General features: G+C 40.5%; 3 protein-coding genes across 5 annotated transcripts in view; 2 read left to right on the top strand and 1 right to left on the bottom strand.

Annotated features, from left to right (window-relative positions):
* The first annotated feature begins 8,405 nt into the window (after positions 1 to 8,405).
* LOC114625529 (interleukin-37-like) lies at positions 8,406 to 12,258 on the top strand. The gene is made up of 4 exons (XM_028772827.1): positions 8,406 to 8,490; positions 10,906 to 11,025; positions 11,391 to 11,533; positions 12,040 to 12,258. The coding sequence occupies exons 1-4, from the start codon at positions 8,406 to 8,408 to the stop codon at positions 12,256 to 12,258; spliced, it is 567 nt and encodes a 188-aa protein (XP_028628660.1).
* An 18,237-nt stretch (positions 12,259 to 30,495) lies between these two features.
* Positions 30,496 to 35,811, bottom strand: LOC114625528 (interleukin-36 beta-like). The gene is made up of 4 exons (XM_028772826.1): positions 35,736 to 35,811; positions 35,092 to 35,199; positions 31,557 to 31,696; positions 30,496 to 30,705 (listed from the first exon to the last, which is right to left on the bottom strand). The coding sequence occupies exons 1-4, from the start codon at positions 35,809 to 35,811 to the stop codon at positions 30,496 to 30,498; spliced, it is 534 nt and encodes a 177-aa protein (XP_028628659.1).
* A 31,492-nt stretch (positions 35,812 to 67,303) lies between these two features.
* The window catches only part of Tbpl2 (TATA-box binding protein like 2), a 19,092-nt gene continuing 17,319 nt past the window's right edge, over positions 67,304 to 69,076 (top strand). For all 3 annotated transcript variants that reach the window (XR_003712097.1, XM_028772938.1, XM_028772937.1), the window contains exons 1-2: positions 67,304 to 67,425; positions 68,836 to 69,076. The exon at positions 68,836 to 69,076 is cut by the window's right edge and continues 223 nt beyond it. Coding sequence is in view for 2 of the 3 variants with exons in the window: in XM_028772938.1 (XP_028628771.1) it covers positions 67,357 to 67,425; positions 68,836 to 69,076 (310 nt within the window). In the remaining variant the exon portion in view is untranslated. The remainder of the gene's footprint in view (positions 67,426 to 68,835) is intronic.

The raw sequence follows: 69,076 nt of genomic DNA, 5'->3' as shown, positions 1-69,076 counted from the left end.
CCTCTCTGCCTCTCTGCCTCTCTGCCTCTCTGCCTCTCTGCCTCTCTCTCTCTGCCTCTCTCTGCCTCTCTCTGCCTCTCTCTGCCTCTCTGCCTTTCTGATAGGAGGGGCTTTTTTATGGGATTACAGCTGAATGCCAAGAGCAAGCATCCCAGACTATGGACATGTGGAAGAAGAGCAGAAGTTATCTATCTCTAGAGACTGAGGCCTGCTTTTGTCATAATCTCTTAATTGGTCAAAGGGCCTGCACTGATACAATGGGAGGGCGCAGACACCATCTCTCAAAAGTGTCAAGGAATTTGCATTATTCCTACTCCATTGTAGTCTTTTGGTACAAATTATATTCCTTGCCTATAAAAATTCCCTCATTCCCTCACATTGCTTCACCAAATCACATTCAATAATGAAAATTATTGCAAAATGCATATATAATAGTGTATCAATGCCTTTCTTGTATCATTGTCGCTTTCAGCCTAAGGAAGTATAACTATTAGAAACAGTTTACATTATTACTGTATGACCAATTTGATTGCAGAAAAATAGTACATATTTATAGGTTTTTTTCAAGATAGCTTTTGAATCACCTGTGATTCCACGGTGCACAGACACTCACATTTCTTGGAGAACATGTTCTTACATCTTTCTGGGGACTTACAGTATTGTTAAATTTCCTACCACCATATAAATACATCATATTTTCTTAAACTTTCTGAAGAATTTTCCTCACTCGGCAGTCATTCTTTCCAGGATTCCCATGGTCTTCTACCTTCTACCTGTCAGGTAAAACCAAAGCCAATGTTTCTTCATCAGCTACTATAGCATTCTACACTGGCACCAAGTTATTTTCTGGTTATGTGGGATGAACTATCCTAAAAATTTGTAGCTCATAATTCTGCAATTTAGGCAGAACTTAAGGTTCAGCCAAGGGGTGTTATTATGTTCCATGTAGCTCATGCATGGCTGGAGATGTAATGCTAGGTGACTAACTTATTGGGCTGACCATTTGGTGCTGGTCACTTGATAAGAATCCACCAGGGACTGTTAATGACACGGATCTTGTCATGCTTCAGACTTCTTATATTTACACAACTGTATTCTACGAAGTATTTCAAGGGACTAGGAGCAAAAGGCAATGTTTTACAGCCAGCAAAAGGCTGTAACAAGTGGTCCATCAGTCCCACTGTTTACTACTGATGGTCATCAGTCAGAGCCAGAGGAGGGGACCTCACCTGACAAGCAGAAAAACATCAAGAACCCTGCACTCACTGTCAGTGTGACAAGCCAACAAAACAATTGGATGATAACGTCATATCTATCCACTCCCATGTTATTACTCCTAGTGAAGCAATAGTCTCTGGGATCATTGTGTCCAAAGATTCTACAGACGTTCCAGCATTTGCTCAGAGCTACCGAAACGCACATCCCTGACCCAGGTATGTAGTCTGGCATAGCCCCTGGGCTGTAGCACCTGTTACTTTAGTCCTTATCACTGACCCAAACCTAAATCTCATCATTTCTTAGCTGTAGGCTTGTATTACTGTGGAAATGAAACAGCAGTTATTGAATTTGTCTGGACTTTTCTCTTGTGGTTCTTCTTTCCTTTCAAATTTATCTCTAAGATGTATGATGAATGATTTACACACGGTACAAAACCGGGTGTTCTACTCAACAGGGTTTGTACCAGGAATTAGTAGTCTCTTAGAAGTCTGAGCAGATGTAGAGAGTGAAGTTTGAGTATATAATTTCTTGGTGCATTGTAGCAGAGTATTGTTGACATTTGGTCCTCACTTCTGGTGCTGTGACTGGCTTATAAAGGTAAATAGCAAATTTATGTTAGGAAAAGGCTTTCAGATATCACCTCTTTGGGCTTTCATTTCTACGTAGACATTGACTCCTGATAACCAAATATAGCATTTCTTTAAATGAACAGATATGTTGTTGACATCTGAGTAGATACCAACTAAAGAACTGATATGAATTTTATTAGCCTTGTGGTCAATTCTGTCTGTATATTTATCAGTTTGCTCTAATGTAATGAGTCACCTAAGACTCTGTATGTCATAAGGAAATAAGGTTTATTATCTTAAAAGCCCAAACAGTATGATGCCACTTGATGCAAGAACTCTTCCAATTGTCTCTCTTAGCTCTTAGCGCTGTGGGAGGGAATCAGTCATAGCAGGACAGGAAGGTAATGACCTCCCTGTATGCCAGTAATGACCTGCAGTTGGGCTGCTCCTGATGCAGGTCCTACCTATTAACACTGGGAAAGAACACTTGACCTCTAAAGAGTTAAACCGCATCCAATCTGCAGTAGTCTGTAACATAACATGTTAGTCCCCTGATGTCCTTGAGACCTCAGAGATATTGGTATCATCCTATTTGTAGAGTTGAAGTAAAAATTTGACTCGAACTCCTATCCTTGTTTTCCTTTTCTAATTTCTTAATACTTCACAGATGGCTCTTGGGGGGGGGGAGTCACTGATTCTTATACTTGCTGATTTTGTTCCCAAGGCTCACATATTTCAATTATTTTCCCTTTGTTGCTAAATTGATTTTAAAAGTTGGTTCTCTCCACCTCAAATAAAATAAAATAAAATAAAATAATAAAATAAAATAAACACATTCACAAAGCATATTATTGGCCCAATACCTTTCCAACCACTGTTTAGTCTGCTTTCTAGATTTATCCAGTAAGAGTCTCTGCAGGGTGGCACCTAATCTTCAGTACCCTCCTAAATACTTTGGGTAGTTCCATGTCAGCCATCCTGGATAGTATGATACATAACACAACACAACTCGGGATGCAGGTGTGAGTGGGAATCAGCCAGACATCTTGTTAAAAATTCAAGTCCTGATTTTGATTGTGCCCCAGGTTCTACATTTTTGATGAGCTGCAGACCATATAGTTTTGCAGATCCAGAGAGCACATTTGGACTAATGAGAAGCAAAGGGCACAGGATGCCATCGGCTCACACTGAACATCAGACACACTCTTGTCGAGCAAGAGTCAGTGTTCCCTGCCCCTCGGAGCCTCCAGGCACAGCTAGTCTTCCTTCCTCACTCTTCAGCCTTCCATTCCCTCAGTTTCTCTGTGCTTGTGTCACTTGCTCTTTCTTCGTTTGGTCACATCAGTCCTGTCCTGTCCCCAAGCACACCCTAGTCACACTGTAACTACGTTCTCTGAACCCCTAAATGTGCTATCAAAAGATTATATCAATCCCAGAGCAGTACTTCTAAACTATAGTATCCTAAACCATAGTTTCCTAAACCTTCCTATTTCTAATTGATATTTGGGGATTTTTCACAGTATCTTTAAACCACGACAGATATTTGATGGTTCCCCTTATTAATAGTTGAACTGAAACAACTTAGTGGTAATGTTTTGCCTGGGTTTGTATTTTTGTAGAGTCTTCATGTGAATGTGCTGAGTTGCCCTACAGTTCTATAGTTAAGGAACTATGTTTCTAAGCTAGTTACTGATATAAATGACATGTCCAACTTCTATATAAAGGTAAGAAAATACTATCAGATATATCCAACCTCTTGACAATACACCACAGCATTGTCATCTACTAAGTTCATGCTTGAGAATTATGACATTGATTATAAAGTTTTAATATCAAAATTTTGTGAGTTTACAATTTCATGTTGGACTGCATGGTTATCCTTAGTCACGTGTACACACTTGGTTGCAGGATGGACTTGCCTGTGACTAAGCTGGTGTTTGTATCTGATCCAAAATAATACTGAATATTATGGGAGAGGAGATATCAGAGTATTGTGTCCCACTACGAATAGCAGACACAGTCTGGTGCAAATGGGCCAATACTCTGCTTTAGTCAAAACTCTAGATTTCTAGATTCACCTTCCAATAGGATTTCCATAGAGATCAGCAGTCAAAATGGTATAAGCAATTGAATGAGAGATTTCTGTGACTCATCTCTTATCAGAAAATCTAGGTGGAGGGCTGAATAATTGTCTGAAAGCCATATCATCCAAAAGCCCAACTGGTTTCCAGGTAGGAGCCCAATCTTTCATCACACTCTGCCTCCTGGAGAGCTTTTCAGACTTATTGATGACAGAACAATTGTGTCCAGATTCTGAGACAAAACCAGAAAATCTAATGATTCCAAGATTCAGCCAGAGTTGATTGTAGGGCCCACAGTCTCCTTGCCTGCATTGAGCAGGAGCTTATTAGTACTGCAGCATTGGCCCCCCACTTCAGACATACTAAACCAGACCCTGTGTTTTAACAAAGGCCCCAGTTAATGCACATACACTTTAAAGTTTGAAGGATCCTCTAACTTAGATAGAACCACAGAATGTCATGTTCATGCTTCCCTATGTTTCACCTGTGGGGTTGGGGGAGTGTCTCTGTGACCACCGTGGCCAGCATAATGACACTGTGTGAGGCAAGAAAAAAAATCTGGTTCAACGCAACTCAGTAGCCAGTGTTGGTTTAAACTTCTAGAGTCTGAATGGGCAGTTTATTTTAGGGATATTTAAGTATAGTACAATTTGGAAAAAATTTTTCCTGTTGTAACACAATCCTATGTATACATAATTACGTTGAAATTCTTTTCAAAGTACATGTGCTGTCTTCCACAAAGATGGGTTCTGTGGATAGGCTACATATGTTGTCTTAAGGGCCTGGGGGAGGATCTGGTATGGTATTGGTCATATAGATAGCACAAAGGTCATTAGTCTATTAATCAATTCCAGTCCTATTTATAAAGTCTTGGGGAGGGATCAAGGGTGACCTGGCTCTATAGAAAGCACAGAGGACACTGAAACTGTTAATCACCTCCATTCCCAGCCTTCTGGGAAGAAAACAGGCAGGTTATATATCTCTTCCTTTGAAGAGACAATCCTGGATGTGTTAAATTCCTGGTTTTCATAGTGCTTACTTGTGGACACACGAAGTATGATAGATCCAACAATCACCAACCCCTTGTGTGTCCTTAGGGGCCCACAGAACTTTGATAGTTTAATTGAATGAATATTTATATCAGCAGGAATTGGTGTATTATAGGATAAGTATTAAGGGTCTGGATTTGAATTTCAGGTCTTAGCCATGGGGAGAATTCTCAATTTCAGTTTCTTTACCTATAAAAGCACAATAAAAACTCTGCCTCCATGTTTTTTTTGCAGTCTCATGATGAAAATTTGTTGACTCACATATGCTAAAGGTTTTTATTTATTTATTTTTATAATAAAATATAATACAAATAAAACACAAAACAAAACCAAAATACGTTGGAATTGGACAAGACAAACTAGCAGAAGGAAAAGAGCCCTAGGATGAGAAACTTACTTATTCAAGCACTCAGAGAACCACAGCCAGATGTCACGCAGAGAGCGAGAAACCTGGAACATTAGACACCCCAACTGGGATGTCCGTATCAAATCCTTTCTCTCTGGCTTCAAGGAATGGCAAAGAGGAGGTAAAAGACTGCAAAAGCCAGAGGGGATGAAGGACACCAAGAACACAGGACCTTCTAAATCAACATGATCAAGCTCATATGAACTCACACAGACTGAGTCAGCCTATACTGACCCCTATGGATGGGTCTGCACCAGGTCCTCTGCATATATTTTATGGCTTCCAGTTTAGTGTTTTTATGGGATTCTTGAGGCAATGATCTATGAATAGTATTCATTTTTTTAACTATAGAAATGGTGGTACAAAGTTTACCATCACTGGCCTAGTGTATCTTGTAAGCAGGACACTATTTTATATCAGAAGATTTGTAGCTGGCTTGGTATCTTTATTTCTTTCTTGATAGCATGCAGAGTACCTTCCTGCCCCAGCCCTCGGGGTGGTGAATGGGGACTGGGGGACCACCTGAAAGAGAGAATGGGGGGACAAGGGACGTGAAGAATGGACAACAAGTCAAGAGATCTGATCAAGCTGTCAAATTTTAATTGTTCCCACACAGGTTATACACACATAGAAGCAGGATATGGGGTGGGGGGGTGATATAGGGTCACTTTGTCTCTAATGAGCGCAGGTGTTCTCAAGAACAGGATGTTGGCTGGGTGGAAAGTTCAGCAGAAAGTACAGAACAGAATGGGTTGCTAGGTTCCTATCCACAAGATCTATAGCTACTTGTTCTCAACTGGGCTACCTGTCCATAAGATCTATAGGGATTTGTTCTCAACTGGGCTAGTACTTTCCCACAGAGGCCAAGACTTTGTGACAGTAAGCACGTATGGCTGACTAGGCAGTTAATGTTTAAACAAGGTTGTTCCCAACACCTTCCTGTATCAAAACCCCCAGAACATAAGGGCTCTATGTAGGCACCAGTTGAACTTTTCTGTGTCCAATGAGTTGTGTAGGTGTTATCTTTAGCAGTGGGGCCTTGCTGTCATTTTGTGAAGAACAACCTATAGTACTGCCAACAACCTGGATTGAGGTTTCCCATGTGACTCCTTTGGCCAACAACTCAATATGGTTATATGTAACCCAATACCAGTACTGGTAACTTAATTTGGTGACAAGACATGGGCACCTGGGACTCTGTTTCTCCTATTATTTGGCAATTTCTTTAGATCATTTTCACATGTGTATATGCTTCAGAAAGCTTCTACTGTATTGGATTCCATAGATTTACCCTCAAATGGCCCTAATTTTAGCTGTCATTCATGTACTCCCTCTCCTATTTCCACATATAACCAAATATGTATCATATTTTTCATATTTGATTTTTTTAGGTCTGAGTTACCTCACTGTAGTTATCCATTTATCTGTAATTTTCATTATTTCATTTTTTAAATGTCTGAGTAGTGCTCCATTGTGTGAATGTACCTCATTTTCTTTCTCCATTCATCTGTTGAGGAACATCTAGGTTGTTTCTAGTTTCTGGCTATTAGGAATAGAGCAGCAACAAACATGGTTGGGCAAATGTTTCTGGGATAGGATGAAGCATCTTTTGGGTATATGGCCCAAAATGGGATATAGCTGGATCTTGGGTAGATTACTTCCCATCTTCCTTAGGAATCATCATACTGATGTCCATACTGGCTGTTCAAGTTTGCAGTTCTACCAGTAGTGGATGGCACCTCCTTATTCTATATTCTCTACAGCATGAGCTGTCACTTGTGTTACTGATTTTAGATATTCTAACAGGTGTAAGATGAAATTTCAAAATAGTTTAAATTTCTATTTCCCTGATGGCTAAGGATGCTGAACATTTCTTTAAGTGTTTTTCAGTCATTTGAGTTTCCTTTTTGAAAATTCTGTTTAGATCTGTACTCCATTTGTTAATTGGGTTATTTGTTTCCTTGATATCTAGTTTTTTTTTGAGCTCTGAATATATTTTGGATATTAGTCCTCTTTTGGACACATAGGTTGCTGCTTTGTCTGAACGACAATGTCCTTCTGCCATACAGAAGCTTTCCAGTTTCATGAGGTCCCACTTAGTCTATTCAGAAAGTCTCTTCCTGTGCGAATGAATTCAAGGCTATTCTTCAGTTTTCTCTTCTATCATGTTCAGTGTATCTGGTTTTATGCTGAAGTCTTTGATCTATTTGGAGTTGAGTTTTGTGCAGGAAATTAAGTATGGATCTGTTCTATACTCATCCTGTTTGACCAGCACCATTTTTTTAAAGATGATGATATCTTTTCCCAATGTGTATTTCTGGCATTTTTATAAAAAAAATCAAGATTCTATAGGTGTGTGGATTTATATCTCTGTGTTCAATTAGATTCCATTGATCAATGTTTCTGGTTTTGTGCCAGTACTATGCTCTCCTTCCCATTCCACACTAGAACTTGAAATTAGGGATAGTGATTCCTCCAGTAATTCTATTTTTCAGGGTTGCTAAAAAATTTTTAAAATCGCAGCAATTTAACCTGTACTATATTTAGCTTCAAAGAAGTGAGATCTTGGACACCCACAACACTGGTCAGATTATGAGTCTGATCTTTTCCAGGTCACGAGTAGTTGAGTATTTTAGAGACTTGTTACCCACCCAGCCTGACCACTAATCTAGCGGCAGCGGCAGCAGCAACAACATGGTGAATCTGTTAAAAAAAAAAAGGATTTCAGGACTGTCAAGGCCAACTGACTCAGAATCTGTGTTTGAAAAGCCCTCCACATCATTTCTGGAAAATGAACTCACATGAGAAATACAAAATAATAAATGTCCGCAAATAACTGTTTATTTAAAAGAAAACCCATAACCACCTTTTAAAGTAAAACTAAACTAGAATTACACTATGATTCGGAGGGAATCTACCCTTTTGACATTAAGGCGACATTTTAAAGTGGAGACAGGGCTGTTTCCTGCAGGTATTAGAGATGTGAGACTAGCCTTCTGAGGGTTGAACGCTTCCATAATTCAGTTTCTCCTATGTATGTTGCTCCTGCCTCCCTTTACCTCCCCAACTCTCGACTCAGACAATGTCATCTCCAGATAGCTGCTCAGATGTGGAAATTTATCCCAAGTGCTACAGAGAACTGGTTGAATCCCACACAGAGCCAGAAGGTAAGAAACTTCTTTAAACCCATCCCTGTCCTCAAATCATGGTCTCCAAACACAGGGAATCATACTTAACTCTGCTCATGAAAGCCAAACTTTCTTGGACCAACCTGTGAAACATCTGAGCTGCAGGAATTCCTCCAAGATATGAGGTAGACAAGGACAAGTGATGGAGACAGACATACAACAGTTCAGGACCCAGATGTATTGTCAGCAATCATAGGATGATGATGATGATGATGATGATGATGATGATGATGACATTGTATTTAATTGGCCATCAGGGCATCAGGCAGTATGGTGCATATGTAGAGGTCAGAGGACAACTTTTGGGAATAGTTCTCCTCTTCCATTAAACCCTGGGATCAAATTCAGGTCACCAGACTTAGCAGCAAGTGCCTTTACCCACTGAGATATCTTGTTGACCCTGTAGACCAAATTTAGATACACATATTTAAATGAAACTTTTTAAAGCATTGCTTTTCCAGTGGACTGTTTGGCAGCCAACAAACTGTCTTTAAAACAAACAAACAAACAAACAAACAACACATCATCAAAGCATATTTCAGACAAGAGGGATCTGGCTAGGTCAGGAAATTATAAATTTTCTTGTAATTAAAAAAGTATTTTTTAAATCTTTAGTTTTTTATTTTTTATGTGCAGGGGTGTTTTGGCTGCATATACATTGCATATACATGTACCATGTGTGTGTGGTGCCTGCTAAGGCCAAAAAGGGAATTTGATGCCCCTACTATTACAATCTCTACATGGCTCCTGGGGATTGAACTCAGGTCCAATGGAAGAAAAAACAGTACTCTTTCTACTCCCCAATTTTTATGATTCTTATCAAAGTATTTTAAGAGAATGTATGTGAGAATTCTTGCTATAAGATGCTCTTCCTTCACATTGTTGAAACTGAACTTTTTAAAATTAATGGATATAAAATCTTTTAAAAAGCATTTGCATACCTTCTGTATATGTGCTTATTAATCATGATTTGGAAACTGTAGACATTAGGAATGAAATAATTCCATAGTCCAATTAACTACAAGTTTGCCAGCTAATGGAACTGATTTACTGATTTGCTAATTTGTTTTCTTTGATTCAACAGCAAAATGCACTCTGCTGTCAGACCCCAGCTGTGTTTCTGTGGCTCGCAGCCACTCAGGTGATCTTCAGAGGGCTCCTGGGTCCCAGGGAGAGGTAGTGGGTTGTTCAGCCTTCTTAACAAAGTAAGCACCTCTGTTCTGATGACATCTAAGGAATGAATGGTGGGGCACCTTTCCTTTGCAACCCAAAATCTTAACTTTTCAGAAAGAATGAACCCTGGAAGTTAGTACAGGACTCTGTGCCCTAGTGAGAGGACAGATTTCAGTAAGTGTTTATTGAAGAACAGAACAGAGTGCAAGCTGAGCATAAATCACAGGGTAGGCAGGGTACAGGTAGAAAACAGGAAGGAGATATAAACTGGGGGTATCAGCTGAAGGCATCATGTTTATGAGGCAAGGGATAAGCCCACGTGTGCATGTTTGTATATATATATGATACATAATTATATTTGCATATAGTTGTGCATATAATATATTTGCATATATTGTGCAATTGCTGAGCTATTACGATATCATCTGCTATTCTAAATCTACTTAGCCCTATATTTGCCTCTTACTCATCCCCTCATGTGAAATCTGACCTCAGTCACTCACAGACAAGTTATCTGGTCTAATAGAGATGTTAGCAAACTTCCAGTCCACAGTAAGGCCATATTCAGATGAATCCCCAGTCACAGCCACAGCTGGACCCTCCCACACCCAGAAAGCCTTAAGTGCAGGTATTTCCCTCTGGCAACCTCCCTTCTCTGCTTCTTTTCCGACATTGGGTTGCTGGTCCTGGCTGCCTCCTCTTATGCCTACCCTTTTTCCCTGTCCTATTGACCTCAACCAGTACAGTGGGCACCTAACATGACAGAGACCCATGGCATGACAGCATTGCTGAAGGCATAGGTCCACAGGGACAGGATTCAGACAAGCAAATTGTCAATACCACATTATTCCAAATAACGATGAGCCTTTCAAGATCCTTTATTCCTTATATCAACCTATGAAAGATAGTTACCTTGTATAATGCCCATTTTATTGGTCTGAAAAGTGATATTTGGAGAAATGTAGTAACTTTTTTATCTTGTGAATGATTGAAGAGGCAATTATTCCTGAGTCAGCATGGTCTCAGTGCTCTAAAGTATCCAGAGTTCCTGTACCAGTGAGCTAGGGTAAAACAAACAAAAACAAACAAACAAGTAAACAATCAATCAAACAAACAAAAAAACCAAGAGGACTACATATTGTCTGAGCCTGCAGCATTAAGCAAATTTGTTGCTGAACTCAGACTGGTTTATTATTTTTAACCTCTGTTATTGTTTTCCAGGTCCAAGAATTAACCCCGTTGCCCCAAATAAACATTTTATTCGTGACACAAACCAGCAGGTTCTAGTCCTGGAAGGCAGCACTCTTGTGGCAGTTCCAGACAAGCTCGGCAAACGTGGAGGTAACCCTCAAATTTTCCTTACCCAATGGAGGCGGTATGGTGCCCCCTCTCCCCCACTGGGCCTGGGCCTTAGAGAAGGGGCTGCTTGACTACTCCTCCTAAAAGGAGTTTGGAACCAGTGATAAGCATCAATGCGTGAGACAAGAGAGGGAACCAGAGGTGTCCGCAGCCAAAAGAAGTCTCTGTAGATAGGGAAGTGATCCAAACCGGAGATGGAGAGAGAGCAAATTCTGAGAATCAGTGTGAGTGTGGAGATTTATCAAGCTTTCTGTGTCTGAAACTTCAACAGAAAAAAGAAGAAAGAAAAGAAAAAAAGGGGGAGAGAAGTTTTTGATTCTAGATCTGGTCGTGTTTTCTATTTCCAGAGACCTTTTATGTGTCAACTTTACCCGAAAGAAAAGCCAGTGGCTCAAAGGCAAATCGTATTGTTTTGGCTGTATCTAAAAGAAAACTCTATCTCTGCTGTGAAAGAGTCAAAAGGCCAAAGTGTCCCTCGTTAGAATTAAAGGTAAGAGCCACGGAGATCTCCCCTGTCCTCCAGCTTAGGGAAGGAGAAATCCTCAGTGCTAACTAAGACTGATAGCCTAAGACCGCCTCAATCTTTGCATATCCCTCCCTTCCCCCTACAAAGAAGCCCCATCACTTGTTAGCATTCTCAGTTAAAGTAACAAATACCCAAGGCAATCACATTCTAAAGAGAACAAGATTTTGGTTCACAGTCTTGGCCAATTAACCCTAATGCTTTGGGGCCTGTGGTAGTCTACTACAGTGGAAGCACATGGGGGTAAGGGGGTGTGCAGACTGCTCACTTAGTGTCTAGGATGCAAAAGAGGAAGACTGGGATGAGGTCCCACAATTCCCTTTGAGGGCGCACTGGCCAACAATTAAGCCTCAGTTTTTAATATTTCCATCACCTCCCAATAGCCTTAAGGCTTTGACATACAGGCCTTTGGGGAACATTTCTAGATACAACTGTAGTAGCTACTAATGAATTCCCTTTTGTATTTCAAAAAGAAAATTAAAGAACTGAGTTCACTGAGCCATAAGAAGCTCCTGCCCTTCACCTTCCTGAAGGAAAAGGCTGGCTCCTACTTCACACTGGAATCAGCTGCTAATCCTGGGTACTTTGTCTGCACCTGCAGTGCACCCAGGCAACCTGTTGGAGTGACAAAGGAGTTGGGGAAACAGAAAAATACCCAGTTTGAATTTGTAAATGCAACTATGGATCAGTGAGGTGGAAGACTGAAACACAGGACAGTGGCCAGACCAGCTGTAACAGCAATATCTGGTTTCAGCCTGGCACCAATCAAAAATAAATAAATAAAAATAAAAAAGGATATATTCTCTTTATAAATGTTACCTGCAGTCAGCAAGCTTGATGAATTGATTTGTGTGTGTGTGTGTGTGTGTATGATTAATTTCTTTAAAGTGTATATAGTTAACTTGAAATTTCTAGGCTGAAATAAGTTTCTGAAGAAAAACAATCTCAATGTCTAGGCATTTCCTGTTTTCTAAAACATATCTGATCTTCTCTGGATGATTCTATATATTCCATGGTTTAGGCAGCCTGTTGGAGAGGTGTTTCTTCCAGAAGGTAACTTGACTAATGCTAGGCTCTCAGTCAGTCATGTGGCATGTGCAAGTTAGGTGGATTGTAGGGAAACTCACCAAGCTGCACGCACAAACACAAGAGTTTCATTGGGCCCTGGGGCTTCTGGACCATGGCAAAGCACTTGTGATCTGAGTCTTCTGAGGGGAGAGCTGGGTCATCAAGAAAAACCAGATGAGAAGAGGAATCAGAAAAAAGGTCTGGGGCAGGCAGTAGGCAGAGACCTACTGAGAGACCTGAAGGTAGGTAGCAGGGCCCTTGTCATTTAGTGGAGCATTTTGGTCAGAAGAGATTGAGACTTGGATCCTAAGCAGGATCCGATTCAGGGAAGACGATTAGATTAGGAACTTAGAGCACAGGTACAAAGTTGGAGAGAAGGCTTGTGTGCGTTGGGTTGCATGCAACATATTTAATGCATTGATGTAGAAGATCCCTGTCTATTAAAAAACTGTCATCTGCAACTAGGAAAGCCCAGAGAAGATAGTTTGGTGCTCTGTTATCTTGCCGTTCTGTATCCATTGGAAAGACAGGCCATATGTGTGTTACCTTTAGACTGAAAACCAACCATTTCCCCAGTCTCCAGCTGTGCCTTCCCTTACCAACTAGTGAGTCACGACCATCACTATCTATCTGGAAACATTAATGTTTACATTAGCTTAGTTACTCTTTGACTCATCTCCTGGCTTAGAGTTTAAACATTTCTATGACTGATACTACAATTAAAACTAACAGCATTTGATGTGAAGATTTCAGTTAAAATATATAATCAAATTGATTGTACCTTAGCAGTGCATTTAAAATTCCATTTTATATTGTTATAAGTACTATGTAAAATTTAAATGGCAAATTCCAGAAATTGTTAACTCATGAGTTTCTTATACTGTGTACCATTCTGAATACAGTGGTGAAATCTCATGATCTTTTACCATGTCTCCTAACTTAGAAATTACTCCTTCTCTAGTGTATGCGTGCTGTATATATTTGCTTGTTTACTTACTAGCTGTCTCAATGGTTGGCTTTACTCTCATGGTATCCCAATGTTTGTGTTAAACTGTCGATTATTGTGCTTCACAATGGCCTTGAGTTCTCAGTGATGCTGTCAATTTTTGGAATCAGATAACAACACCAAAGCAGAGCTGTAAATGGCTTCCTTTGAGTGAGATGTTTTCAATATAATCAGAAAGGAGGAAAAATTATATGTTGAAGTTGCTGAAACATATGACAAATTATAATATGTTTACTGAAAAATTAAACTTTGTGACAGGTATGCATATATATAAAAAAAAGCCTAGCACCATGTATAGGAATTGACACTAGGAACAGCCTTAGACTGTTTCCTCAGAAAGAATGGAAGTTTAACTGTTGATATTATTTACTATCCATAAATTCAGGCATACACAGTAGGTTGTAGACCATTTTCTCATAGAGAAGAAATGTTTAAGAAATGTTGGTACACTCTACTATTTATAAATTCAGACACCCACCCTAGGTCTAAGTCCTTGATCTCACAGACAAGAATTTAACTGAGGTTAAAAAAACATAGCTTCAGGCATCCACCACAGGCCTTACTTAGACCATGTTTCACATAGGAGAAGCCCTTCTCAGGCCTTGGACTTTGTCCTCACAGAGAAGTTGAGTTTAAATATTTATGCTTTCCTCAGCTTTGGACATCTACTATAGGCCTTAAACTTGCCCTCACAGAGCAGAGTATTTAACTTCAGATACTATTTAGCATCCACAAATTCAGGCATCCATGATAGGCCTTATTTCATTAGCATTTATTCACAGAGAAGAAGGGTTTAAATGTTCATACTATCTGTTATTTCAGGCATCTGCCATAGGCCTTATACCGTGTCCACACAGGGAAGGAGAGAAGTTCATTGTTGGTACTATCCACAGCTTCACTCATCCACACTAGGCCTTATATCATGTCCTCAGAGACAAGGAGATTTTACCTATTGGTGCAATCTGCAGCTTCAGTAATGCAACATAGACTTTGAAAGATGTCCTCAAAGTGAAGGAGAGATTAACTATTGATATTATCCAGAGATTATTCAAGTATCCATCATAGACCTTAGACCCAGTATAGCACAACTGTTGGTTAACTCTTAGTCCTATCCACAACTTCATGCCTCTACCCTAGGACTAGGACCATGTTCTCACAGAGAAGGAAAGTCTAACTGCTGATACTGTCCACAGCTTTAGGCATGCACTGTGGCTTTAGACTATGTCCTAACATATCATGAAACTTGTAGACAGATGGGTAGAACTAGAAAAAAAATCATCCTGAGTGAGGTAACCCAGACCTATAAAGACAAGTGTGATATGTACTTACGTATAAGTAGATATTAACTGTAAAGAACAATCATTCTACAATCCACAGATCCAGAGAAGCTAAGTAACAAGGAATGCTCAGAGGGGATGCATGGATCTCCTTGGGAAGGGGAAATTGAATAGATATTGTGGGTGGGCTGGAGGCTAGCGGGGATGGGAAGAGAAGGGGTCAGTCGGGGAAAGGATGGAGGGAGAGAATACTGGAGAAGACAACTAGAATTGGGGGCAAGTAGAAAGCTAGTACAATGGAAACTCCAGGTGTCTATTAGAGTGACCTAGTAATGGGAGATATGGAGCCTGTACCAACTGTCTCCTATAAAAAGGCAAGACTTGTACTGTAGGGATTGAAACACCGACCTAGCCTCAAAACCTTTGGCCTACAGTTTGTCTTGCCAACATGATGTGCTCTGGTGAAGGTGTCACAGAAATTTTGGAAGTGGCTAACCAATAACTGGTCCAGGTTGAAATTCATACCAAACATTGGATGGCTCTGGAGACCTAGGAGACAACCAAACATGCCTAGCAATAAATAAATAAATAAATAAATATAAATAAATAAATAAATCTCTAATGATATTCTGCTATATATGTAGACAGGAGCCTGCATTAACCACTGTTGGAGAGCTCCACTCAGCAACTCATGGAAACAGATGCAGAGATCACAGCCAAATGTTAGACAGAATTGAATGATTCCTGTGAAAGAAGGAAGGGGGCTTGTAGGAGGGTACTTTAGAGATCAAGGGCACCACAAGAAAATCTATGAAATCAACAAACCTGGGAATATAGAGGCTCACTGATAATCAGGAAGCCAGAATGGGTCTAACTTAGGCCCTCTGCATATATATTACAGTGATATAGCTTGGTGTACTGGCTGGATTTGTGTATAAACTTAACATAAGCTGGAGATATCATAGAGAAAGGAGCCTCCCTTGAGGAAATGGCTCCATAAGATCCAGCTGCAAAGCATTTTCTCAATTAATGATCAAGGGGGTAGGAGGGCCCATTGTGGGTGGTGCCATCCATCACAGACCTTTGACAATGTCATCACAGAGAAGGAGAGTTTAAAATTTGATACTATCTAAGGCTTCATGCACTTCCCATAGACCTTAGACTATGTCTTTACAGAGAAGGGGTGTTTATTTGTTGATAATACCCACAGCTTCAGGCATCTACAATGGACCTTAAACCATAACCCCACAGAGAAGGAGATTATAACTCATGATACTATCCACAGTTTCATGTCTCTATCATAGGGTTAGGACCATGTCTCCATGTAGAAGGAAAGTTTAGATGTGGAAAATACCCACAGCTTCAGGTATCCACCACTAGGCCTTAGACCATGCAGTCACGGAGAAGTAGAGCTTACCTGTTGATACCAACTACAACTTCAGGGATCTACTCTAGACCTCAGATTGTGTTCTCACTGAGAAAAAGAGTTTAAGTGTTCATCTCTGCAGCTTCCAGCATCCACCACAGGCGTCAGGTAGTATGTCCTCAAAGAGAAGGTATGCTTAATTGTTGATGCTAGTCATGTTTTTTAGAGTCTACTGTAGGCCTTTGACCATGTCCTCATAGAGATTCAGAGTTTAACTCTTGACACTATCCAGAGCTTCAGGTGTCCACCATAAGTCTTAATCCACATCCTCATCAATAAGGAGAGTTTTACTATTGATACCATTGCTAGTTTCAGACATCTATCTTGGGTCTTGGACCGTGTCCTCACAGAGAAGGGGTTTAACTGCTGATGCTATCCACAGTTTCAGAAATTCATCATAGGCCTGAAAACATTTCTTCATAGAAGTGAGTGTAACTGTTGATACTATACACAGCTTCTGACATCCACCATAGGTCTTAGACCATGTCCTCACAAATAAGGAGAGTTTAATTTTTTTAATTATTGTTTTTATCAACATTGAGTTAATTTATTCAACATACAATTTTTATTGGATATTTTATTTACATTTCAGATGTTATCCTCTTTCCTCATTCCCTCCCCCACCCAGAAATCCCCATCCCATCTCCCTTCCTCCTGCTATGAGGATGTTCCCCCACCCACCCACACACTCCCACCTCCCCAACCTCAAATTCCCCCACACTGGGGCACCCAGTCTTCACAGGACTAAGGACCTCCTCACCCACCTATGCTCAACAATGCCATCCTCCCCTACATATACAGCTGGAGCTATGGGTCCCTCCTTATGTGCTCCCAGGCTGGTGGTTCTAACCCTGGGAGCTCTGGTTTGTTGGTATTGTTGCTCTCCCCATGGGGCCAAAACCCTTTCAGCTCCTTCAGTCTTCTCTTTAGCTCCTCCATTGGGAACCCCATGATCAGTTAAATGGTTAGCTGTGAGCATCCTCCTCTGTATTTGTCAGGTTCAGGCAGACCTCTAAGGAGACAGCTATATCAGGCTCCTGTCAGCATTCATTTCTTGGCACCTACATCAGCATCTACCTTTGGTGACTGCACATGGGATGGATATCCAGGTGGAACAGTCTCCAGATGGCCCCTCCTTCAGTTTCTGTCCCACACTTTGTCTCCATATTTGCTCCCATACATATTTTGTTATTCTTTCTAAGAAGGACTGAAGCACTCACACTTTGGTCTTCCTTCTTCATGAGCTTCATGTGGTCTGTGAGTTGTATCTTGAGTATTGAGAACTTTTGGGCTAATATCCACGTATCAGTGAGTGCATACCATGTGTGTTCTTTTGTGATTGGGTTACCTCACTCAGGATGATATTTTCTAGTTCCATCCGTTTGCCTAAGAATTTCATGAATTCATTGTTTTTAATAGCTGAAGGGAAGTGGTATTCCAAAAGGCAGGATTTGGGTGAGTGATGGGTCCTGAGTGCCCAGGCTCCCAGCTGCAGCTCTGAGGCATAGAGTTGTGGGGAGGGTTCTTACCCACTGCTCTCAGTGCAGTGGTTCCTCTAGGATGGGTGAACAAACATTTTTATTAATACCCATTTCACATTTTCAATCACATTGATTTAATCATATTCTAAAGTAATCTCTATGAAGAAAAATAACATTCCATTTCAATACATGCTCCATTCAGCTAGCACTTAAAAGATTTATTAGTTATCTAAAGCATGTGATTTATTGTTATTAAAAAACCCCCACTAATTCTCTCGTTATAAGCAAAAGAGTCAACACACAGAAGTTTAAACTGACAAGATAGTGAAGTTAGATATTGACTTTTCAAATAAACATGATAATGTACACACTTTCACTGTGTGGTAGAAGTTATAAAAACAGTAGGTTTATAGTACATATTGGGAATATTTGTTTTTAATGTTTTTATTATTTATTTTACAGTGCTTGGGATTGAACATAGATGCTTGTGCATGCTGGAGATGGTTTGTCTCTTAGCATAAAATACTTTGAGACAGCATCTTGGTGACTCTCCCAGGTTTTTCCAGTACTCACTTGGTACCTCAGGAAAATTGTGATCTTGTAATTCAGTGTATATTATTCTTATCCACTGTGAAAGGCATCACTTTGTAGCTTCTGTTTCCTATGCAGAAGACAGAGACTTTCCAAGCAGAGTCTCAAATAATAGAATTTGTAGCAAGCTTAGATCACAAGCTCTAGACCAGATGCAGACCAGAGCTTCTTTTAGCAAATTAGTGTTCCTTCCATTCTGATGTCATTTAGCCATCATTAGTCGGAATATGTCCCTTGGTAGTAGGACTTTACTGGCTAAAGCAGGAAGTGACTAACACTTACCAATATTTTGAAATTACCCTGCTCTTTTAACTCCTTAGCAGCTTTGAGTAGTATGTAGTTTGTGTGCCAAGTTACATTTGCTTTTGAGCTAATTATCTCACAAAATAACTTAGTACATCTTCAGCTTGCATTGGCTAAAGCTACCCTCAAATGAACCCAGGTAAAATGATAGGCTCTGTTATTTTGAATACTTCCCTTCCTACTGTCAGGGAAAGCACAGGGTCTTGCATATGTCCTGAGTGTATTTGTTTCATGTAGTAAAAAGTCTTCAGGAAGGGAGTTCAGGACTGACAAAATAGGTCATGCTTACCCCCCACCCCAACACACACACACTCTTCATCATTTTGCTTCCAAAATGAGAGTTCATCTTCATGATGGTAAGTCAAGACTGAAACTAAACTGGGGACTTGGATAAGATTGGGTAAATTAGCAGCATAATATTAATAGTTTAGCATTGATGGACCAAGATGCAAGGGGTTTCAAAGCTTTGTGGATATAGATACATGATGTTTTCTATTGAAAGTCTACATATCATTCAGTGTGTTCTGGAATACTAGTTTTATAATTTGAATTTGAAGTATATCTCACAAACTCTTTTTGAACATATATTATTCCAAAGGTGATGCTCTTGGAAGTTATAGAAACTTCAGGAAGTGGGGCCTAACTGGCTTCAGCAAGCTAACACTCTGGTTCCCCTTTTGGGGACCCCATTTTGGGAAAGAATATCAGGATTCCTAGGCTGCTTCTCAGATCCTCATTATGACAAGTCTCCTGGGGGGGTCAGCTTTTGTAGCAGGAACTGCAGGCACCTCTACATAAATGCAGTGGGCTGCATAGCTGCAAAATCATCTCCTGCAGGAGGACCTAATTGAGGACTGTTTGGGATTAGGGATTGCTGGTGCAGACAACGCCAGACAATCAGGAATTGCTGTTTAGAAGAGATGCTTTCTTGGGACCAATGGGTGTGGGTGGAGGGTATTAAAGGAGCTTGTAGCAGTGCTCAGACGAGGTTACTGCAGCATTTCTCATCTGTGTCCTTGATTCTGCACCACTTCACCTCCAACCCCCAAGGGAAGATAGAGTCAGGCAGCAAGCAGTTCAGGGCATAGGTAACAAGCTTTAAAGCATATCTTTGTATGTATGGCCTTTAGAGTCATTTCAGCAAATTGTTCAACAACTCAATTGCTTGGTGTTCATTCTTCTAGGGTTACCAGTCTCTCATCTCTGTTATGATACCTGTTGTGCACCTGAAGCTGAAGCTCAGAAAGGCTGCTCTGCCTGGCTCTCCATCCTGAGAAGTGTAAGGGACTTAAACTAATATAGTCCAACAATTCATAGACTTTTCACAACCAAAGTGGGTAAAAATACACAAGTATACTCCAACCCCAAACCATGCCATGGACTTGATTACCAACAGTGCAAATAACATGTATATTAGATATTTAGTTTCTTTAGTATGGACCAGAAACTTCTTGTGACTATTTAAAATAATGAGGATTATGTCAATGTAAAAATGACAAGGACTTGAATTAACATTTACATACTCATATAACTGCCAACTTAAAAGGAAAATGAATTACTGATAATCTCTTCAAATAATATTGATATTTATTTTGGAATATCAGATCATTGTTGTGGGAATATGCACATCACAGCAGACTAGAGATACACTCAAAGACATTGGGCAAGGAGAAGTTTTTAAGCTAAAAAATTAAGATTGTTCCAGCCATTTTGAAACAATATTTCTTGGTCATAGTGATGAAAAGCAATTTCAGTCTGAAGCTGAATTGAAGTTTCTAGGAACATGTATTTTCTGAAGTACTTTTTATAGATGTTTACATTGGCTTATATGCAAGTTTGTGGTTCTGGCAGTTTCTTGAGACAGTTACTGTCAGGCAATCTTTCATAGAAATTTGTCCTTCTTAATATTTGGCTGTATTTAATTTTTGTTAGTGTTGACACAAGCATTCTACTGGTTTCCAAAGCTCTGATCCAGGTCTACAAGTCAGTACAAGATAGTTTATGCCATTCCAGGAAAAGCAAAGACTAATGGCTTGACTAGCTGGGCAAACTTAAGGCAGTTAAAATGGGAATTTAGTTATGTGGTAAAATGTTGAAGAAAACATGAGTTCCTTACACTGTACCCATACTTTGAGGCTCATGGGATGAGGATCACTGTTACCCTGAGGTTGGATGAAGGGAATAAGTCATGTCAGGTTGATATGGAGATGTGGGGGAGGGCCATAGTTTCAGAGAGTGTAACAAGCAGGAATAGCTCTGTAGCTGGAATTTTGTCTACTTTATGGGTTCCATTTTCTACTCCATCCTTATCCCTTCCAGTTCCCAAAATAAGTAGGAGAGAAAGAAGATTAGAGGGGACATCAATATCATTAGACTACTTTCTGGTTAATGTTGCTGCTAATGTTGCTGCTGTTACCACAGCCTCTCAGGGTTCTAGCATTTTAATATCCTCTCTAGAGTCTGAGAATTCTAAAAATAAACTATCTTCAGCTGGTAGAATCACTCCCCATCAGAGCATGAGACAAATCATAATTAGCTGCTGTGGACAATCTGAAGCAGTCCTATATCCCACACCTGGAATTAAAACAAAACATAGTCACATAACATTTCTTTGTTTTTAAAGAAAACAAAATTCTCACTACATAGCTCTGGAGCCTGAAGAACAAAAAAATGTGGGACCATGAAGGATAGTTTGGTTTCTCGTACAGTACTGGCTAGAAATGGCCAGAGACCTTGCTAGGGACAGCATACATTTCTCCACGCTCCCAGACTCCAGGCTCCTGACAGGCTGCCAAGACTTCCATTGATCAGCACCAACCAGCCCCTCCACAGGTAGAGGGTGTGACTATAGGCCTCATCCTCAAAAGATTTCCATATTAATGAGATACCTGAAGGCCAGAGGGTGTAGCCAATTAAGTATTCCTTCCCAGACCCTTCTCCTTACAAGCAATATTTAACCAAAGGCCTGCCCTGGGCATGTGGGGGGTACAGCCAGATTCATCCACTTTCTGCCATGTCAATAAATCCTTTAAAACCATGGACTTCCTTGTGTCATTGGGGCCCCACCATGGGGTACTGTGGAGAAGGCCTTTAACTAATAAGCTGCCACTGTCGAAGTCATCACCACTGCCTAATCTCCCACTGAACTTCTCTATGTTCCCGCCATGGAGGCCGCCAATCCAAGCAAGCTAGCCGAGCCAGCCAAGTGAGTCCCAGTAACAAAGAGTCTCTATCTGCATGGTGCTGTTGGGGCTTCTCTCTCTAGTCCTTCTTGGCTGTGGGCTGGTTTAGCCCATATGTCCCTAGTCTCAACTTTTCCTCGGCTCTCAACGGTGCCTGGTTGCCCAGGAGTCTGAGATCAGTCAATCTCTGCATGCCTTCTTGTCTGGGGGTCCCCACTCAAAAGCCCTGCCCCAGCGGGACCTCAGACTGAGATCTCCCCATGCTGGGCAGAGCCCAGCAGTGTCCTCCTGGTACCACATGGAGTATACTCAGTCAAATTCCCATGCTTCTGCTCCCCAGAGCCTTGGGATCCACAACTCCACCCAACAGGACCCATGCCTGCCCACATGCGAGCTATCAGCCCCACAAAAAACACACTCTATCCCCTAATGCCCAAAGAAGAGGTGTCCCATGTCATTGTGATACACAAAGACCATTCTCACTCATAGTCCTTTCTACAAAACTTGCTTCACCTGTGAGATAGGGAGTATGCTTAAGCATCCTAAGGCACAGCTTGTAACCTTTAAACCACTGCCCCTTCCATTTGCCCCTCAAAGGGATGGATGAACCCAGAGGCATGTAGATGGATAGATGGGGGTACTACATTCTGGGGTAAGCCACTTTCACCAGAAAGGGAGATATGGCTGGGGTCCATAATGTCCATGTCTCCATGTTTTCTCTCCTCCACTTCTTCCTTCTTCTTTTTGCATTAATATAGAAAAGTCATGTAAACTCCTCAAAGGTGGTAAAAAATAAAACAAAACAAAAACAACAAAAAAAAAACCCCTCTTGCTCCTCAAGCTAATCTCTTCATCTCTAATTTCTGGACACTAATTCTCTGTTCTTAATCTTTAGCAGGCCAGCACTGTATCACAACTTGTTTTAAATATTTTTATTTAACTCTACTTGTTGTCTCCCTTTCTATAACATGGGCGAATCAAAAAAAAAAATTTTAAACTCAAGATTACAACTGCCAACTGCAGCCAATGGAATACTGGCAGTTTAACTAAATTTTTAAATATCTTTTGTAGCATTAGAGTGTAACCATTAATTTTGAGAAGCAAAAGCAAAACCAATTAAAACAATCTATCTTCTCTAAAATCAACACCAAGCAGACCACCCCTATGCTACAAAGTTTTGTTGCTAATTCTCTACACATGAATGCATGAAGCAGCTTTTAATCTCATTGAAGAGACATTGGTCTAAAATCTTACTTTTTATATACCTGGTTTCTGAACGACTCTAACACTGAGCTAGTTCCACGCCACCTTTCGTTATCAAAGTTGTAAATTTTTAATTACACCCAATAATTTAAGCCAATAGTCTATAACCAAGACATGTAGAACATTTTTATACTTTTAAAACCAATCCGAAACAACAATGAAATGGCTATATATCTTATTTTTAGATCAAACAAAATTTCTTGTCTTTCTAGCTGTAATTTCAAGAGAAAAGCACCTTGTCACAGAGGTTTTTCTAGGACAAAACGACTCTTAGCTTCCTTATAAAACCCAAAATATTGTTGGTCTCTTTTAAAAGCAGCTTATGTCAACCTCAATTCCTGAAAAGACCTTTTTTAGCTCCCAAAGGTTGGATCAAGCAGTTTTAACGATCTTTCTTTTTGAACACGTAACAAACACAGAACATTTAGACAATGAAACAAAAAGCAAACACAAACACGTGGACATTGGCGCACCAAGGACAAACAACAAGGAAGGACCTCTAAGAACTACAGAGAATTTTAGGACTCTCTCGAATTCTCTGCTTCTAGATGAACTCTGAAATAGCCTTTTCATTCTTTTTTGTTGACACAGCTCAGAGAGAGGGCACCTGTATTTTTTAAAAACTCTTTCTCTCTCTCTCTCATATTTAAAATGTAACTTTTTATCTCGTTCATTGGAGATGTAGTGGGCAGCTAATTTAACACTTCAATACCCTGCTTTCTAATTCTTTTTAACCCTGCTCTTCCCGCCTGAAGCAGTTTTTAGGCTGCAGGCAATTTAGAATTCTCTTGACCTATGTTTCGCTGTCACCTCCTAGGCAAAATCGGCACTGGGCCAATTCCTCATTCGCCTAGACTGTCTCCCCCAAACCACTCTTCATCTGAGTCCTCTGACTCAGAGGAAGTTAGCCCCTCCGACTCAGAGCTATCACGCCGTAAAAAGCCCAGCTCCTTTACCAGATACAGAGGTTTCTTTCTGAGGCTTCCTGTTCTCCCGTCTCTCCCAAGAGCGTTTTTTCTCTCATCTCTCATCCCCGTGAATTGGTTCTCGGGGAGGCCTGATTTCTTAAATATATCTCTTTTCTCTTTTCCTTTCTGAATTCCCCAGCGTTTCCTTCCTGTCTCTGTTTCTGACATGTGGGCCTGTAATTTGTCTACCTCTCCCCAGCCCGCCGAGCGGCTTTTCTCATCCTGTAAAACCAGAAGGAAGAGTACCAGCACTGCCTGGGGAGGGAGACGAAAAAAATCAAGACCAGACATATCTTTCAGAGAGCATCACCTCGTTCTACGGTTCTGGATTCATTCCACGCGTGGATGGTGAGCGGCGGGGGGTCTTCTGAAAAACGTGCCTGCGATGGTAATTTCTCCCGGGTTTTTCGGCACCAAATGTGAGGGGCACGCCTGTAGTCGTCTCACCGGCAGAAACATACACACACACACACACACACACACACACCAGAATCCTTCCGTAGAAACACGTTTATTTCCCTAAACCAAAATGGTGGTAGAAGACGACCCCCAGCCCTGGGAAAGCCCTATATATACCCTAGAGCGGCGTAATCACCTCTGATTGGCTGTATACTCGTTGCGCGCCAAACGCCGTGGGATGGGCTTAGCTTTGGCGGGCTTTTACCATGGCACATGCGCACTTTATTTGTTTACTAGGAAGAATTATGGCTGACAGCGCCACCTAGCGATGGCGGACTTTGCCAGCACCTGCCGCGGCTCCCAACAATTCTCCATAAACATTTGTTATTGACCAGATTGTGATTGGTCTTCTTTAGGTCAGAATCTGTATCTAGGCTTATTTAGCCTTCCATCCTCAACCCTAACAGTGTCACCAGCAGAGATTAACTCAGCCTCCCATGTTGTGGAGCTCCATGTTCAAAAGCTTTTCTTCATACTGTTTCTGTAGGGTATCTCTTACTTAGGGAAAGTGTATAGACACCACTGTGCCATGTGGTGGAACTCCTCTGTGGTTTGGTGTCATATAATCTCTGTTTATATGAATATGTCCAGTATTCTTTTTGGTAAGCTTCTTTTTGTTTTAGTATACATTTTTCTTAATTTAGCCTGAAGCAACTATCACTGCTTGCAACTGACAAGCCAGAAATAAGGCAACTTATTTATAAGTCTTCCCATTACTCTGATTCTAGACCCTGAGTTTCTGTTCTTCTAACACTGATACCCTTTAGGAGAATCAGAACCTGCTTAGAAATAAGGCTCTGTTTTGAGTGGCAGCACAGACACCTAGAGGCTCTGTGATGTATGTTACTAAGCCTTACTGCTCCCTGTCTCAGATCCACCCACTCCTTCCCATTATCTCTTGACTAGATGGTAACTGACTATTGCTCTGCTTCCTTAGATACTATACCTGGACATAACCATTCCTGTATACTTCTGCTTAGAACCAGTTCCCACAGTGTCAACAAAACACACCAATATGGGTAACTCCAAAGTGTAACATGCACCCAGATCTTTTCCCTTTTTATTACAAGTGTCAGGTTAGACCTACTTAAATGATACAATATCATATGCTCCACAGATGCCTGATGATTCAAGGTAGCAAGAAGAATTATCAAAAATTTAATGTTTGAATAAGAAATAAGACCCACAGAACTTGATAGTTTTCATGCTCTACTAATGATATGGGTTAGAGAAGTTTCCAAGAGAGGCATTTGATAGTGTATTTTCTTAATTGCTATCAGTTTTGCTAGTCTCAAACAAAAACTCAGTGTGTTTATTTTTGTCAACTGTATCTGTCACACCAAGAGGGTCACCAGAATTTCAAGAAGTGTAGATGAACCAGCCAGGGTAGGTATCTGAGTCCAAGATGTGCTGGGGTCCACTGAAGCCTTGTAAAAGATGAAGGGGTTTACTGTAGCCTTCTGTCAGGACTGTTTCAGGACTGGCTCCTTCTGGAAGGTAAAAGTCTCCTCCATTAAGTTCTGGATTTTGACTTTAAGTGAGACAAGAGTATTGTCTTAGGCGTAAGTACATGGGGCCTGGATTTTGAAGTGTGGATTCAAATACAAGTTTTGAACATTACTGCTTCAGGACTTAGGACAAACCTCAATGTTCTCATCTGTGGAATGAGAACCTTACTAAAAGTGCCTATCGTGAAAGGGTTGTAAGAATTTTAATTCTTATTTAAATGAGTAGGATTGACATGGTTCCTTGTGATTCCCCCTGCTGCTGGACTGTGGGAATGCAGCTGGGCAGACTAAACATGGAGATGCTAGACTACATTTACCCTGTGAAGGCGTCAGGTGCTGGGCTCAAGGGAAGTGCCAATACATTGCTGCTCAGAGGGTGGGAAAACACAGCCTAAGATGTGGGAGGCCAAAGCTGGGGTTCCTTGACTCCCGTGCATCCAGTCACCGCTGGAAACCTCACAAAGAGTTGGGGGCAGAGGGCCAGGGGTCCATGGGCCTGGAATGAGGAATCCAGGGTCAGCAACTCCCAAACTCTTGGGCATCCAGAAACCACTGGGTCTGGCAAGTTGGGAACAGAAAAGGCTCGAAGGTCGAGGAGCCCAGAGCCTGGGGGAGGAGGAACTCTGGCTCAGCTCATCAGAGGTTGTCTGAGAGCATAAAGGGGCCTTGGAAGTACATTTAGACTATAGCTCGGTAGATAAAGGCTTTCTCCATGCTCCCCAAGAGGTTCTTGATGGGAAATACATTCCTTGGTTCCAAACTGTTTATTGATTGTTCATAATGGAAAATGGGTGCATACTACCTCCTCAGGGTGGACCAGATTTTAAATACCTTTTACAAGAAGTAATGTCTGGGAAGGGAAGCTTATTGGCTAAACCCTCAGGGCCTCTAGATACCTCATTAGCATGGAGAACTCTGTCCTGATCTACCTAACCATAAGTCACATTCCTATGTAGGGAGTGTGATCACATGACAGGGGCCTGGTCTGAAGGTGGTGAAGCTGTTCCTGTCCTCTCAGAAGGTATGGGGCTTCCAGTCCACTCAACCTTACCAAGTTTCCTGGCACAGTCTACTTCCCCACAGACTTAGTCCACGCTAAGAAAGAGTGTAAACTGTAGATAGGACCCAGGACATGTTAATTGTGTTCTTCTTATCCTTCTTCCATGCATTAGCTAGTGGACACTATACCAACAGCAATGACTGAGGTAGGGCAGAGCCAAGATAGAAGTCTGAAGACTGGGGAAGGGGAGAGGCAGAGGGTACCCAGGAGCCCAGCATGGTACAAAAAGGAATAGACACACTGCAGGGCCTCCTTCAAATATTCACAGAGGTTGTCTCAAACCCCTAATTTCTTTAAATGTATAGTACTAGCTATAACAGTGGCCAGGGGGTTCCCTCTGTACTAGGTCAGGTATAGTGTGTCAGATGTGCTAACAATACTTCCATCACATAATAATGTGTCTTTGGCAGGCAATTACAATGGAAAGTTATTCTGAGATCGTACACCTCCCATGCATGAGAACAAGGCCTGTGCCTGGTTACTCAATGATTGTTCTCCTAGTCTCCTACTCGGAAAATGGGATGGAGCTTCCTGCCACACTCCACACTTATGCTGCCTCCTCCCTGCAGCCCTCCTTTCTGGTATGGGACTGCATTCTCTGTGGCTTTTATACTAATGATTCAGACCTGCTTACAAAGGCCCTGTTTGATCAACCTGTACTAGAGTGCCCAATGTATGAGTTTGCTCTGTGCTTATAGCAGTGATGACTCTGCTATGTAAGATCCTAATTAACTACAGTGATATAGGTCACAGGAGATCTGAGCTTCTCAGTTCTGGCTTATGCTAGATTCTCCTGGAATCTTTTCTGGTTCCAGAGTCTGAATTCACAAGGCAGGTACAGGTTGATTGACAGCTACCAAGCTAAACTAAACCTTTCCCCTCCTACTGATTACGATACCCTACCCTGAATCACCTGTAGATTGTAGTAGGTATGTTTGGCTTGGCCTGAGGTTCTGCTTTCTGGTTGGCTACAAGATTCCATGATGCTTCTCTGAAGTCAATCTTTGAGTGGTCTGACCTAAAGCAGTGGTTCTCAACCTTGGTTGTGGACTGAGCACTGAGACTGTGACATACATATGTATATATGGAGAGAGAGAGAGAGAGAGAGAGAGAGAGAGAGAGAGAGAGAGAGAGAGAGGGGGAGGGGGGGGGGGGGGGGGGGGGGGGGGGGGGGGGTGGGTGGGAGAGAGGGAGGGAGAGAGAGAGAGAGAGAGAGAGAGAGAGAGAGAGAGAGAGAGAATATGAATGGCCAGGACCCACATATCACTTAGGTCATATAATTTAAGACCAGACATTGCCCTGGTATTACCAGTATGGTGCTCTTTCACCTCCCACATAGTAAATTATTCTTAAACCTGCTTTTACTGTAATGTGATTTTCAACTATCATGTCCTTACTTGATCATGAGCCTGTGAAGTTGTAATACTCTCACTTATTGACTGGGACCCCTACTCTGTTCTTCACACTTCCCTCCCAGGGCAGAGGTTAAGGTACATATGACTTTCAGGCTCTGGTGACTATTACTATTTTCTATAGGGTAGTATTATCATTTTTGTGTATATCACCATAACCTAGAAGCTTATATATAAAACAGATCCTTGAGCCTTAACCCCAGAGTTTCTGATGCAAGAGAATTTACATTCTCAATACATTCCTAAGAGTTGTTGGGGTTGCTGGTCTTAGAGATACATTTTGAGACACTTACATATTGTAGAGATCACAAAACTGACAAGGAGTCATCAGAACAGAGTCAACAGGCAGGTAAAGTGGATTCTAGTCAGATGGTTACAACACTATTAAGAAGTTAACAACCTTACAACTACAAAACAAAAGCAGCACCAGAAACAGTAGAATACACGAGGGCCACAACAACAGTGGAACAATGACAGCAAGCCTCTTCACACAGGGGTGAGAAGGAGCCAGTCACCCTTATGATCTGGTACACACTGTCTCATTTGACCTAAAAAGAAACAAGACTTGGTTTTCCTACATGGTCCCATGACAATTCTCTCCTAAACAGACATTCTCAATATGTCACCCTGGTCAGGCAAACCCCTGTGTGGCTAATTTTATCATCCAGACAATGGGATATTAATAATTTCTTCCTGGGGTTGTTGTGGTGTGCACAAGGCAGTGAATGTATAGAGGTTCTGGCTCAGGAATGGTTGCACTGAACACTCAGAGGTGCCATCTCCTGGACATGCTTTTCCTTAGAGCTGTGGAGTCAGAATGTTGTACCCTTCCGAAGATAAGAGGGTTTCTGAGCTCCAAGCTTGCTTTCCCTGGTACCAGTTACTAGACATGCATCTCTGTTCCTCTCTGCAAAGGCCAACTTTCAGTTCATCTTTCTTATTTTGTCTGAACAGGATTCATCTTTGAAAAAGAAAAGCCCCAGCTGACTCAGCACTCTTAGATGTCCCCAGCTGTTCCTAGCCCCCATCCTCTCAGATCTCATTAACCCTCTTGCTCCATCTAGGAACCTCGCTTGAGTGAGGGAAAACCTCACTGGTGAATGTGCCTGTCTCCAGAGGATCTTCCAGGAGTTTAGAAGGATGAAACAAGACGTAGCAGAAAAACAGCAAGCACATTAAGACAAGATATAATGTAAATATTGTAAAACAGAGATGAATCAGCCAGAGGGTTCACGTGTGGAATATTAAAGGTCTTACCCCAAAAACATTCCTAAAATTCCAGACAACACAAGAAAATATCTGAGCTGACCCTTCAATTTCCAATCACTTTATAAAGTAAAATAAAAACAGTATAATTAGTTTGAAATTCTAATTGCTGTGAATGACTCTTTGAAATTTGAATTCATTTTATATTAACTTTGGTTAAAAGTCACCATAATTCAAGTGTGTCAAATTATTAACTGATGATATTCTGAGTCTATCTCAATTACCAAGGCATAGAAAATATATTATATTGCCTCATCCTTGAGATTTATCTTTTAGTTATTTATCATCCATTTAAATATACATAATATTTTACTTGAGCATACATAAAGTGAAGAAGGAAGAATCTTGCACTGATGATTTGGAATCCACATCTCTGCTCCATTGCCTCCTGTGAGAACAGGAAGGGAGAGTTGCATGTAAGACTGTGACTTCACTGGACTTGGTGCTGAATGGATGGTGGACAAGATCAGAAAAGGATAAAAACGATTCTTGGATGTCATGCCAGAATGATGTTGAAATGAATGACATTTTGGACATAGATGACTGGAGAAGAGATGGCTTGGTGGTCTTCTAAGATGCCTTGCTATGTTTCCAAGTAAAAGATTCTCAACAGTTTGATTCTTTAGCCTGGAAGTGGCCACATATGGTTCATGCTGTATCTAAGTCTCAGATTCCAAGTAGAAGTTAGTGTTAGCTTCACCCCTCTGCTGTGTGAGGATGATTGTCTGTCTTGCTGTGGAAGAGGTGGCTATAAACCAGCCAGGATAGAAGACTGACTGAAAGACAGAAGTGGAGCCCTCTGTGCCATGGTAGAAGAAAAAGGCTTTCTGGGCTTTTTTGTCATTGTACAAATTCATGATGTCTGCATCCTAGGGAAAAAAAGAGGCTTGTTAATGAGGAGTACCAGTGAAAAGCGCTACAGTGACTGAGCAGTGGATACATATCAAGGGAGTAACTGTTATCCAATAGGAGGGATAGGGAGTAGGGATGCAGACAGATGAAAAAATAACAAGCTATCAAAACAGGCACCCATTAATTTCCAATAATCTGTCTAAAGATCCTGTGATACAGAGAGTTACTGACTCTTTGAGGCATTGTGTTCCCTAGAATAGAATGGGGTAAGGGTGGGTATGCATCCTGGTGTGCATCCATCTACAGCTTCATGCCAACCAGCCTAGAGTCCCAAACTCTGAGTGAATTTATGCATTATAATTTCTATCATTAGTAAGGGATTTGGGTTTTAATTATAAATCTTTTCTTTTAGCACACTGATATGAACATGTACTATGAAAAATCCAGATTAGAAATCCTTTGCCTGACTGTGGCATATTAGCACCTCTGTGGATGTCTGAGAGAAAGTTATCCAGGACCAAGAATGGAGAAGCCACCTTTCCTTCACTTTGCAGAAACAATTCCATGACTTTAATGCTCTGATTTCATAGGATCTTTGCCCTGGGGTTTAAAAAAGGCTATATCTATTATCTGTTCAGCAGCACTGTTACTTATTTGGGAACTAGACAGGTGAAAGTTTCTTCCTTCCTGTGACTGCTACAAGCTTGCATGGCTATACTGTTACTATACTATACTATACTATACTATACTATACTATACTATACTATACTATACTATACTATACTATACTATATAGTACCGCAACTGATAAGTAGCCCTAGACAGAAGGCTTCCTGACTTACTTTAATCAGTGACTTGACCCACTCACCTTAAGCTGCAAAGTTGGCTTGCCCTCAATCTCAGAACAGAAGAGGCAGAGACTTCTGCTCTTGATTCCCAGGAAAACTAGATTACCTTTCTCTTCGTCTTGGAATTCCGTATCTCTACATGCTATCAAGGTAAGAATGACTGGAAACACAAAGGAAATTGGGAAGATGTCAGACTTCAAGCACAGGTAAATCCAGTCTTTCACCTTCCACCCTCCAAATCAGGGATGGTGAGAATCTTTCTCCACCAAAGCTTCCCACGTTAGCCACACAACAGTGATTCTCCTGAGATTGCTCTCCTGAGATGTTTTTATTCTTCATGCCAGAACCTCAGTTGTCACCTGGGTCCATTGTTTCCCAAAAATAAAATAAAATCTTATTATCCTTGCAGCTAAAAATAGTAATATAGCCATGCACTTATGTGGCCCATGAGATATGAGAGAAAGTATGCTGTAGGGTTTCTAAAATTGCTCCTTAAGACTAGACTCACCTCAAAAGACTTTGTCTGTCACATTTAGGGTCATCTTGTTATCTACGTCAAACACTTAAATGATAGCTTAGGTAAATTTGAGGTTGCTCGGGCAGAAAGGTAGAATCCTTGGCCTCTGGTGGCATCATGGAACCAACATGGAACCCAGCCTGGGCCGGACCACTGGTTTTTATACCACTGCGTTAAGTTCTCATTGTGTGAGATTTCTTTCATTCTTGGTTGAATTTAGCTGTTTAATAATTTAGGCTGAGATTCCTAAGAGTCTGAGTATTCTGTATCTATTTCTTAACAGAGGACAGGAAAACAAATCCATTCAACAACTACTTCATACCTACCCATGTAAGACACAGCACTATGTGGGCATTGGAGATTTGACCTAGGGCAAGACAGTCATCATCATTTTCTATAAAATCTATAAACTATTGAGAAAAGAGAAAAAATGTAAAAAGAAAAATTACCAAAAACCGTTTGGGAGGAAGTGATCAAAGCCTGGAAAAACAAGAGTGAGGCCAGATTTAGAATACATCTTTGCAGAAGTGGTAGATTTCAAGTCCAGATAGTAAGGCTAAGAAAGAGAACACTCATATGAAAAGACGGAAACTGGGCAGTGGAGGGGTTGGAGAAGGAATGCAGCATGTAAAGGAAGTGCCTTGCACACAAAAGAGCTTCTGTGTTCAAGGACCTGAAAGCAGAATGGTGCACTTAGACCTCGTCCCCTCCTCCTGTGCTCTCCATGAACAGACACAGGGACATAACCATATTCAATCTTATGTATTAAGGGGATTGTTCATGGTTCTGCTATGTAGGGAATAGATGGAACTACCCAAATGAAATGGTAAGGAGGGCAGTGAAGGAGTGACAATGGAGGCCCAGGTTGTGGGAGATTGTGTCTTAGAAATGAGGCATGTTGTCCACAGAATCACCAGTCTGTACTGGGTTGAATCATCTCTGAATCATCAAAGGTACCTCCTGATCTTGTGAAATGAGTGAACAAACTGAGTGGTAGTGACATTAATGGATCTTCTCAGCAACTTTTAGAAGATAGATCCACAGTTCGTTTTGAGGGCACACAAAACAAAAGATTTTGGAAAGGACAGGAGTAAAACATTCAGAGGTCTCTGTTGGGAACATAAGTGGCAAATTGATGAGCATAGAAGTCACGTACTAAAGAAAGATGACTTGCCATCTCTTCACAGAGATTGTATTACTGCAGACAGAGCTTTGAGGAGCCCCATCATTCAGATACCTCCAAGAGAATATGAAACGAAGAAGTCCAAAAGAGAAGAGAGTTACACGCACAAACAGAAAGGGAAGGTAAAGGCTGTTCAAGACTAAGTTATCCATCATTTTCCAAGTTATTCAAGAACAGAGGTGTGTTCTGTAGGTGTGGATGCTAAAGGTTGCCTTGGAAAGATGAACTGAAGGAAATGAGAGGGAAAATTTAGATGTCAATTTTCTTTTTAAAATTTTATATAAGGATTATATTACTCATATATATAGTGATATCTTTGGGGAATAATAAAATGTATGATTCATCATGAAATTAAAGAAATAGTTTATAAAAGAGTTTATTTGAAATTATTACAGCATGTAATAACTGTGTGTATTAATACTATGTGTACAATATCATTTATAGAAAAGAAGTGTTAATAGTAATTCTATTTAAGGAAGGAGATCATATGGTATTTATTATTATCTTTCTCTTCTTGAAAATGAGTACACATATTCTGTAACAAATTTAAAAGATGATTTTAAATTGTTTAATAAAGACTATGGAAATAACATATGCTAGTTATATATTTAAAGTATATACAGGCATATACATCAAAGAAGGAAGGAAGACCAGCAAACTCTATTCCCTAAGGAAGAGTATCCAGTATTAACAATTTGGAGTATATCCTTCCAGACAGAAAGTTCTGTGTAGTACATATGCACACAGAATACTCTATAAATATATATAAATTAACACTTTGAGGCAGGCTATTATGATAAAAATGTGTCCAAGAATCAAAGAGGGCAAGTTGTATAAACAACTTTCCGTTGAGATTTGTCTATGATTGTCACAGAAAGCAGATTATTGTTGTGCTTTGAATATGAAATAATTCCTCAAAATCTTGTATACTGAACGTTTGAACCCCATCTGGTGGCACTATTGAGATGTGGTCTGATCATGAGAGTTCTAACCTCATCATCCCTTAGTGAGTTCATAGTTGAATGAGTTATTGGACACAGGACCTAACTGGCCACTGTTGATGTTTCTTTAAAGCAAAAGATTGGAACCTTCCTCCTACTTTCTGTCCACTGTGAGGTGAGTAGTTCTTCCCTACCATACCATGTGTCCCTCTTTACATGGACCTAAACAAGTAATGGAACCAGCAGACAGCTCTGAGAACTCTGAAATTATAGACCCAAACCATCAACCTTCACATAGTCTTAAAATTATGTAGGTGGTGTTGAGCTTAGTCTGTCATACTATGAAAATCTGACTAAAACAAGTGGTGGTAGGGAGAGATGTGGGAATCAAGAGGTAGATTTAGTATCAAGACTGGGGATTTGATCTAAGAGGTCTGTGTGCAGAAGACAAGGTAAAAAGAGGAGTTAAGTAAAATATGGAAGTTTTTAAAGAACTGAGACAAGGCTGAGATGGATTGCCTTTTGATGGGAAGAAGGAACATTTCACCATTATTAGAAGAGGAGATGCCAAGAGAGAAGAGTGTGTAAGCTCGACAGTGGAGAGGTGAGAGAGTCTGACTCTATAAACATGGATAGACGCCTGTTGGGATTTAGAGGAACATCATTCTAAAAAGAAACAGTGAGTGTGGGAACACAAACCTGTCCTATTTGAAGATGCTTTCATGAGGGGAATTCCTGGCTCCCTGCACTGTCATTTCTATGTATAGGCTTTCCTGTACATAGAAGCAGAACCACCTTTCCTCTGAACTATAAGATTGGTGACCAGGGAAAGAGCAGCACAAGGTTTGTGCAGGCTCATGTCTACTCCCAGTGGAACTGATGGCTCTTCATCTGCGTCATGACATGCCACCTACCAGGCTTGACATTGTTGCTAGCAGGAACCGCCGTTAAAGAATTTCCAGTCAGGAACCACACCATCTGTTGGGAGTCATGAACTCTGTAGGTTCTGGGAAATTCCTGAACTGCCAGATAACAGAAAAACACAAGACACAGGTGTGGGTATAATTAGCTTTAAGGTTTGTGGTCCATTCTAATAATAATGCATTCTGAATTTCTGTGATAAGTATTGCTTTGAGAAGATATGGCCATAAAACAAAGGAAAGGGAAATAAGGCATCCTGGTTTATGGATCAAGGCACAGAAAAGATTGAATACGTTTCTAGTTGCAAGACATGTTCAGTATTTGCCAGTTCTTGTGGAATTATTCTTTCCTGGTTTATAAAGTCTCTACATGGCACCAGTAACCAACTATTAAGCAAGCATAAGTATGTTGTTTAATTTTTTTCTTTACCATCTTAGTCAAAATGAACAGATGATTCTAAATACAGCTAATAAGGAAAGAGCTGACGTGCCTTGAGATTTCAGTGTGTATGCCTCTGAGCAGTTTAGCCAGAGCACATAGATTTGTGTCGAAGAAAGTGAAGCAGGCCCCTTCAACCCTATTATCCTTGGTGAGATTAGACGGAGATAGCCCAGATTGATTTGTGATTTACACTTACTCTCTTTTTCCATATTCTTGGGCTTAGAACTTTTTGGAGGAGTACAACGTACACCAGGTTGTGGAGGGAAAGCCATCATTGCCTGAGAAAGAAAAAGGAAAAAAATTTTTTTCTCTTAGATGCTCCTAGAATCTTATGAAATTCTTTAGTGAGAGTTTCCCTAAATCCTCACCCTATATTCACGTTAAAGTGTTTTAATGACTTGTCTGTTGTATTTATGTGGAGGAGTATTTTGCTTTCCTGTATGTATATGTACCATCTGTGTGTGTAGTGCTCAGAGGAGGTAGTCTGATCCTCTGGATCTAGAGCCTCAGACAGTTGTAAGTTGCCCAGTGTGACTGCTAGGATTAGAAACCTGACCCTCCACAGTAACAGCAAGGGCTCTTAAACACTGAGCCATCTTTGTAGCATACGGATTACTATTTAAAATGTACTTAGAACATAATTCAAGGACAGCAATCCCTAAGTGGAAGCTCCCATCCCTTTATTGACTGGTCTCCAGACTATGGTGACTTTGAAGTTCTATCCACCATCACATCTGGATGGTGAGGAGGTTTAATTATCACAGGAATTTCTACACGGAATCACCACCAGGCTTAGGACAAGTAGGGTGTACTTGTTCATCTCTGTTCTAGCTCTTCCCTTGGCTTTTAAACTTCCCTGCTTTTAAACTGAGAAATCCTGCGCATCTAGCAGCAAACCCACCCTTCTGACTTCTGTATTCCTTTACTCTTTCTCCTGAGAGACACGGCCAAGGATTCTGCATGCGGCCATTCATAACCCCATCAGAAGTTTATCTCTTTAGGGATATTTGCACATAAGATTCTGGTTAATAGCACCAGGTATAAGTACACAATCTCTTATAATGACAACCAATTGATCACCTCCTGTAGCCAGGACCCTCAGTGCCTCCCTTGAGAGTTGCCTTTTGGCAGGGAATGAGATCATTACAAGCAGCACTCTAATTATAAGCAACTCTTAATTTCTCCAGTACCTTGTATCTTGAGTGAAGGCCACAGGAGCACCCAGGGCTGGACAGAAAGCAGAGAATGTTTTCCCTCACAAGGCTCTGAACAGCAGAAATTACCTTGGTCCAAAGAGGTCTTGTCTCCGGGATCAAAGTTATGACTGTAGCTCTATATGTAGGCACTGAGGCAGTCTGTGACTCCAGACCTTTTAATTATTAGCAAGGCAGTATCACTATCTTCTGACCCCGGGTGTGCCCACTTTAGCAAGAAACCTGGGCTGGCAAGAAGGGCCTGGGAGGCTGTGGAGAGGAGGCAGGGAGGCAATACAGGTGTGGCTTGTCTAGGCTCCTGGGGCAACGAAAGCAGCAATCACAGCAGCAAACAATAGTGAGGAAACACATAGGCTAGAAGGTGAGTCATGGTGAAGGTGGCTTCTGGACTGCCTTGAGTCAGAGGTGTGGCTGTCTTGACTCAGTGAACAGCTTAACACCAAAGTCCTATTTACATTGATCTGTGGCAAAGCCCAGTCCTGATCTCAGGCATTTTACATATTTACTATGCCACAACTCCTGACAGCTTCTGTGTTTCTGATAAAGCTGTAAGAGCTCCAATTTCCTGAGTATCTTTTAATCCTCACACTAGTCCTTTACTGGCCATCCCTCTTCCTCACATCAGCAAACGAGCCCCAGGAGATGACAAAAAGGTCAGGCAGCCAGGCACACTGTGCAGCCAAGTGTGAAGGCAAGCTCTTGATGCTATGTGACGCACTCACCTTGAGTCTTGATCATCTGCATACTGTATTAACAGAAACACAAAGGTGGTCTCGGGACTCACTCAGTGTGCAGGAAGCAGACAAAGGTGCTATCAAAGACTTTCAGGTTTGTGAGTTCATCACTCTGCAGCACAAGTCAGACACAGCCTGGACGTTGATACTAGAAGGAAGTCTTCCCCTTCAATAATGTGGATCGGTGCTAAACGCTTAAAGAAATCCACTTGTTCTATTCCAAACTTTGCTCTCAGGGAACTCTTAAATGTGGATCATGGTCACATTCTCTGACATCCACCATCAGATCTTTTCCTTAAAATCTTGTCATACTCCCTAACTTCTATCCCTGTCTGGCCCTAGCTGTACCCACTTGGCCAAGAAACCTGGGCTGGCACGGAGGACCTCTGAGGATTTGAAGGGAAGGCAGGAAAGTAATCCAAGTGTGACTGTTCTGGGCTGTTGGAGAAACTAAAGCAGCACAAACATCAGGAAGCTGTTTTTCCTTGGACTTAAATGTCCACCAAGCTATGACCAGGATGAGATAGAACTATTGTCATATCACTTCCCTGCTCAAAAAAAAGTTGTCACTTCATGGTAGGACACACAGAGCTCTCACTGTGGCCACCCCACCCCACAGGACCCACCCCTGCTTTCTGTCCCTGCTGCTTTTGATCCTACACTAAGGTTTCCCTGGCTTAGTTCACATTAGACTTTTGCTAATTCTCCGGATTATTCCTGTTTGGGCAACTGGATGCTTGCATTTAATGTTAGTGGGATGTATATAAAATAAAACATTTTACAGTGTTATAATTGTTATACTTATATTATTTTATTGTGTTAATTAGCATTTATTAATTAATGTATTATTGATTGACTAATATAATTACATAATATTAATAAATTAATATTATAAGATGTGTGTAGTTATAATACATGATATATCATATAACTTATATATAATATGAAGTATATATTACATCTAATATAAATTATATAGTATAAATAACATGTAATATATGATTTAACATAAGATATTACATGTGATATGTAGTGACATATATTGTACATATCATGTTATGTATATATGAAATTATATGTATATAGTGTATTGTATTATATACAATATATAACAAATATATGGTTATATGAAATAATTTGTATAATTATGTTTTATATTATATATTATAATATATTTCATAATATAATTAATATATCATATATATTTATTATAAATAATCGATATGTTCTATATATTTGTTATAGATAATATAATAGTTAACATAAGATGCATTATTCATCTATTTTATCTCTTATTTATTATGCATAAAATATAATAGAATATAGTATTTATTATGTATATAACATATAACATAACATATAATACATGTATGATATAATGTGTTATATAAATTATATATTATGCATGATATATAATTATATGCATAAATTGTATATATAAATTTTAAATGTCATTATATGCATATATAATACATTATATTTATTAGGTACACATTTTATATATGTACATATGCTATATACATATGTTAATGTTATGCATGATTACATGTATAATTATATATAGTTATATATGTAAATAATGTATATAAATCATATGTAATAATATATAATTATAATATATAATTATATATTACATGATGATATATGTAATATAATATGCATTCCTATATAAGTATATGTAATAAAATGGATATATAATTATATAGAATATATATTATATTTTGTATCATATAGATGATCTATAATTACATGATATATTATATAATTTATTATATTATATATAACATAGACATTATTATATCATCATATTATATAATATGTTATATAACATTATGTTTTCAGACAAAAAATTAATGCTACAATAACCAATGTATTTATTAGTTATAGTAGATACAAGAACTAATTATTGAGAAATTATTGTTGTCATTAATGCTTATTCATTAATATATAATGCTGAATTATATCTATGGATAATACATCATATATTATTATATAGCAAATAATGCATGATTTATTACATATTGTATTTTATATAGTATATTACATGTAACATTGTGCATACTATATTATATATAATATATCATATGTATATATGGGAGCTTATAAGATGTGACACTCCCGTATTTCCCGTTAGTATTGGATGATATAATGAAGTCAAAGGAAGCTGCAGCACCTTAGGAAAACCCCCACAAACGTAGACTGAGTCTTTGTGGCTATGGGTGCTTACTGCCTGGATGAGCTGTTTATATCTTTTGCAGAAAAAATAATGGAAAAATTTGAAGCAAGACTGACTACAAATCAATCATGTGTCTGCTGGGATGTGTCTAAGTGCAGCCTATCCTTACAGTGTTCCCTCCTGTTCGGTGTGAGACTATTGTGAAGGGTGTCATTTCCCTAATTTCTTTTTCAGTCTGTTTATCCTTCAAGTAGAGGAAGGCTACTGATTTGTTTGAGTTGATTTTATAACCAGCCACTTTGCTGAAGTTGTTTATCAGGTTTAGGAGTTCTCTGGTTGAAGTTTGGGGGTCACTTAAGTATACTATCATATCATCTGCAAATAGTGATATTTTGACTTCTTCCTTTCCTATTTGTATCCCTTTGACTTCTTTTTGTTGTCTAATTTCTCTGGCTAGAACTTCCAGTACTATATTGAATAGGTAGGGGGAGAGTGGGCAGCCTTGTCTAGTCCCTGATCTTAGTGGGGTTGCTTCAAGTTTCTCTCCATTTAGCTTGATGTTGGCTACTGGTTTGCTGTAAATAGCTTTTACTATGTTTAGGTAGGGGCCTTGAATTCCTGATCTTTCCAAGACTTTTACTATGAAGGGATGTTGAATTTTGTCATATTCTTTCTCAGCATCTAGTGAGATGATCATGTGGTTTTTTTCTTTGAGTTTGTTTATATAGTGGATTACATTGATGGATTTCTGAATATTGAACCATCCCTGCATTCCTGGGATAAAACCTACTTGATCATGATGGATGATTGTTTTGATGTGTTCTTGGATTCGGTTTGCTAGAATTTTATTGAGTATTTTTGCATCGATGTTCATAAGGGAGATTGGTCTGAAGTTCTCTTTCTTTGTCGTGTCTTTGTGGGGTTTGGGTATGAGTGTAATTGTAGCTTCATAGAACGAATTGGGTAGTGTTCCTTCTGTTTCTATTTTGTGGAATAGTTTGAAGAGAATTGGTATTAGGTCTTCCTTGAAGGTCTGATAAAATTCAGCACTAAAACCATCTGGTCCTGGACTTTTTTTTAGTGGGGAGACTGCTGCTATTTCCTTAGGGGTTATGGGACTATTTAGATAGTTTATCTGCTCCTGGTTTAACTTTGGTACCTGGTATCTGTCTAGGAAATTGTCCATTTCATCCAGGTTTTCCAGTTTTGTTGAGTATAGGCCTTTGTAGTAGGAACTGATGATTTTTTTAATTTCTTCAGTTTCTGTTGTTATGTCTTCCTTTTCAGTTCTTATTTTATTAATTTGGATACTGTCTCTGTGCCCTCTGGTTAATCTGGCTAACGGTTTATCTATCTTGTTGATTTTCTCAAAGAACCAGCTTATTTATAATAGCTAGGAGCTGGAAAGAACCCAGATGTCCTTCAACTGAGGAATGGATTAAAAAATTGTGGTATATTTACACAATGGAGTATTACTCAGCTATTAAAAACAATCAATTCGAGAGTTTCCTAGGTAAATGGATGGAGCTAGAAATTATCATCCTGAGTGAGGTAAGCCAATCACAAAAGAACACACATGGTATTCACTCACTGATTATTGGATATTAGCCCAGAACCTTGAAATGCCCAAGATGCAACTCACAGGCCACATGAAGCTCATGAAGAAGGAAGACCAAGTGGGGGTTATTCGGTCCTTCTTAGAAGGAGCAACAAAATACTCAAGGGAGCAAATATGGAGACAAAGTGAGGGACAGAAACTGAAGGACGGGCCATCTGAAGACCATTCCACCTGAGTATCCATCCCATGTGCAGTCACCAAAGGTAGATGCTGATGTGGAAGTCAGAAAGTGCATGCTGATAAGAGCCTGATATGGATGTCTCCTCAGAGGTCTGCAAGAGTCTGACATATTCAGAGGCAGATGCTCACAACTAGCCATTGAACTGATCATGGGGTTCCCAATGGAGGAGTTAGAGTGAAGACCATTGGAGCTGAAAGGGTTTGTGGCACCATGATGAGAGCAACAATACCAACCAACCACAGCTCCCAGGGTCTAAACCACCAGCCTGGGAGCACTTAGGGAGGGATCCAGCACTTCAGCTGTATATGTAAGAGCGGAGGGCCCTGCTGGGCATAGGTGGAAGAAGAGATCCTTTACCTCATGAAGGCTGGACGCCCCAGGGGGTGGGAATTTGAGGGTATGGATGTGGGAGTGGGGGAGTAGGTAGGAGTTACATCTGGAGAGAAGAAGGAGGAGTGGTGAGGGGATAGGGGGTTCCCGGGTGGGTGGGGATGGGGTAAGGGGACAACATATGAAATGTAAATAAAACATCCAATTTAAAAAAAAAAGAAATGGAAACTTATTGGATTGGCTGCTGTGCTGTTGTTATCCCACATTACTGTTCTGGGGATGTGTTTTGTAGTTTTTATATATGCTTTGCTGAATATTATACTTTGAGCCTTGGTCAGAAAAAAATTAATAGTGTGAATCTTCAACACTTCACTTTCACCAATGGACAGGTCATCTAGATAGAAACTAAACAGAAATAATGAAACTAACAGATGCTATAAATCAAGTAGACCTAAGAGATATCTACAGAACATTTCTCTCAAACACAAAAGATTATACCTTCTTCTCAGCACCTCATGGAACCTTCTCCATAACTGACCATATACTCTATCACAAAGCAAGTCTAACAGAGAAAGAAAATTGGGTTCCTTGTATACTACCAGATCACCTTGGATTAAAGCTGGACTTGAACAAGAACAGAAACACCCAAAAGTCTACATTCTCTTGGAAAATGAACAACTCTTTTCTCAAATATCACTATGTCAGGGAAGAAGTAAAGAAATTAAAGACTTTCTAAAATTCAATGAAAATGGAGACACAAGATACCAAAACTTATGGGACACAACGAAAGCACTGCTAACAGCTAAGTGCTTAGCACTAAGAGTTCATAGTACTAAGTGCCTCCAATAAATAAATTGGAGAGTTCTGATACTAGTAATTTAAAAGTATACCTGAAAGCTCAAGAGAAAAAAAAAAAGAAGCAAACACATATAAAAGGAATAGAGGACAGGAACCAATCAAACTCAGGAAGTGAATCACTAAGATTAGAAACAAAAAACACAGTAAAAATCAACAAAATCAAGAGCTGACTGGGCAGTGGTGGCGCATGCCTTTAATCTCAGCACTTGGGAGGCAGAGGCAGGCGGATTTCTGAGTTTGAGGTCAGCCTGGTCTACAGAGTGAGTTCCAGGACAGCCAAGGCTACACAGAGAAACCCTGTCTCGAGAAAAACAAAAAACAAAAAACAAAAAACAAAAAACCAAATAAGAGCTGGTTCTTTGAGAAAATCAATAAGATAGAAAAACCCTTACTCAAAGTAATAAAAAGGCGAAGAGACATTATCCAAATTAACAAAATCAGAAATGAAAAGGTAGACATGCAACAGTCATTGAAGAAATTCAAAGAATCATTAGGTCTTACTTCAAAAGCCTGTACTCCACAAAATTGGAAAGTCTAAATGAAATGGTTGACTTTCTAGACAAATACAACTTACCAAAGTTAAATCAAGATTAGGTAAACTATCTAAATAGTCTTATAAACCCTAAGGAAAAAGTAGTCATTACAAGTCTCCCAACCAAAAACAGCCCAGGGCCAGATAGTTTTAGCACTGAATTCTAAGACTTTCAAAGAAGAACTAATACTAGTACTTCTCAAGCTATTCCACAAAATAGAAACAGAAGGAATACTGTCAAACTCATTCTCTGAAGCCACAGTTACCCTGGTACCTAACTCACACAAAGACTCAATAGACTGACTGAAACAGACAGACCTATTTCTTTTATGAACATGGATCTAAAAATACTCTATAAAACACTAGCAAACAGAATCCAAGAAAACAGCAAAGACATCATCTACTATGACCAAGTAGGCGTCATTCCAGTGATGCGGGGTGGTTCAATATATGAAAGTGTATCAATGTAATCCACCATATAAACAAACTGAAAGAAAGAACTGCATAATCATCTCATTAAATGCTGAAAAAGCCTTTGACAAAATCCAACACCCCTTCATGTTGAAAGTGTTGGAAAGATCAGGAATACAAGGCATATACATAAACATAATAAAGGCAATATATAGTAAGTCAACAGTCAACATCAAATTAAAGCAATTGTACAAGACAAGGCTGTCTTGTACAATTGTCTCCCTATTTCTTCAATATTGTACTTGAAGTTCTAGCTAAAGCAATAAGACAACAAAAAGAGATCAAGGGAATACAAATTGGAAAGTAAGAAGTCAAAGTATCACTATTTGCAGATGAATTGATAGTATATAAAAGTGACCCCAAAAATTTTACCAAAGAACTCCTATAGCTGAGAAACACTTTCAGTAAAGTGGCTGGATATAAAAACGACTAAAAAAAAAAATCAGTTGCCATCCTTTATACAAAGGATCAACAAGCATGAACAAGCTGAGAAAACAACTAGACCATGGCTTTCATAAAAGCTATAAATAATATACAATATTTTGATGTAACTCTAACCAAGTGAGTGAAAGACCTGTATTACAAGAACTTCAAATCTTGAAGAAAGAAATTGAAGAAGATATCAGAAGTTAGAGGATCTCCCATACTCATGGTTCTGTAGAATTAATATAGTAAAAATGGCCATTGTATCATAAAAAATGTACAGATTTAATGTATTTCCCATCAAAATCACTACATAATTCTTTGCAGACCTTGAATAAACAATTTTAAGATTCATATAAAAAAAACAAAATTCCAGGATAGCTAAAACAATACTGTATAACACAAAAGGATAGCTTGAAGTATCACTATTCCTGATTTCGAGCTGTACTACAGAGCAGTAGTAATAAAAGCTGTATGGTATTGGTATAGAAACAGACAGGCTGATCAATAGAATTGAATCAAAAACCCAGAAATAAACCCATACACCTACACACATTTAATTTTTGACAAAGAAGCTAAAACCACACGATGGGAAAACAAAGTGTCTTCAACAAATGGTGCTGTTCTAACTGAATGTCAGCAAGCAAATAGAGTCATATTTATAGCCCTACACAAAACTGAAGTCCAAGAGGATCAAGGACATAAGCATAAAACAAGATACCCTAAATCTTATAGAAGAGAAAGTGGGGAATAGCCTTGATTGTGTTGGTACAGGAGACAACTTCCTGAACAGAACATCATTAGCTCAGGCACTAAGATCAAAAATTAATATATAGGACCTCATAAAACTGAAAAGCTTCTGTAAGGCAAAGTATACAATCAACAGGGTAAAACATCAGCCTACAAAATGGGAAAAGGTCTTCACCAACCCTACATTCAACAGAGGGCTAATATCCAAGATATATAAAGAACTCAAGAAGTTAGACACAAACCAAATAACTCAAATAAAAAATGGGGTACAGAGATAAACAAAGTTCTCAACCAAGGAATCTTCAATGGCTGAAATGTACTTAAAGAATTGTTCAATGTTCTTAGTCATCAGGGAAATGGAAATCAAAATGACTTTGAGATTCTACCTTATACCCATCAGAATAGCTATATTCAAAAACTCAAGTGATAGTACATGCTGGAGAGGATATTAGCCATAAATTACAGAATAACTGCACCATAATCCACAGACCAAAAGAAGCGAAATAACAAGGAGGGCCCAAGGAGGTTGCTGAAATCACTCTGAGATTCCACCTTATACCCACCAGAATAGCTATGATCAAAAACTTAAGTGACATCACATGCTGGAGAGAATGTGGAACAAGGAAACACTCCTCCATTGTTACATGGGAGTGCAAACTTGTAGAATCACTCTGGAAATTAATTTGGTGGTTTCTGGATATAGTTCTATCCCCAAATCCAGCTATACCACTCCTTAGCATATATTCAGAAGGTAAAATAAAATAGGCATCAGAAGTGGATGATGAGGGACCTGGGTTGGAGAGGGGAAGTATAGGGGAGTGGTGGGGCAATCAAGTGTAGGGAGAGTGAAGGGAGGAGTGGAAATTGATGGCTAGTGGGAATGACAGAGACCACAGACTGGTGGCCTCAGGTAGGGTGACTCTAGCTGAGATTCCTAGCAGTGGGGGATACGGAGCCTGAAAGTGTCCACCTCCTGTAGCCAGGCAGGCCTCCCCGTGAAAGGATAATGACACCAACCTACCTCAAAACCTTCACACTAAAATATGTCCTGCCTACAAGATGTGGAGGGACAAAAATAGAGCAGAGATTGAAGGAATTGGCCAATCAATGATGGGGCCAACTTGAGACCCATCCCATGGGCAAGAACAAATCTCTGACACTATTAACAATACTCTGTTAGAAATGGAGACAGGAGCCTCGCATAACTGTTCTCTGAGAGGCTCCACTCAGCAGCTTATGGAAACCAATGCAGAGACCCACAGTCAATCATTAGACGGAGCTCAGGGAATCTTGTGAAAGAGTTAGGGGAAGGATTAAGGAACCTTGAGGGAATAGAAACTACACAAGATGACCAACAGAGTCAACTAACCTGAGCCCTTAGAGGCTCCCAGAGAGTGCCAACTAAAGAGCAAACATGGGCTGGACTTAGGATCTTCACACATATGGAGCAGATGTATAGCTTGGTCTTCAGGCACATTTCCACACAACTGGAGGGGGTGCTGTTTCTGACTCTATTGCCTGCCTCTGGACTCTGTTGCCCGAACTGGACTGCCTTGTCTAGCCCCAGTGGGAGAGGATGCGCCTAGACCTGCAGTGACTTGCAGGGTGGGTTGAAACCCAGGGGGTGCCTCTCCCTTCACAGAGAAGGGGAGAGGATATAGGGGAGGGATTGTGTAAGGGGATGGAACTGGGAGGAGAGGGTGGATTGAGGTCAGGACGTAAAGTGAATACATAAATTAACTAATGAAAAAAAGAAAAAAAGTAAAGCCTTTTTCAGAATCATCAATAATAAGTCAAGGCTCATTCATGAACTTCAAATCATTGCCACGAAGTTGGAGTTCCCCTTTCTGTGGAAGAGTCCAATTCAGCCTGAAGTCCTTTACTACAAAGCACCCTAATCGACCTGGGATTGTATAAATAGGAAAAGCCTGTGAGAGTGTAACATGCAGTGGACATGTCTATAATAGAGTGACATAGGGTTGATCCTCTATGTATTTTAAATTGTTTCATTGTTTATATTTATTTATTTGTTTGTGTATGTATGATATGTGTGTGCACATACATGTGAAGTCAAAGGGCAACTTTTAGGAGTTTGTTCTCTCCTTTTGCCATGTAGATTGTAGGGAAAGAACTTGAGTGTTCAGGTTGGTGGCAAATGCATAACCTCATATTGGGAGCCCCATTTGAACTAGTTTGGAGATTTAGAAAAATCTATGAACTGAGCAATCAGTGAAAGATAAACATGATGAATAATGATGAATAACCTTCAAAGATTTGTTATATTTATTTGTTATTTTGGGACAAAGTCTCACTGTGTAGATCTGGCTGGTGTGGAGCTGTCTATGTAGAAAACCCTGGTCTCAGAGTCACAGAGATCCACCTGCCTCTGCCTCCAGAGTACTGGGATGAAAAGAATGCATCACTATGCCTGCTTTAGTTTTTCTTTTAAAAAAATTTAAAATGTATTCTTCTCTTATTGATTATCAGGATAGCGCCCCATCTCTCTCTCTCCCTCAGATCCACTTCTCTTACATTTCTCATCAGAAAAGAGCAGGCCTCCCAGGGATAGCCACTGAATATGCATAACAAGTTACAATAAGACTAGGCACATCAGAACACACAAAGCAACCTGGGAGGAGAAAAAGGGCCCCAAGAGCAGGTAAAAAGTCAGAAATACCCTCTTTTCCCACTATTAGGAGTCCCACAAGAACACCAAGCTAGCAACTACAGCGTATATGCAGAGGAACTATCACAGACCCATGTACATTCTGATTGCTGCTTTAGACCAAGCCTCTATGGGCCCTGCTTAGTTGAGTCTGTGGGCTGTGTTCTCATGGTGTCATTGACCCATCTGGCTCCTACAATCCTTCCTTAACCTTTCCCAGAGTTCTCTGAGTTCTGCCTAATGTTTGCTTGTGGATCTCTGTATCTGCTCTCATCAATTGCTAGATGAAGCTGCTGTGATGACAACTGGGCTATCTATGAGTATAACAGAATATCATTAGGAATCATTGCATAGACTTTTTTGCCTATTATGTTTCATTCTACCTATCCTAGGTCTCTGGGCTATCCAGCCTCTGATTGCTGGCCATTCAGGCAGTGTTGAGCATGGCTCCTTTTTGTGGCATGGGCCTCAAGTTGGACCAGTTATTGGTTGGCTACTCCTACAAGTTCTAGGCCATTATCCAGCCCACTACAGGTCATAGGTTTTGTGGCTGGGGTAATGTCCCAGTCCCATCACTGGAAGCCTTGTCTGCTATAGAAGATGGTCTTTAAAAAACCACACTACTAGTGTGTTTGAGAGAGTAAGGTATGTATGGAATTCATTCTCTCCTGTTGTGAGATCCAAGAATCAAACTCAGGTGACCAGGCTTGTAGGGCAAGCACCTTTACACTAAGTCATCTCACTGGCCCATTGAAGGCTTCTCTGTTTTTGAGACAGGATGTTTCTAAATAGCCCAGATTAGTCTTAAATTTCTGAGCTCAACTGATCCTCTTGCCTCAGCCTCCCTAGTAGCTGGTGACTTTTGAATTTCCCTTATCTTTGGGGTGTCACTGGCTACCAGCCCTCAAGGACAAAAGAGGCAGAGGCAGTATTCAAAGTTCAGATAGCTGTGAGTATGACAGATATTTTATTGCTTCAGGGACAGGGTATATAAGGGCTCTTAGGGGGGATGGGTGGAAAGTGATAATTGGTCATAACATAGTACCTAATCATCATGCAGGCAGGAAACCAGCCTTGAACTTGTGTGCTGACTTATGCAGTACAGTGCTTGCAGAGTGTTCACACAAGGTCATTCTTCAGATAAGGTCAGGCATCTGTGCTCAGAGACACTCTCCAGAGAAGATCAGGTAGAGAAAGGAAATGCCTGCTGAGAAAGAGAGTCCTTCATTTTGCACAGAGCTTGAGATTCTATCTGAACATGATAGACTGTGACCTTAATAGCAGGGTTCTTCAACAGTGGCTGAAGACACTAAGGTCACATACTCAAAGGACCAACTGTCCTGAGATGCTCACTTAGAAGTACAGCTTGGGAAGGAGCAAGTGAGTTATTGGATGAGCATTCCCAGAGGAGATTTTTCAATGGAAAGGGGCAACATAGGATACGAGAAAAGGCTTGACAAGACCCAGCCCCAGCACACACCTGCCAAGTTTCTAAATTTGAACACTGAAATGTGTGTATACCTCTGTATGCACAAATATGTCTGAGAAGTGACAGTTCCAAAGAGTCCCTAGTTCAGGTACCAAAATCCAGGGAAATGAGTTGGTAAGAAGAAGCATCTCAGTGAATGAGAACCAGCTCTGAGGTACCATGATGCTGCTGGAGGGGAGAAACAGACCCAGGATTACACACTTTATAATTTTATTAGGGAATTACTGATGGAAGGACTGCCTTGAGTTAAAGGAAGAATAAATGGATCCCTGCAATCTGAATTGGAAGGATGGGTATATAGGAACTGTTGGGGAGAAAAGCTACTCATTCCTAGCTGGAATGTACCTGGTTGATCTCAAGCAAATATCAAAGAGGTGGGCACATTTCTGGCACCAGGGTCTGGCTACAAAGCATCACCTATCACTCTGCTAGTGGTTTATATTTATAATACCCTAAGAAATTATGGGGATAACCAGCCAGTGTTACTCAGGGTCATTCACTGAGCTTATGACTAAAAGTGGCTGCAGTTTGTGTCAAGCTGAGTGTTCCTGGGAAGACAAGAGTTCTTCACTATAAACTGGCAGTTGTAGCTGAAGCAGAGATTATTCAGCAACAGTAACTCAGAGTTTGACTGTTGTTGTTTAAGCTTTTCTGAGTAGACAAGTACTATATTTGCACCATCATACTGCTTTCTTTCTCCTTCCAACTTTTCCCATATCCCAACCTCTCAAATTCATGGCCCCGTTGTCCTAAAAAATATGTATATGTACACTGCTAGTCCATTTACTGTTACTCATGTACATTTGTTTAGGGTGACCACACTGGATTGGGTAATGTATCAGGGCCTCATCCATGGAGAAAACTGATTCTCTAATTCTCAGCAGATGAAGAGAATGCAGCTTTTCATTTAGGAATGAGATCTTGTGAAATCTCCCCCATTCGCATTGGAATGTCATCTGGAGTTGTAGTTGTTCAGGCCTTGTTTAGCTAGACACATTGTGGAAATTTTGTGGGTGCAGCTGTCCTGTCATGTCTAGAGGTGACATGATTTTCCAGAAGCAGTTTAGGAGTTTTTACTATGTATCCACCAACCTCAGGAATGCCAAACACAAAAGGTGTAAGAGCCCCAACCCTTTTCTTTTGTTGGCATTAGAACTAAACCAGTCCTATGAAGCTGGAGAGGCAGCTCAGCAGTTAAGAGCACTGGCCGTCCTCCAGAGATCTTGAGTTCAATTCCCAGCAACCATAGAAGAAAGGATAAATACAATCCTAAAAGGATATAATACACTCCATCTGAAGAATGCATATAAAGAAAGAGTTATTTAGGAAACAGCAGGAAGGCTTGTTTTATAATATAGGTAATGAAAAGCAAACCAGCAGAGCTTAGCGAAAGGGCCACAGGGGTGGCTCAACAGGTAAGGCATTTTTCTGTGCAAGCACTGTGACCCAAGTGTGACCCCCCAGAATCCTCATAAGGGTGAAAGAGAGACTAACTCCATATAGTTATCCTCTGAACTCCTTAACACATGTCTCATGGCACCTGCACTCACATACACATATGATACGAATAAATATTTGTAATAAAAATACTTGTGATATAAATTGATACAAATAAATATTTTACATTTATTTATATTTAATAAACAAATATCACCTACTGATTTATATTTAACACATGAATAAGTATTTTATATTTATTTATATTCAATTAAAATATTTTAAAAATCATGGAACAGAAATATAATACATTATATGAAAAAAGAGGAGAGAGAAATAATGGTAAAATATGTAAACACAGAGGAGATGCATGTATAAGAGTGTCAGACAGACACAGACAAGGACAGTGAGACAAAGTGCTAGCAAAGATGGTAGCACTAGAAGCAAAAGAGACCTTGTATCCATCCATGTGCTGGGTCTTTCTTAGTAGAAGTCCAAAGAATAAGAGAACCAAACTAATGGTTTTGAAGTATGTTTCAGGTAAAGTATTAAAGAAAATTATTTCAAAATAAAGCCTTTAATTTTCGACAAAAGGCCACAGTTTCCCAGGAAATACTAAGGTAGAATGACTAAATATATTCTGAAGAAGGACAAAGAGCCCATCTAGACAGGGACAAAAAAGGTACATAAAAGAAAAACAATTAAACAAAAATGAATTCTTTTCACCACAAAATCATCCATTCCAAGAGAAAGTAGAAAGATTTTTGTGCAGAAGTGAATTTACCCCCCAGGAAGCTCCTTGTTCCTATATGTAAGCCCAAAGGAGAAATTCTCCAGCCTCATAAACTCATCCAGAGTATCTTATGTTCAGGGCTATTTCAGAAATTCTTAGAAATTCTGTCCCCAAACTAAGCCAGACTTCTTTTACTACTGCTTATGAAACTCATAAGGAACTCAATTTGCAATTTTTAAGAAAAGAATATTAGAACAAAATATAATCCAAAGTTCTACTAATTTCTGCAGAGGAATGATGGTAGGAAAATATTAAATGTCTTCGTTTTCTATAATTAAGCCATTATGTTTCTACAAAGAGAAAATAAGCTGTACTATAATTCTGGACAGAATAGTCTCACATCTGCATTGTTGTATTGCAGTATTTGTGGGGGTTGCGTGGTCTGACAGTTAAGTCCAATTCAAACTGTTTGTTACCCTTGTTCAGAACCAAGGCTGCAGTCATGACAAGAACATCTCAGATTCATGATGCTCTGATTTTCAATTAATTTTTCCTCATGCATTCAGAAATGTTGGGGGAGGGCAGGAGGTACAGTGGTGGCGGTGTCTCATCCCGTAGCGGAGCTGGTACTGAGCTGAACGGAGCCTAGGGGAGTGGTGTGCGTTATGTTCAAGATATAAAGCCACACAGGAAACAAGCTAACTAACTAACTAACTAACTAACTAACTAACTAACTAAAAACAAACAAAAAACCCAACCCACTGTTTTGTTGAATAGTTGGGGAATTGGGATAAAAATTTAACTGCTAAAATTATCTTAGTCTGGTGCTCTAAAATGCCCAGGATCACCCCACCTGGGGATCTATCCCATATACAGTTACCAAACCCAGACACTATTGCAGATGCCAAGAAGTGCTTGATGATAGGATCCTGATATAGCTGACTCCTGAAAGGCTCTGCCAGAGTCTGACAAATACAGAGGTGGATGCTCTCACAGCCAACCATTGGATTGAGAATGGGGTCCCCAATGGAGAAATTAGAGAAAGGACTGAAGGAGCTGAAGGGGTTTGCAACCCCATGGGAAGAACAACAATATCAACCAACCAAACCCCCTAGAGCCCCCAGGGACTAAACCACCAACCAAAAAGTACACATGGAGGGACTCGTGGGTCCAGCTGTGTATGTAGCAGAGGATAACCTTGTTGGGCATCAATGGGAGGAGAGGCCCTTTGGTCCTGTGAAGGTTCAATGCCCCAGTGTAGGGGAATGCCAGGGTGGGGAGGCAGGAGTGGGTGGGTTGCTGGGGGACCACCCTCATAGAAGCAGGGGGAGGGTGGATGGGATAGGGGGATGGGGGGGCAGGAAAGGTGATAACATTTGAAATGTAAATAAAGAAAATATCTAATAAAAATTATCTTAGTCTGCATTAATTAATTAATCATTTTGCCAATTAAGCAGTCTTCCATTAAAACTAATTAGTTTTCCAAATTTGGAAAAGACATTGAATACCAAAGATTCTGATGCTATCTAAAAAAGTATGTATTTCTATTCTTTAATCTTATAATGTACACTCAACCATAGACAATAAGAAAAAACTTTCAGCCATTAAAATTGATGATTAGAAAGGTCTCATTTTTCTTCACTTCCTCTGAATGTAAGAACAATAACAAAACATAGATACCAGATAGGAAGGGCATTAATGCTGTTGCTCCTCCCTCTGGGAAAATGATCTTTTCTTCCTTGTCCATGACATTATGGTAGATGAAATATGAGTAGAAGTGACTTTGGTCACTTCCTCAAGTCTTAAGAGCCAATTCGTGATCCACCCGTGTTTCATTTCCTTCTTTAGCAAGGAGAATCTGCTGTCAGCTCAAATCCACAAGAAAACTGTCTCAGGGCAGAGTAGCAGCCCGTTCTGAGGGGACAGGTGTTATGGGCAAGACTTATAAACTCTCGTTGATTTGGAGTTGCTTGTGACAGCATAACCCAGTCTAGGCTTATTGGCAGATTCCACAGTCTGCAGACTGTGTTTATGTCCAAAGCCTGGTGACCACTAATGATCATGAGGAGAAGCAATCATCTGGAGGATGAAACTCACTCCACAGACCGACCAGGACAGTGGGGCAGATTGCTTTCCTCTCTCTTGTCAACTTTAATTGGCTCATTAGGACAGCTTGACTCCAGTCCATGGAGAGGGATGCGGAAGGCATGCTCTCACCTATTGGAAACAAATGCTGTGCTTATGAGCACACCCACCAGGGAAGGGAGGTGTGCTGAGCTCCCCCCTCATCCTGAGCAGGAACACTCTTGCTCATGATCATTTTTATTGTCTATATTGTATAAGAGGCCTTATTTTTTTAAGCCAGAAATAAACAGAAACTAGTTCACCAAATATTTTCACTAATAGTTTCTTTTAAGTCACTGACTAAAGGGGAAGTGTAACTATGGGATGTGACCACAGGCTTCTTCCTCAGTTAGATACTAAGGAAGTGTGTGTCCTTTTCAGAGCATCACTAGGGGAAGGTTGAGTTATTCTGGTCATGTTCCAGGCCAAGCCTGAATGGCTTGCAGGAGGAAGAACAAAATCTGCAAATAGAGTTGTATAAAACTGCATGGTAGCTTTTGGGGAGAACAGAGGAGCAGAAACAGGTTTAGGAAGACGGGTCCAACAACTTGGTGGGAAAGTTGGGAGAGGAGAGGACCATGGTCCCAGAAAGTTCTCCCAGGAGACAGAAGCACCGAGAACGTTAGAGAGCCAGGAAAGGAAAATGTGACACAAATATTTCAAACACCTGCTCTGGTTTGAATATGAGATGTCTCCCATGTGCTCATGTGTTGGATTCTCGGCACCCATCTAGTGGTGCTATCGTGGGGGCTTCTGAGAATTTTGGGAACTGGAAACTTGGGAAATAGAGTGAACCTCTGATCCACTGTGACTGTTGTCTTTAGAAGAGGCAGACAGTTGGACAAAGGCACACAGAGGGCATGACGTGATGTGTGGGGCTATGCCACCACAAACCAGGAGCTACTCAAAGATAGAGAAAAGATGTAGGACAGAGCCGACAGCCCTGCTGACACTTCTAGATGCTTCCAGAACCATAAGAGAGTACATTCCTCTTAATTAGGCCATTCAGTTTGTGGTACTTCATTACTGTAGCTAGTGCACTGCACCACACACACACCTCATTACAACACATGTATATCATATGAATCTCACTGAATATACATACCAAGTCTCTCTCACACACACACACACACACACACATTGTATAAATTACATACATGTATAAAACACTACATATACATACCATACCATACCATACCATACCATACCATACCATACCATACCATACCATTGCTCAAATGTTCACTAAAATCAACACTGTCATGAATTGCGACACCCTAAAGACTGGACTGGAGTTTGTGGAGGAGTCCAACATGTAGTCAGGTTATACCAGAGGGTGATGACATACAGGAGGCAGAATGCTGAGAGTGGAGATTGAGAAAGCAGCAGCGGCAGCAGCGGCAGCAGCAGCAGCAGCAGCAGCAGAAAATTGAGGGGCCTGGACTCATGCATGTGCTCTTGTGCATGAGTTCTCAAAGTCCTTGGGAAAGTGGCTCCACTACCTGAAGCATATGGGATGGCACTTGAGACTATCTTTACTAAATTATCTGCTACAGAAGTTAGAAACATCTGGAAGCTGACATCTGGCTCCCAATTTCATTGTCAGGAAGTAGTATAAATAATGAGCAATGGAAGGTAACAGGACTCACCACCTTCTCCCAAAGAAGGCAGCGCCTCAGCCAGTGAGGCATCCACTCTGGTCTCACTTGCATGATTTTCTCTGTAGAGGTAATGCTTTGTGGGTCTTTGGGGTAAGCTGGTAGCAGCTTGATATACTACCTGCTGACTCTGAGGAGGAACTGACTTTGGCTGGTCTCTGATGCAGGTGGGTTTCTAGCTTTCCTTCAGCTTAGAGCTCTCTAAGGGAGGACAGCCAGAGACCTAGGAGCAGCATCTCCAATGCTGCTTGGGTCAAAGGAAGAAGGAAGGAATGCAGATATTGCTTTCCAGCCCTCTCCTTTTAGCCTTTATATAAGCAAAATACAGCCAGAAAACATTGGAGCTACTGTGGATTTCGACCAGATAGGAATTATATCAGGCAGAGGGTGGGAGTGTCCAGGAAAGCCTGCCTGGCTTACCACTCCCCAAGCCATTCTCCGAGCAGAAGAGAGAGGATGTGGTCTAATACGGGAAAAGGTGAAACAAAGCTCAGATTCAACTGAGTACAAGTGGCGGGCATGCAGCAGGCACCCAGAAGGGGCTTTGAGTTGATTTCTGATTCCATGGCTTACAAATTTGTATTTTACTTCAAACACGGTGGAGGGAAATGCAGGAGGTTGGTTTTCTTTTTCTTTCAAGAAACAAGGAAAATGACACGCTTTAGTAAGGTGATCTGTTTTCTAGAAATATATCTGCAATTCTCTGTGCCCTTGGGAATGGCTAGACAATAAACTCAAAGTTTCACACATTAATTATTTGGGCAGTTTCTTGTTCATCTGTCTGTCTGTTTTAAGGCAGAGAGTCATTATATAGCCCAGGCTGGCTTTCAACTCATGATCACTCTGCCTCACCCTTCCAAGTGCTGGGATTACAGGTGTGTGTCACAGTGCCTAATAGAACTGCTTTAACTGTTCTCTAGTCACAGATGGGAAGCCTAGGGCTCAGAGGGATCGAACTTCTTGGCTGGTTGAGTATCTGTCCAAGGCCTCTAAAGCCAAACACTAATCTTACTCTGCTTCCTCCTTCTTCAAAAGAGAATTCAGCTGGAGGGCTTTTCATTAGAAAAGGTTAAGCAAACAAGTGAGTTTAAATTCTTCCATAAGATTGGTTTTAATTTTTCTGTTTTTCATCATTGTTTTGCCAAAGTTCAAAGTATGATAAATTTCTAAACAAAAATAAGTCAGACTCTAAAGAGATGAGACGCATGAGTCTAAGATGGCTTAGACAGACGGTTGACAAAGGACTTCACAGATAACACTGGTTGTGAGCTCTGAACAAGAATTTATAAACTGAGGCAGGCTCAGTGTGCTTACTGACTTGGGGTGTAGCTCAGTGACAGAATGTTTGCCTGCTGTGCATGTGATGATGGACTCAGCCCACAGCACTCCAGAGGATGGGGAGGGTACTCACTCCAAACTCTATTGTGACACTGAAGTGAATCTAGACATGTGAAGCACTTAGCCTTGTGTGAGGCCCTACTAAGAAGGATGCTACCTAGCAATTAGCTCTTCTTCAATGGAACCATGACAATCTTTTATCCACAGCAAAGACCAACTCAAGGTTTTAGAGAAATTAATATGCCACCAAAAACAAAACAAAAAACCTGAAAACACACTCCAAACACTCCTTTTCTTTTGAAACTTTTCAAAATGTACAAAAGGTTACAAAGATCAAAGTAGAAGGAACATTTACCTACGAGTTTCCCCAACATCTGGTTTTCATTAACATCACGTTCCTCTGCTTGTCACTTGAATGCACATCATGGAAATCTCTGTCTCTGATTACTACTGATAACTCATTTGTTTGTTTTGGGGTTTGGGGACAAGGTATACTGTAGCCCAGGCTGGCCTTTAATTTACTAGGTAGCTAAGGCTGGCCTTGAATTTGATCCCTTACCTTTTGCCTAATGCTGGGACCTCAGGCACGCGCCACATTCACACCACTCCTTTACTCATTTACGACACTATCATCTCATAAGCTCACATTTATATAGACCCCTAATTTGATGGAAATGTAAGGAGGAAAACTGCTAAAGGTAAAATCACAGATATGCCTTTCTATATACAGGAGGGAATGCTCAACATCCTTCATATCACTGAAGCACAAATCTAAACAACACAGGTGGGGTATGGTGTCATATACTATTAAGCCCAGCAGAGGCAGGTGGAATGCTGTGAGTTTCAAGCCAGACTTGTCTATGTACTAATTTACAAGCCAAACAGAGGTTTGTAGTCTGTCTCTATTCCAAATAAATAGACAGAGATAGACAAATAAACAAAACCCCAACTACCTTGAGGTTTCACCTTACCCTAGTCAGATTGGCTATAATTGGCTAAAAACAACAAATGCTTGCAAGGATTCAATGGCAGGATTCTATACCATTGGTGAGAATGTAAATTTATCCATCTCCTATGAAAACCAATATGGAGATTGGAAACTAAAAATAAAATTTATATATCATTCTGTTTTGCATCCCTGTGTTCATCCCTGAAAGAACAGAAGCTCCAAAGGATAGAGATATTTTCATATCTATATAGTATTCACAGCAGCTAGGTTATAGCATCTGTCTGGGTGCCTATCAATGGTGAACGAAGAAGACAAACATTATAGTGTGTGCGTGTGTGCGTGTGTGCGTGTGTGCGTGTGTGTGCATGTGTGTGTGTATGCACATGCACACAGGCATACAGTTGATCATTGGCCACAAAGAAGAACAAAATCATCTTATATACAAAACAAGAGATAACCAGGTTGAGAGAATAATAACCTAGTTGCAGAATCTCTATTCAAACATAGAGGGTGCATTTAGCCCAAAGAGCAGCATACAACCAATAAGAGATTAAGCCCATTAGCATTCCCTCCTGGGGAAATGTCTAATTAGTGAACTAATACATTTGTTGGTGTTACTTAGAGAGGTATGCACAACTCAAAGACAGGTATATCTCCAGGAAGGCCGCTGGGTAACTTCCAGGCAGCTTCATTCCTGAAGAGTCCAACCTATAGTGTAAAGGACTTATGACAAACTATAAAATTGGCAATGGTTGTATTAAACCCAAAGAAAACAGGCACACAACAAAGCCAGACACAGAAAATGAGGGTGACTTGTTTCCTGTTATATGTGGAGCCTAGGAAACAGAGATGATGTGAAAGCAGGAGTAATCAAGGAAAGGGAAAGCAGATGTGGCGAGGGATCCATGTTTCCACTGTTGGCACTGTATAACAGAAGAATGTCATATGCACGTATGAACATGCCATAATGAAACCTAGTATTTTGTATAGTTTATGTGGGCAGGATAACAGCACGAAGAGATTCGAGATTGGTCTAGCTATATGAAGAAGCCACATTAAAGATCACACCTTTTTGATGGACAAATTTAATTCCTTATAACTGTATAGCTGACTAGTCAGATATCAAATGTGTCACACTCTAAGGGTCTAGAAGTTACCCAGACTTCTTGTACCATGGTCTCATCCATCTTCAAAGTCAGCAGTGAAGACTCCTCCTCATGGCATGGTCATCTCCTGCTCTCAAATCTCTCCTAAAGAGTGGCCAGTTCCTTCTTGGGAGCTCAGTTGTAAGGCTAGGCTTAGCCAGGATCCTCTCTTGTTCCTAACAATGGACTTGCAATTTTAATTACATCTTCAAAACTCCAGAGCTTCTGGATTTGTTTTTAGATAACTGGGGGATGCATTTGGTTTGTCCAGACAGGGATTTTGGGAGCCACTGAAACATTCTGCCTGCCATATGAGAGATAGTTATAAATCTATTTTAGAGGCTGGCGATATGGCCAAACATTAAAGAATGCTTTTTGTTTTTTCAAAGGATAGAAATTATGTTTCTAGCACCCACACTGGGCTTCTTAATGATTCCAGCTCTACAAGACCTGACGCCTTCTTCAGGCTTCCTCAGACACCAGTTTGCACTGGCACATGCATATGTACAGTGGAAGGTACAATCTCTCTCTCTCTCTCTCTCTCTCTCTCTCTCTCTCTCTCTCTCCCTCTCTCTCTCTCTCTCACACACACATACACACACACACACACACACACACACACATACACACACACACATACACATTGGTGAGATATAAATAATAAAAAAAAGTAAAACTTAGATCTGTTTTAGTCAGTTTGGGATGCCATAAAAAAAAAAAAACTACAAACTGGGCAGTTTAAACCACAGATATTCCCTTCTTCACGGTTCTGGAGGTTGGAGATCCAAGATCAAGGTCCTCCTGCAGGTTTGGTCTCTCTTGTAGCCATCCTCCCTCCTTCCCTTGTCAGGGGTAGCCCTGCTTATACACTGAAGGCCTAAAATCAGCAATGGGCCTGACATACATGCCTGCTAGCACCAAGTCTTGGGTCTCTGTGGAAAAACACTGAAACAGATAGCTGGGAGTTATTGTAAACAGACAGCTTTGGTGGAAGGCTGCCAAGCCTGGATACTCATGGGCCTTGTAGATAGGTAACCTTGGTGGATAGTACCAACTTAGATAAAGACAAGTGAATCATAGGCGGAGTCATAGTGGTCAGTCCCCTGAACCTTCACCCAGTTGACACTCTGCTCTGGAAGATATCTGTACTCCCCCTGAACACCCACACTCCTGTGTCATTCCCTTCCCCACATCCTGCCTTTTTGTGTATATAACCTGTGTGTGGAAAAGTAAAAATTACGATCTGACCAGATTATAGACAGGTCGTGACTTCCTCGAGTCTTTGTCTGGTTCCCCCCCCCTTTCCGGTGACCTCCCCGACCCCTGTTTAATGTCCTGCTGGACAGGACATTCCCTGTGGGTAGCTGTTCCTTTTACAGCTTTTTCTTTGTATATGCACACTTCTTGTGTCTGTGTGCTCTAGCTTGCTATTTCTAAGAAACCATCAAACATATTGGGTTGGGGCTTCCACTTGTGATCTCCAAGGGACAAGCAGTCTAAGTGGCATTAAGAACACGATCGTTACTGATCTGTCAGGCTGATTCCAGTGGTACAGCTCAGTACGTTGTCTCATTTACACACGTTATTACATTGCATCACACACCATTATACAAATAGCAGCTTTTTCAATAGGATCCCCTTATTTTTATTAGAATGTCTGATGCTTCATTCTTAGGGTCCTTTCATCCACCAAGATTGATTGAGCAGATGATCTGGGCGCAGAGACATGAGGATGAATAATTCAAATTGCTCCTTTTAAACAGTAGAATTAAGTATGAAAGATTTAAAAATCCATTTTGCGCTCGTGGCTGGGGCAGACACCTAGCTGGTCTGCTCCCGTGAAGACACCACATCCTGAGACATCCTAGAGGAGTCACTGCACTCAGAGCAACAGGTAAGAACCCTCTCCCACTACCCTACACCCCAGAGCTACAACTGGGAGCCTGGGTGCTCAGGACCCACCAGGCACCCAAACCCCACTCTTACAGAATAGCACTCCCCTTCCTCCCCTTCTGCTCCTTGTTTGGTCCTTGTGGCTGGGGCAGACACCTAGCTGGTCTGCTCCTGTGGAGACACCATATTCTGAGACATCCTAGAGGAGCCACTGCACTCAGAGGAGCAGGAGCTCAGGATCACGGGATCACAGGGAGCTCAGTATCACAGGATCACAGGATCACAGAGACATCTGGAATCTGAGGAGTTCTGACACAAGTAAGAGAACTGGAAAGACAGGCTCCAGAGACAGTGAGTGCAGGTACCACTAGAGTTAACCAGATGGTGAAAGGCAAACACAAGAATGTAAGCAACAGACACCAAAGTTACTTGGCATCATCAGAACCCAGTTCTCCCACCATAGCAAGCCCTGGACACTCCATCACCCCAGAAAAGCAGGATTCAGAATTAAAATCACTTCTCATGATGATGATAGAGGACTTTAAGGAGGACATAAATAATTCCCTTAAAGAAGTACAGGAGAACACAGGTAAACAGGTAGAAGCCCTTAAAGAGGAAACACAAACATCCCTTAGAATTGCAAGAAAACACAACCAAACAGGTGAAGGAATTAAACAAAACCATCCAGGATCTAAAAATGGAAGTAGAAGCAATAAAGAAATCTCAAAGGGAGACTACCCTGGAGATAGAAAACCTAGGAAAGATATGAGGAGTCACAGACACAAGTATCATCAACAGGATACAAGAGATAGAAGAGAGAATCTCATGTGCAGAAGATATTATGGAAAACATTGACACAACTGTCAAATAAAATGCAAAATGCAAAAAGCTCCTAACCCAAAACATCCAGGAAATCCAGGACACAATGAAAAGACCAAACCTAAGGATAATAGGTATAGATGAGGGTGAAGATTCCCAACTTAAAGGGCCAGTAAATATCTTCAACAAAATTATAGAGGAAAACTTACCTAACCTAAAGAAAGAGATGTCCATGAATATACAAGAAGCCTACAGAACTCCAAATAGACTAGACAAGAAAAGAAATACCTCCTGTCACATAATAATCAAAACATCAAATGAACAAAACAAAGAAAAAATACTAAAAGCAGTAAGAGAAAAAGGTCAAGTAACATATAAAGGCAGACCTATAAGAATTACACCAGACTTCTCATCAGAGACTATAAAAGCCAGAAGATCCTGGACTGATATTATACACACCCTAAGGGAACACAAATGCCAGCCCAGACTACTATACACAGCAAAACTCTCAATCACTATAGATGGAGAAACCAAGATATTCCATGACAAAACCAAATTTATACAATATCTTCCCACAAACCCAGCACTTCAAAGGATAATTGATGTAAAACTCTAACATAAGGAGGGAAACTACAACCTAGAAAAAGCAAGGAAGTATCTTCCAACAACCCCAAAAGAAGATAGTTACACAAATATAATTTTACCTCTAATAACAAAAATAACAGGAAGCAACAATCATTTTTCCTTAATATCTCTTAATATCAATGGATCAATTCTCCAATAAAAAGACGTAGACTATCAGACTGGATACATAAACAGGATGTAGAATTTTGCTGCATACAGGAAATGCACCTCAGTGAAAAAGACAGACACTACCTTAAAATAAAAGGATGGAAAACAATCTTCCAAGCAAATGGCCCCAAGAAACACGCTGGAGTAGCCATTCTAATATCAAATAAAATCAACTTTCAACCAAAAGTAATCAAAAAAGATAAGGAAGGATACTTCATCCTCATCAAAGGAAAAATCTACCAAGATGAACTCTCAATTCTGAACATCTATGCTCCAAATGCAAGGGCCCCCACATACATAAAAGAAACTTTACTAAAGCTCAAAATACACATTGAACCTCACACAATAATAGTGGCGGATTTCAACACCCCACTCTCAGCAATGGACAGATCATGGAAACAGAAACTAAGCAGAGACAATGAAGCTAACAGAAGTTATGAACCAAATGAATTTAACTGATATCTGTAGAACATTTCATCCTAAAACAAAAGAATATATCTTTTTCTCAGCACCTCATGGTACCTTCTCCAAAATAGACCATATAATTGGTCACAAAACAGGCCTCTACAGATACAAAAAGATTGAAATAATCCCTTGCATCTTATCAGATCACCATGGATTAAGGCTGGTCTTTAATAATGACAAAAACAATGGAAAACCCACATGCATGTGGAAACTGAACAATGGTCTACTCAATGATGACTTAGTCAAAGAAGAAATAAAGAAAGAAATTAAAGACATTTTAGAATTTAATGAAAATGAGAAGACAACATACCAAAACGTGGGATTCCATGAAAGCAATGCTAAGAGGAAAACTCATAGCTCTAAGTGCCTACAAAAAGATATTGGAGAGAGCATACATTAACAACTTGACAGCACACCTGAAAGCTCTAAAACAAAAAGAAGCAAATACACCCAAGAGGAGTAAACGGCAGGAAATAATCAAACTCAGGGCTGAAATCAACCAAGTAGAAAGAGAAAGGGCTATACAAAACATCAACAAAGCCAGGAGTTGGTTATTTGAGAAAATCAACACGATAGATAAACCCTTAACCAGACTAACCAGAGGGCACAGAAACAGTATCCAAATTAATAAAATCAGAACTGAAAAGGGAGACATAACAGAAACTGGGAAATTAAAAAAAAATCACCAGATCCTACTACAAAAATCAATGCTGAACCAAACTGGAAAATCTGGACAATTTTCTAAACAGATACCAGGTACCAAAGCTAAATCAGGAGCAGATAAACTATCTACACAGTCCCATAACCCCTAGAGAAAAAGCAGCAGTCATTAAAAGTCTCCCCACCAAAAAATGCCCAAGACCAGATGGTTTTAGTGCAGAATTCTATCAGATCTTCAAGAAAGACCTAATACCAATTCCCCTCAAACTATTCCACAGAATAGAAACAGAAGGAACACTACCAAATTTGTTCTATGAAGCAACAATCACACTCATACCTAAACCTCACAAAGAGTCAACAAAGAAAGAGAACTTCAGACCAATCTCCCTTATGAATATCGATGCAGAAATACTCAATAAAATTCTTGCAAACCAAATCCAAGAACACATCAAAACAATCATCCATCATGATCAAGTAGGCTTTATCTGAGGAATGTAGCGATGGGTCAATATTCAGGAATCCATCAATGTAATCCACTATATAAACAAACTCAAAGAAAAAAACCACATGATCATATCACTAGATGCTGAAAAAGCGTTTGACAAAATTCAACATCTCTTCATAGTAAAAGTCTTGGAAAGATCAGGAATTCAAGGCCCATGCCTAAACATAGTAAAAGCAATTTACAGCAAACCAGTAGCCAACATCAAACTAAATGGAGAGAAACTTGAAGTAATCCCACTAAAATCAGGGCTGCCCACTCTCACCCTATTCAATATAGTACTGGAAGTCCTAGCCAGAGTTATTAGACAACAAAAGGATGTCAAAGGGATACAAATAGGAAAGGAAGAAGTCAAAATATCACTATTTGTAGATGATATGACAGTATATATAAGTGACCCTAAAACTTCCATCAGAGAGCTCCTAAACCTGATAAACAACTTCAGCAAAGTGGCTGGATATAAAATCAACTCAGGCAAATCAGTAGCCTTTCTCTACTTGAAGGATAAACAGGCTGGGAGAGAAATTAGGGAAATGACACCCTTCTCAATAGTCAAAAATAATATAAAATATCTTGGAGTGAATCTAAACAAGCAAGTGAAATATCTGTATGACAAGAATTTCAAGTCTCTGAAGAAAGAAATTGAAGGAGATCTCAGAAGATGAAAAGATTTCCCATGCTTGTGGATTAGAAGGATGAATACAGTGAAAATGGCCATCTTACTGAAAGCAATCTACAGATTCAATGCAATTCCCATCAAAATTTCAACTCAACTCTTCATAGAGATAGGAAGAGCAATTTGCAAATTCATTTGGAATAACAAAAAAACCCAAGATAGCGAGAACTATTCTCAACAATAAAAGAACTTCTGGGGGAATCACCATCCCTGACCTCAAACTGTACTATAGAGCAATAGTGGTAAAAACTACCTGGTATTGGTACAGAGACAGGCAGTTATATCAATGGAATAGAATTGAAGACCCAGAAATGAACCCACACACCTATGGTCACTTGATCTCTGACAAAGGAGCTAAAATTGTCCAGGGGAAAAAGGACAGTATTTTCAACAAATAGTGCTGGTTCTACTGGAGGTCAGTATGTAGAATACAAATTTATCCAGTCTTATCCCCTTGTACAAAGCTCAAGTCCAAGGGGATAAAGGACCTGCACATAAAACCAGATACACTGAAACTAATAGAAGAGAAGGTGGGGAAGACCCTCGAATACCTAGGCACAGGGGAAAAGTTCCTGAACAGAACACCAATGTCTTATGCTCTAAGATCAAGAATTGACAAATGGGACTTCATAAAATTGCAAAGCTTCTGTAAGGCAAAGGACACTGTCAATAGGACAAAACGACAACCAACAGATTGGGAAAAGATCTTTACCAATCCTACATCCTATAGAGGGCTAGTATCCAATATATACAAAGAATCCAGAAATCAGATTCCAGACAATCAAATAACCCTATTAAAAATGGGGTACAGAGCTCAACAAAGAATTTTCACCTGAGGAATATTGAATGGTGGAGAAGCACTGAAAGAAATGTTCAACATCCTTAGTCATCAGGGAAATGCAAATCCAAACAACCCTGAAATTCCACCTCACACCAGTCAGAATGGCTAAGATTAAAAACTCAGGTGATAGTAGATGATGTCAAGGATGTGGAGAAAGAGGAACACTCCTCCATTGTTGGTGGGACTGCAAGATGGTGCAACCACTCTGGAAATCAGTGTGGCGGTTCCTCAGAAAATTGGACATAGCATTACCTGAGGACCCAGCTATACCACTCCTAGGCATATACCCAGAAGATGCTCGAACATATAAAAAGGACATATGCTCCACTATGTTCATAGTATCCTTATTTATAATAGCCAGAATCTGGAAAGAACCGAGATGTCCTTCAACAGAGGAATGGATACAAAAAATGTGGTATATTTACACAATAGAGTATTACTCAGTTATTAAAAACAATGAATTTGAGAAATTCATGGGCAAATGGATGGAACTAGAAAATATCAACCTGAGTGAGGTAACCCAATCACAAAAGAACACACATGGTATTCACTCACTCATAAGTGGATATTAGCCCAAAAGCTTGACATAGCCAATGTTCAACTCACATGAAGGTCATGAAGAAGGAAGACCAAGTGTGGGTGCTTCAGTCCTTTTTAGAAAGAGTAACATACTCAAGGGAGCAAATATGGAGACAAAGTCTGAGACAGAAACTGAAGGAGGGGCCGTCTGGAGACCATTCCACCTGAGTATCCATCCCATGTGCAGTCACCAAAGGTAGATGCTAATGTGGATGTCAGGAAGTGCATGCTGACAGGAGCCTGATATAGATGTCTCCTTAGAGGTCTGCCAGAGTCTGACATATTCAGAGGCAGATGCTCATAGCTAACCATTGATCTGATCAAGGGGTTCCCAATGGAGGAGTTAGAGAGAAGACTGAAGGAGCCGAAAGGGTTTGTGGCCCCATGAGGAGAGCAACCACCCAGAGCTCCCCATGGTCTAAACCACCAGCCTGGAGGCACATAGGGAGGGACCCATGACTCCAGCTGTATATGTAGGGGAGGATGGCCTTGTCAGGCATAAGTGGGAGAGGAGATCCTTGGTCCCATGAAGGCTGGACACTGAGTGTGGAGGAATTTGAGGTTGTGGAGGTGGGAGTGGGGGGTAGGTGGGGACACATCTTCATAGAAGCCGGAGGAGGGGGATAGGGTAGGGGGTTCCTGGGTGAGGGGGAATGGGGTAAGGGGATAACATCTGAAATGTAAATATAATATCCAATAAAAAAGAAAATATACAAAAAAACCCTAAACAAATTAACCTTTTGATCTAGCTTCTGGGTGTTTATAAAAGCAATTGAAAATAAAACAATATAAGCTGTGAGCAATTTTATAAAACTTAGCTTAAAAAATACATTTTGCAATATCTTACATCAAAGTGTCTGTTTCTAGAACAGTTCAATACATTTAAGGTAAGACATTTGAATTAAAGCTTTTAAGAAAGAAAAGCTTCTCTGGATATTGGTTTTACATAAACTTCTTGAGTTGTCTGAAACCTAACTGTGGAGCAACACAGCTGTAGAAAAATTCTCTGTAATGGGTGAAAATCTATCTGGGGTGTGAAGGTGAAGAATAATTACAGAAATATCACATCTGAATGGATGAGAGGACTCAGCGGGTAAGGGTGCTTGCCACCAAGCCTGACACTCTCCGTTTGATCCTTGCCTTTCTTCCAAACCTGGAAGGAGAGAACCTACTCCTGAAAGTTGTCCTCTAGCCATCACATGAGCTCTGCACACATGTGTCCATGCACACACGCCAAGGAAGATAAATCAATATTAGGAATACCACATCTAAGAATCTGGGTATGGTAGTGCGCATGCCCGCTGTAATCCCAGCACTCAGGAGCTGGAGGATAAACAAGTTTGTGGCTAGCCTGGACTACATGAGAAGAGACAGGGTAAGGGAAAGAGAAAGAAAAGAAAAAAAGAAAAGGAAAAGGAAAAGAAAGGTGGAAGAGAAAAGCACTGTTTTCTCACTGTGCGCTGCGCTAACCTTACCATGCTGCTCTCCTGGCCCTATCCTGGCTTGCCGCAGCCAGCTAGCTCAGCAGCCCTTCTCTTCTGGGTGCCACCAGCTGTGTCTTGCCTAGTTCATCACTTCCTTCTCTGCGTCTCACCTGGCTCCTCAGCTCATTCCCACCATCAGTACAAGGTGGCAGAGCTGGTCCCGCCTCACTGCGTGCTGCCTGAGGCCAATAAAGGGCATCTGCTCCCACAGCCAGGCTGGTTCTAACAAAACGCCCCCCACTTGCCTGGACGCGGATCCCTTTGCTTGTCCCCAGCTCTACATGGTGGACTCTCCCCTCATGGAGGAGGACATGTACCTGGACATCTTCCTGGACCCTTATACCATTCAGGTGAGCCTGGCAGCCACATTGCTGAGAACTGGGGCTGGTGTTGTTGGCCTTGGGGATCTCTTTGAAATGCCAAATCCTCCCTAAAAGGCAGGCTCTATTATCCAGACTCTTCAGCTGAACTTGAGTGAGGTAACCAGAGTTGCCAATAAGACACCTTAGCCATGAAGTTGGATGACCTGGTCCTGGTGGTAAAGTGACATGCTGCCTGCAGTCACCTCGGGTTCCATCCAGGGCTTTGGCTTCTGCTTTGCTCTGTCCCGTCCAGGCCTAGGGTATCTGACTTCTCAAACTAACAGTGAACAACTAAGTTCACAGAGATCTGCCTGCCTCTGCCTCCTAAGTGCTGGGATTAAAGTTATAATCTAGCACTATAGAGGCTGATGCCAGCCTGGGCTATAGTGAGATCCTATCTCCAAAACAAAACAAGTATCTATTTAAAATACTCTTAACATTTAAATCTCAGTATCTAATTTATCTGTCCTAAATTAATATAATTTTTAAATCTTTCCTCTGATTGGAAAAAAAGCAATGCAGAGTCTTTAGTTAGTGTTGATTAGCCAATTAAGACTATGTTCCAGTGTTTACTTGCTTACTGTAAAATGTGAGTTTTCTGGGGTCATCGAGATACCTACATAGTTAGGAGCAATTACCAATCTTGAAGCCAACCTGAGTTCAGTTCCCAGAACCCTTGTCTGGGAACCATGTGGCTCATGATTTTCTGTAACTTCAGGTCCAGTGATGTGTGATGCCACCTTCTAAATTCCTTAGGCTTCTGCACTGATTACACATATCCCCTTCACACATATACATAATGATAAGATAATGAAAATAAATCCTTAAAAATTAAATGTAAATTTAAGACTGAAGGTACATTCTAGTTATAATTAGCTGATAGAGGGCAGCTGTTCTCTTTAACAGCTGGGGCTAGGGCCCGCTCAGTAGGCTATAACTGAAGTAGGAAAAATATTGCACGATAAATGACTTGTCCGTGTTTTAAGATATACTTATAAAAGATTTATTTGCCTTTATTTTCTGTATATGAGTGTTTTTCCTACATGTATGTATGTGTACCATGTGTATGCCTGATGCCCAATGAATGAGTCCAAAAGATCCCCTTGATCTGGAGTTACAGATGGTTGAAAGTAGCCATGTGGGGGCCACAAACCTGGGTCCTCTGGAAGAGCAGTCAGTGCTCTTATGGGTCATCTTTCCAGCTCTAAGATACACTTTTAAGCATGCTGTAACTCTGTAGTAGAATCTTGGGTGGTACTTTGTAGTAGGAGGCAGGGTATGAATTTAAGCAATCTTGGACCACCTTCTAGACTGAACCCATTGCCTTCCTGCCATAGTGGAATCCCACTGGCGTAAGACACTAGTGTTTTGATTTCTTTTACTTTGGAAACTGTCTAGGATGACTTTCCTCCAGCTATGTCTCAACTGTTCAGCCCAGGAGCGCCTTTAGATGGACACCCACTTAATCCATCCAATCCAGAGACTGTGTTCCATTCACATCTTAGTGAAGTAAAAAAGGCATCCACTGACTATTCATCTGTGGATCTAAGCTTCTTACCAGATGAACTTACCCAAGAAAATAAAGACCGGACTGTCACTGGAAACAAGCTGGCAAGTGAGGAAAGCTGTAGGACTCCAG

This window comes from Grammomys surdaster, unplaced genomic scaffold (assembly GCF_004785775.1).
Source record: "Grammomys surdaster isolate TR1022 unplaced genomic scaffold, NIH_TR_1.0 219, whole genome shotgun sequence".
Classification (NCBI taxonomy): Eukaryota; Metazoa; Chordata; class Mammalia; order Rodentia; family Muridae; genus Grammomys; species Grammomys surdaster.
Note: the sequence above shows the minus strand (reverse complement) of the source record. Positions and strands in the feature narration are given on the sequence as shown.

Excerpts from the sequence above, each read along its gene's own strand:
- LOC114625528 (XM_028772826.1), bottom strand. The coding sequence starts at position 35,811 with ATGGCTTTCCCTCCACAACCTGGTGTACGTTGTACTCCTCCAAAAAGT. Across the intron at positions 31,697-35,091 it reads TAGCAACAATGTCAAGCCTG|TCATTCTTACCTTGATAGCA; the intron begins GTAGGTGGCATG and ends TTGTGTTTCCAG. Across the intron at positions 30,706-31,556 it reads AGCCAACTTTGCAGCTTAAG|GATGCAGACATCATGAATTT; the intron begins GTGAGTGGGTCA and ends TTTTTTCCCTAG.
- LOC114625529 (XM_028772827.1), top strand. The coding sequence starts at position 8,406 with ATGTCATCTCCAGATAGCTGCTCAGATGTGGAAATTTATCCCAAGTGC. Across the intron at positions 8,491-10,905 it reads ATCCCACACAGAGCCAGAAG|GTCCAAGAATTAACCCCGTT; the intron begins GTAAGAAACTTC and ends ATTGTTTTCCAG. Across the intron at positions 11,534-12,039 it reads GTCCCTCGTTAGAATTAAAG|AAAATTAAAGAACTGAGTTC; the intron begins GTAAGAGCCACG and ends TATTTCAAAAAG.